Below are 70,707 nucleotides of genomic sequence, written 5' to 3' on the forward strand. Positions count from 1 at the left end.
TACTATGTGCAGAGCACTGTACTAAGTGCTTGGGAAGTACAAATTGGCAACATATAGAGGCAGTCCCTACCCAACAGTGGGCTCACAGTCTAAAAGGGGGAGACAGAGAACAAAACCAAACATACTAACAAAATAAAATAAATAGGATAGATATGTACAAGTAAAATAAATAAATAGAGTAATAAATCTGTACAAACATATATACATATATACAGGTGCTGTGGGGAAGGGAAGGAGGTAAGATGGGGGGGATGGAGAGGGGGATGAGGGGGAGAGGAAGGAAGGGGCTCAGTCTGGGAAGGCCTCCTGGAGGAGGTGAGCTCTCAGCAGGGCCTTGAAGGGAGGAAGAGAGCTAGCTTGGCGGAGGGGCAGAGGGAGGGCATTCCGGGCCCGGGGGATGACGTGGGCCGGGGGTCGATGGCGGGACAGGCGAGAGCGAGGTACGGTGAGGAGATTAGCGGCGGAGGAGCGGAGGGTGCGGGCTGGGCAGTAGAAGGAGAGAAGGGAGGTGAGGTAGGAGGGGGCGAGGGGATGGACAGCCTTGAAGCCCAGGGTGAGGAGTTTCTGCCTGATGCGCAGATTGATTGGTAGCCACTGGAGATTTTTGAGCTGGGATATGAACCCATGACCTCTGACTCCAAAGCCCGGGCTCTTTCCAGTGAGCCACGCTGCTTCATTAACAAATGCCATTGTTATTGTTGTTATTATTGCATGTTGTTGCCGTGCAGGGGAAGGGCAGTGCCTCCGATTTGCTGCCCGTTTCACATAAGTGAGGGCACCCCCTTGCCCAATCATTCATGCCCATATTGCCCGAATGAGAACTCTGGAGCTGTGCATGCAAAGCAAATATTGACTCGGGGAAGTCAGCGGGCAGACCCAGCTCCAGGATCCGTAGGAGGCGTCTGGCAGACGTGAAGGTAGTTGACGTAGAGACTGCCTTTGTCGCGTTGGTGGCAAGGCACTGTGGGGTGGCTTTGACCGGGCGTCATCCTAAACATTTCTAAGAGGAAATGAGAGCTGGGGAGAAACCAGATCCCGGACAAATAGTACTTGAGCAACGATTGACTAGCCGCTGGATGAATCCAGTGACCGATTCTACACAGAGTCTGAGGAAAGCAGGAAAGGAAGGCTTTACTAGTGTTTAACGATGGCTGGATTTTATTGATTTCAGCTGTCCGATTGATTGATGAGCTCGGGAGAGCCCAAGCCAGAGGACTTTTGACCTTTACTGAGTGCTAGGCAGTGACGTGCCCATCCACCTGTTATTAAGGGGTGAAGTTTCTCCTGATCCCTAAATCAATCAATCGTATTTATTGAGCGCTTACTGTGTGCAGGGCACTAAAGATGTTGAAGTGGCATCTTGGTCAGACCTGTGGTCCTGCCAACCTAGTCTCCTGCCTCCTGTGCCACTAAAAGCTTCCGGGAGGAACTGGGAAGATGAATCTTCTAACACCTCTGACTTCTCCCTCTGCTAACCCATCCAGAATCAAATATCCTTGAATCCGATCGGGGCATCCCTGGTGTTTCCTTTTAATGACCCATTATCGATAGCTCATCCATGAATTTACCCAAGCCCTTCTTGAACTATAGGTTCGTCTTTTAGTTAACCTTTTAATAAATGACATGACTGTTTTTGCCCTTGAAAGGGAAGTAAGTACATTCAGCAAATAGACAAAGGAGGAGAAAATCAATCAATTAATCAATCGTATTTATTGAGCGCTTACTGTGTGCAGAGCACTGTACTAAGCGCTTGGGAAGTCCAAGTTGGCAACATATAGAGACATAAAAGAATCATTGATCGCCAGTGGGCCTCTAAGCACTGTGCTTCAATGCAGGACTCCCTGAACCAGCCCAGGCAAATAGGAGTGATCATACTCTTTAAAAACTCCAGGAGATTAGATTCCTTTACTTCCTCATGTATCTCACAACCTTACACTGAGGAAGTTCTTTCTAGTATCTAACCTCAGTTTTTCCTGCTGCAGCTTAAGGTTGTTCCCTCTGGCCCTCTAGACTATAAGCTCGTTGTGGGGCAGGAAATGTGACTCCCAACTCTGTGCTCTCCCAAGTGCTTAGTCCAGAGCTGTGGCCACAGTAGGAGCTCAATAAATGCTATTGATTGATGGATTATTGATCCTGTGCCCTTAGGAAATAGAGAACAGCTGCCCCTCCCCGCCTCCCCACCACCACCGCCGGAGTCCCCAGGCAGAACTTGCTAGGAAGAAGCAGATTGACTGGGATTCCAGGCCTGTATCATTTCTTAAAAAAAGATAAAAACATGGTGTCTCATGTTGGGCTCCCTCTAAGCCTGGGTTACCTGGAAATACACATTGCAGACACTGGTATTAAACAAATGTAGACCTGGAGGCTGTCACTGTTTTCTTGGCACCAACCTAAAATCAGATAACTGTACCCTCTTCTGTGGTAGGGCTTGTTCCAAAAAGGGCTGCTCTTTTCTGGTCACCTTGTCTGGAGCTGGAAGGAGCAATTAGCATCTCTGTAGGTGTGGAGGCACTTTCTCTCTAAACTGCTTTCACCCTTTTGTAAACTGTTTCACTTAAATATAATCAGAATGGGAAGCTGCCATTTTGGCAAGCTAGTGTTAAGTGGACTCCTGGGATTCTAGTGTTTAGGAGTCTGAGAAAGCTGAGAGATCCCCACCCCTCTGTCCCCCTCCCTAACCCCTGATGAAAACCCTGTTTACATTGTTTTTTTAAAAAAATGGAAACCAAAAGACCTGTGCCCTGAAGCAGCCCAAGGTTCTTCTGCTGCTGAAGTGTCAAACCTTCCTGGGAGGCATTAGTAATGAGGCAGCTGTCCATGGGAAAGGAACCAGCTCTGTTCTCGGGAAAGGTCGGAGATTCTCATGATCTCCGACCTTTGCGTGATCTGGTCTCTCGACCTTTGCGTGATCTGGTCTCTGCATAGTTGGTATTCCATTTCCAGGTTTTGGAAACCGAGACTCAGACGGGATAAATGGGTTAAAACCCAGGGCGATTCAGCGCTGCGTAGTGGAACTGGAAATGGAAAACCCGGAAGGACGAATTAGCTTTTTAGCGGGACAGTCTGTCATCCTCTCCGAAATAGGGATTTGTTTAGAAATTCTGGACCAGTTCTGAAGAAGCTTTCATAACAAGAGAGAGATCAGACCTGAGGCTTCTGGTTCTTTACCCTGGAATTTTCCAATTAAAATCTTTTGGATTTATAAGCTTACTTGCTCCTCAGTCCAGGCTGCGGTTAGCCTCTGATTGTGTTCCTCAGAACCAGCTTCCTCACTCTCTCTTTTTTTTTTTTAATGGAATTTGTTAAGCACTTTACTGTGGGCCAGGCACTGTGCTAAGTGCTGGGGTAGGTACAGGCTAATCGGGTTGGACACAGTCCATGTACTACATGAGTCTCACAGTCTTAATCCCCATTTTCCACATGAGGTAAATGAGGCACAGATGAGGGAACTGAGGCACAGAGAAGTGAAGGGACTTGCCCGAGGTCATACAGCAGACAAGTGGCCTTCCCAGATTGAGCCCCCTCCTTCCTCTCCCCTTCCCCATCCCCCCCCGCCCTACCTCCTTCCCCTCCCCACGGCACCTGTATATATGTTTGAACAGATTTATTACTCTATTTTACTTGTACATATTTACTACTCTATTTTTTTTTATTTTGTTAATATATTTTGTTTTGTTGTCTGTCTCCCCACAGAAGTAAAATGACTTGCCTAAGGTCACACGGCAGACAAATGGCAGAGCCAGGATTAGAACCCAGGTCTTTCAAACTCCCAGGCCCTTGCTCTATCCACTAGACCATGCCCCTCTCTTCTGACCTGTTCTCCAGCTCCATCAACCCCCCCTAATCCCCTCTGTCCAGGGGCATAAATTCTGCTCCAGAGCCTCTGCTGCAGAGTGGTGGAGGAAGAAGGAGAGCTGTACCATTTTCACTCCCTCCCCTCCTGTGCTTTTTTTTATTTCCATCCGGGGCTGCTTAGTTGGGTAACTGCATGCTGGGCAGTAAAAGTAGGGGAGAGGGAGGGTGGTGAGAAGGGTGAGTCCAGCCCATTTTCCACTCTGCCTCAGGATCGATGCAGATTGAAAACCCAGACCCCTCCCTGCTTCCGTCTCCCCACCGAAAGCCCAAAGTTTCCTTGCCACTGGAAGGTGGTGAGTCAGGCAGTATTGATGGGTCCTGACTGGCACAGAGGGGGGCACTTGCCCGGGGCCTCATCAACACCTTTCCTTGGGCCCCTTTCTTTTGGCTACAGTGGGAAATGAACCTAAACACACACCCGCGTCTTCTAGCCACCTGCTTCTCAGATCTAAAGGTGAACTCATTCCTCCTGCTGTTTTGCCACTGCTCTGGCTCCCACCACTGTAAGCCCCTTTAGGATGGGACTATGCCTGGAACAGGCAAAGAAAGCTCATCATCCTCCATAGTTCTTGCCTTTCAGTGGCTAGGATGCTCTGGACTAGCTCCTGTGGGCTAGATCCCCAGGCCTGGAGCATTTCTTGAAACAGAGCACGGCCCCGGAAGAGGGCCTGAATAAAACCACTTCAGCTGAAGGCTAGAGAAGCAGCATGGCCTGGTGGATAAAACCAGGGGCCTGGGAATCAGATAACAACTCTGTCACTTGTCTGCTGTGTGGCCTTGGGCAAGTTACTTCACTCTGCCTCAGTTCGCTCAGCTGTAAAATGGGAATTAAGATTATGAGCCCCATATGGGACAGGGTCTGTGTCCAACCCAATTTGCTCGTAACCACTCCAGCACTTAGAACAGTGCCTGGCACACAGTAAGCACTTAACAAATGCCACAATTATTATTATTGTAATTATTAATATTAGAAACAGGAAACGGATAGAGTCCCTCCCTCTACCTTTCCCGGCAATCCGTAAATCGAGAGCAGCTGGTTCCAAGCAGGATTCGTCCTGTGTAGGGAGGTGGAACGGAAAATGAAGAGGTGGGGAAGTTCGGGGGAGAGGGCTTCCAATAAGGGGCAGTTGTCAGTCTTTGATGGAATTAATTTTCTGATTCCCTTGGAGCAGACCACTGAACCTGTCAGCTTTCCCAATCAATCAGTCAGTCATTCATATTTATTGAGCAGTCCCTCCACCCCCGAGGCTCTTATTTGCATGCTGCCCTCTCTCCACGTCCTCCTCCCACCAAATGGACAGCAGCAGCAGGGGCAGCGCTGGTGGCAACAATCTGTCTCTCTCCCAGACGGCTGCTTGCAGGAAGGTTTCCATAGCTACCAGAGGCAGGAAAAACCTGCCCGCCCAGTTCCGCAGTCATGCATCTGGCTCTCGTCTCGGGGCGTGGGGTGGGCAGGGGTGACCTGTGGAAGATCTGCAGAAAGCAGAAATCTGCCTCCAGCCCAACCATCCAGCCCATCTTTCACTCTGCCTGAGGATCGAGGCAGACTGAAAACCCAGGCCCCTTCGTGCTTCCTTGTAAACTGGTCTCCTCACCGAAACCCCAAAGTTTCCTTCCACTGGAAGGTGGTGTGTCGGGCAGTATTGATGGGTCCTGACTGGCACCGAGGAGGGCACTTGCCCGGGGCCTCTGAAAGAGCCTGGGTTCTCAAATGGGTGGCTTGAGGTCTGTCATAGCAGGGTAGCAAGGAATCCTACGGGTCAGGGTACCTGGGGATTAACTCACCCGTAACATGGCTTTCCCCTATTTTGCCTTTGAATTCAGAGAAAATGGCCTCCGATTGAAACCGGAGAGATTTTACACTGGGCATTAGGAAGCATTTCCTCATCACGGGGTGGTCTAGAATTTCCTCCTCTGGACATTTCCAGCAAGAGGGTGGGCAGCTATTTGTCTGAGGATGCTGGTGAAAAGACTTGCCTGGCAGATCGAGCAGGTGACCCCTTGAGAGCTCTTTGCTTTAAATAACGAAGCAGGCTAGGAGTTCGACCCTTCCTCCCCTGGGTTTTAGTTTCCTGGGCTGTCAAACGAAGCTGTGGGTGGCACCGCCTCCCTCACAGCTGTCCCCTGCTCATTGATAAGAGGAGGAGCGGCTGGAAACGGACCCATGGGCTCTCCCTCCTCTGTCAGCCCTCTGCCGGGAATTGCACCTCCTCCCAGGAGTGAACGGGGAGGCTGATCTCCCACAGGCATCAAGAAGCGGAATGACGGAGTGGGGACCGGGCCGCTGACGGGAAGGGAAGGGAGGTGTTCTCTGGAGTCAGAATGGGAACAGCAACCTGACTGGCTTTTCTTTTTGCGCTCCCGACAGGATCCAGGCTTCTGTGGCGAGGGGGCACCCTGGACCTGGGAGCACCTTGCCTCGCTTCCCAGTGAAATGTCAGGTAATAAATGGGGGAGAGAGGTGACCTCCCCCCACCGGGAACTGTGGGGCTGGGGGCCGGCAGAGGACAGCGGGAAGCCCTGTTTCTCCCACCAGATTGGCCCTTCGGACTGTTAGCTTTCCAGAGACTGCTGACGTGGAACAGATAAGGGAGTCTTAACTCAAGGACCAGCAAGGGCTGGCAGTCCCCGTATCCCTCCCCCATTGCCATTCCCATCTCCTGAGCAATAGATGGCCTAATCCCTCGCTTTTCCCCATTTTGCCTGCCAGCCCTGTAGCTTTCTCTCTCTTTCCAGTTGGGGTCAGGGGGAGGCGGGGAGAAAGAGACTGAAGCTTAATTTATGTTCTGCTTAAGACATCATCTGGGTTCATTCCTGACCTAGAAAAGCTGAAAAGTGGGCAGGAAATATGTCTGTTTATTGTTATATTGTACTCTCCCAAACAGCATGGTGTAGTGGATAGAACAAGGGCCTAAGGGTCAGAAGGTCATGGGTTCTAATCCCTGCTCCGCCACTTTCATTCATTCATTCAATTGTATTTATTGAGCACTTACTGTGTGCAGAGCACCGTACTAAGCGCTTGGGAAGTACAAGTTGGCAACGTATAGAGACAGTCCCTACCCAACAACGGGCTCACAGTCTAGAAGGGGGAGACAGACAACAAAACAAAATATATTAACAAAATAAAATAAATTGAATAGTAAATATGTACAAGTAAAATAGAGTAATAAATCTGTACAAACATATATACAGGTGCTGTGGGGAGGGGAAGGAGGTAGGGCGGGGGGGATAGGGGAAAGGAAGGAGGGGGCTCAGTCTGGGAAGGCCACTTGTCTGCTGTATGAGCTCGGGCAAGTCCCTTCACTTCTCTGTGCCTCAGTTCCCTCATCTGTAAAATGGGGATTAAGCCTGTGAGCCCCATGTGGGACAGGGATTGGGGCCAAGCGCTTAGTACAGTGCTCTGCACTGATTAAGTGCTTGATAAATACGATTGAATGAATGAATGAATGAATGAATGAAAAGGAGCCTATCTGTCCTGGATTTCCCCTCCCCTCCTCCCTCCATCCCTCTCCCCGTCTCAGGAGCATCTTTGATCCCGAATCTAGAGCCCGTCGGGAGGAAATACCACGTGCTCTGGGCAATGCCTCATGCTGTGCTCTTCTGTTTCTGCTTCTTCCTGGCCGTAGGAAGCCACACGCCTTCTGGTGGGGGCCCTTTCTCTGCCCTGACCCCAAGCATCTGGCCCCAAGAGATCCTGGCCAAGTACACTCAGGTAGAGTACCCAGCCCAGCCAGGCTACGGTTAGAGCTTTCTGAGGCCTCCACAGTTTAGAGTGAAGGGGACCGACGATGCCCGTTCGGTGGGACTCCTGCTTTAGGCCTTCACCCACTGGTGGCCCGCCTCTTCCTGAACCAGCCCTGGCATAGGCCTTCCCTGCATTAGAGGAATGAACAGAGTCAGTTGCCTTGACCAGCTCCAGCTGGGCCCGAGGATTTGATGCATTGCAATCTGGCATCCCGGATGGAGGCAGATACAGTGATACGGACCCACGCCGATCAATCAGTTGCATTTACTGAGCATTTACCACGTGCAGAGCACTCTTTTAAGTGTTTGGAAAAGCACCGTGCAACAGAGTTGGTAGATGTGAGCCGTGCCCACCAGAGGCTTACATTCTACTGCCTCAGTTACCTCATCTGTGAAATGGGGATTAAGACTGTGGGACAACCTGATCACCTGGTAACCGCCCCAGCGCTTACAAAAGTGCTTTGCACATAGTAAGTGCTTAATAAATGCCATTATTAATATTATTATTATTACTGGGGGGGGGGGGGATAGACATTAAAATAGATTAGGGATAAGGGAAATGTGGCAATATTAATGTAAGTACTGCAGGCCTGGGGTGAGAATCGAAGCGCTTAAGGGGTACACAGCCAAGTTCACAGTCGACAATGCAGCGGGGAGATAAAGGGCTTAGTCAGGGAAGGCCTCTGACGCATCAGCGTCCCGAGCTTTGCAAAGTGCCCCTTTTGACCTCTGCCACTACATATCAGACCCTCGTGAATCTATATGCCATCAAGTATGCCTCCTTGATGCCATCTGAGGGAGTGGATCGAGGGGTGAGTACCTGTTGGAGCCTGCCCCGCTCGACAGCCCGGCTGAAGCGGGAATGATTATTCTTTCTTTTACCCTTCCGCTCCCTAGAAAGAAGAATCAGTGGAGCAACCAGAGTTCCGTTACGATGAGTTTGGTTTCCGCGTGGACCAAGAAGGTGAGACCGGGTCCCTGGGCCTATGGGGAGATGTTCTTTCACCTGCTGAGGCCCAGCTTCTACCATCATCAAACATCAATCGTATTTATGGAGCGCTTACTGTGTGCAGAGCACTGCACTAAGCGCTTGGGAAGTACAAGTTGGTAACATATAGAGACAGTCCCTACCCAGCAGTGGGCTCACAGTCTAAAAGTGGGAGACAGAGAACAAAACCAAACATACTAACAAAATAAAATAAATAGAATAGATATGTACAAGTAAAATAAATAAGTAAATAGAGTAATAAATATGTACAAACATATATATAGGTGCTGTGGGGAAGGGAAGGAGGTAAGATGGGGGGGATGGAGGGGGGGCGAGGGGGAGAGGAAGGAAGGGGCTCAGTCTGGGAAGGCCTCCTGGAGGAGGTGAGCTCTCAGCAGGGCCTTGAAGGGAGGAAGAGAGCTAGCTTGGCGGATGGGCAGAGGGAGGGCATTCCGGGCCCGGGGGAGGACGTGGGCCGGGGGTCGATGGCGGAACAGGCGAGAACGAGGCCTAACGGGGAGGAGATTAGCGGTGGCAGAGGAGCAGAAGGTGCGGGCTGGGCTGGAGAAGGACAGAAGGGAGGTGAGGGAGGAGGGGGCGAGGGGATGGACAGCCTTGAAGCCCAGGGTGAGGAGTTTCTGCCTGATGCGCAGATTGATTGGTAGCCACTGCAGATTTTTGAGGAGGGGAGTAATATGCCCAGATACCACCTGGGAAGTGGGGATCCTGAGGGCTTGACCCCAGCCTAGCTAGGCTCACAGGGCAAGGAGGAAGGGGGTGGCTGATGAGACTCTACAGAGGATGATACAGGGACTCCTTGATGCTTGACCAATGTTTGATGCTTCAGAAGTTTATCCTGTTTTATCTTCTCTCTCCCCCTCCCTGGTCCTCCCCACTTCCCCCAATGCAGACGGTGCTGAGCCCAACTCCAACCGGCTGCTGGGCGTGCCCCTGACCGAGGACCCCCAGCAGCGACTGAGATGGCAGGCCCACCTGGAGTTCACCCACAACCACGATGTGGGCGACCTGACCTGGGATAAGATCGAGGTCTCCCTGCCGCGCTCCGACAAGCTGCGCTCCCTGGTGCTGGCGGGCATCCCGCACAGCATGAGGCCCCAGGTGAGAATGCTGCCCGCAGGGCCCCTTACCGGCGTACTGGCCTCTGAAGGAACTCATACCCTATCATCATCAATCATCAATCGTATTTATTGAGCGCTTACTGTGTGCAGAGCACTGTACTAAGCGCTTGGGAAGTACAAGTTGGCAACATATAGAGACAGTCCCTACCCAACAGTGGGCTCACAGTCTAAAAGGGGGAGACAGAGAACAAAACCAAACATACTAACAAAATAAAATAAATAGAATAGATATGTACAAGTAAAATAAATAAATAGAGTAATAAATATGTGCAAACGTATACATATATACAGGTGCTGTGGGGAAGGAAAGGAGGTAAGATGGGGGGGATGCAGAGGGGGACGAGGGGGAGAGGAAGGAAGGGGCTCAGTCTGGGAAGGCCTCCTGGAGGAGGTGAGCTCTCAGTAGGGCCTTGAAGGGAGGAAGAGAGCAAGCTTGGCGCATGGGCAGAGGGAGGGCATTCCAGGCCCGGGGGATGACGTGGGCCGGGGGTCGATGGTGGGACAGGCGAGAACGAGGCCTAACGGTGAGGAGATTAGCGGCAGAGGAGCGGAGGGTGCCGGGTGGGCTGGAGAAGGAGAGAAGGAAGGTGAGGGAGAAGGAGTGAAGGAAGGTGAGGGAGGAGGGGGCGAGGGGATGGACAGCCTTGAAGCCCAGGGTGAGGAGTTTCTGCCTGATGCGCAGATTGATTGGTAGCCACTGGAGATTTTTGAGGACCCTAATAACAATAATAATAATAATAATGGTATTTGGTAAGCGCTTCCTATGTGCCAGGCACTGGACTAAGCACTGGAGTACATATAAGCAAATTGGGTTGGACACAGTCCCTGTTGCATATAGGGCTAACAGTCTTAATCCCCATTCTAAAGATGAGGTAATTGAGGCGAAATGAAGTGACTTTCCCAGGGTCCCACAAGAGACAAGTGGCGGATTCGGGATTAGAGTCCAGATCCTTCTGACTCCCAGGGCCTGCGCTCTATCCACTAGGCCACACTACTTCCCTACACTGCTTACATTTCACGAAGGTAACACAGTTTCAGAAATAAAGACGTACAGAGTGAAGGAGAGAAAATGCCCAAAACAAATCTATTCGAGCACCGGATAATGATGATGGTATTTGTTAAGCGCTTACTATGTGCCAAGCACTGGGGGAGATACAAGGTAATCAGGTCCCACGTGGCGCTTACCCATTTTACAGATGAGGTAACTGAGGCACAGAGAAGTTAAGCGACTTGCCCAAAGTCACACAGCTGACAAGTGGTAGAGTCGGGAGTAGAACCCGTGACCTCTGACTCCCAAGCCCGGGCTCTTTCCACTAAGCCACGCTGCTTCCCGATATAATAATAAGATTATTATGGTACAGAGTGATTTCTGTGTGTCAAGCAGCATTCCAAGCCATGCAGTAGATACAAGTTAATCATGTCAGACACACAGGTGCTCACAATGTAAGCACTTCTTCCACAACATGGGTTGTCACTCTGTGTTTGGCGATAGAGAATCGGGGAATGTTCTTCCAACAACACGTTCGCTTATGCATAGATCGTGACGTGAATCAGTTAATTGAGAGTTTACTGCGTGCGGAGCACTGTACTAATCAATCAGTGGTATTTATTGATCACTTACTATGTGCAGAGCGCTGTTTTAAGCACTTGGAAGAGTACAATACAAGAGAAATTATTAGCAGACCTGTTCCCTGCCCGTGACACTTCCCTTTTCTGGCCCCTCGCGTTTAAGCGCCTGGGAGAGTACGGTACAACAAGATTAGCTGGCAGATGCCCTCCACATAACGAGAGTTCGGTCAAGAGGGGGAGTTGGAAGACCAATGCTTGTGCAGCTGTGCATAGCACCGGTCTCGGCGTCCTTATCGTAACATATTTATTTATTTATTTTACTTGTAAATATCTATTCTATTTCTTTTATTTTGTTAGTATGTTTGGTTTTGTTCTCTGTCTCCCCCTTTCAGACTGTGAGCCCACTGTTGGGTAGGGACTGTCTCTATATGTTGCCAATTTGTACTTCCCAAGCGCTTAGTCCAGTGCTCTGCACATAGTAAGCGCTCAATAAATACGATTGATGATGATGGTGATGTGGGAATCATCAAGGGCAGACTCTCTGCGTTCTAGTAGAACCGAGGGTACCTTTAGAACGTCATCAGCATTCATTCATTCATTCAATCCTATTGAGCGCTTACTGTGTGCACAGCACTGTACTAAGCGCTTGGGAAGTACTACTAGGCAACATATAGAGACGGTCCCTACCCAACAACGGGCTCACGGTCTAGAAGGGGGTGACAGATGACAAAACAAAACACGTGGACAGGCGTCATTCGTTCATTCATTCAATCGTATTTATTGAGCACTTACTGGGTGCACAGCACTGTACTAAGCGCTTGGGAAGTACAAATTGGCAACCTATAGAGACGATCCCTACCCGACAGCGGGCTAACGGTCTAGAAGGGGGAGACAGACGACAAAACAAAACATGTGGACAGGCGTCATTCGTTCATTCATTCAATCGTATTTATTGAGCACTTACTGCGTGCACAGCACTGTACCAAGCGCTTGGGAAGTACAAATTGGCAACCTATAGAGACGGTCCCTACCCGACGTGAGGTCTAGAAGGGGGAAACAGACAACAAAACAAAACATGTGGACAGGCGTCATTCGTTCATTCATTCAATCGTACTTATTGAGCACTTACTGCGTGCACAGCACTGTACCAAGCGCTTGGGAAGTACAAATAGGCAACGTATAGAGACGGTCCCTACCCAACAACGGCCTCACAGTCTAGAAGGGGGAGACGCACAACAAAACGAAACATGTGGACAGGTGTCAAGTCATCAGAACAAATAGAATTAAGGCTAAATGCACACGTTAAGCGCTTACTGTGTGCCAGGCACTATTCTTTAAGTGCTGGGGTAGAGACAAGCTAATTCAGTCGTATTTATTGAGCAGAAATGTGAACGTCCTGAACAGACGGCTACATCCCTCCATGGGAGTCAGAGGTCATGGGTTATAATCCCGGCTCTGCCACTTATCAGCTGTGTGACTTTGGGCAAGTCACTTCACTTCTCTGGGCCTCAGTTACCTCATCTGGAAAATGGGGATGAAGACTGTGAGCGTCATGTGGGACAACCTGATTACCTTGTATCTACCCCAGTGCTTAGAACAGTACCTGGCACATAGTAAGTGCTTAACAAATGCCAAAACTATTATTATTATTATTATCATCCCTAAGTGCGGGAGGTTACCGATGTGGCAGGGATCATGACAGAGGTCCTCACCCCGCTCCGCACCGGGGCTAACCGTGCCTGGCTCCTCACTGCCTGGTCTCTCCTGTGCCCCTCTTATCCCCTCCCCAGCTGTGGATGCGGTTGTCAGGAGCCCTGCAGAAGAAGAGGAATTCGGAGATGTCGTATAGAGACATTGTGAAGAACAGCTCCAACGACGAGACCATTGCTGCCAAACAGGTGAGCCAGAGCTGCGCCGTGCCTAATCCGGCCTGGGTCGAACGGGAGCTGGGGAGTGGGGGAGTGTCGGCCGGATCTCGGCCCAACCGCGCTCTCTTGGGGAGACGGAGCTGCAAGTGGGTGGTTCAGCTCCGCAGGCCGGGCTGTCTCTGGGGGCTGCTCGGAGTTAGGTCACCGTGCCAGGGAGGATTTCCCTGGTTTGGGTTCTGCCAGCCTTGGTTTACTGCCAGACCCCGCGTCCTCCATTCCCTTGGCTGACTGTAGCTCATGGAAATCCAGGTTCCAGGCTGACTTCTACCACTACAAATTCGCTTTGCCATGCTCTGTTTTCAGCCTGACAACTCTCCCCTTCCTCCCCTATTGACCACCCCTGATCTGACATTTCTACACCTTCAACTTCCACCCGAAGCCCCCAGGCCCACCCCTTCCCCCCACCTTCCCCTGTAACCCCTGGCAAACTCTCTGCCTACTTCAGACATGCATGACTGCCCCAAAGTTTCCCCACTGACTCCCTCCCCGCTGACTCCCTCAACATAAAATTGCTGCTTTCTGAGTTTTTGCTGGCTTCCCAGCCGTTACTTCAGAAGTGCACTGTTGGGAAGGGACCATCTCTATATGTTGCCAACTTGTGCTTCCCAAGCGGCAACAGTAAGTGCTCAATAAATGCGATTGAATGAACGAATGAAAAGTGGTCACCTACCTGCTTTTTAAATCCAGTCCCTCTACCTGCGCTACTGCCCTCATCGCCTCCTCTTTCATCTCCTAAAATCACTTCCTCTTAAGTTCCTTCCTTCCCTCGCTGCTATTTTCAACCTCTCATTCTCCAGCGGCTCCATCCCTTCCATCTTCAAACACACTCAAATTTCTCCCATTTTAAAAAAAGCCCGCTTTCAACCCCACAATTCACTCCAGGTGCCACCCTATCCAGCAGTAGTGTTATTTGAGGGTTTACTTTGTGAAAAGCACCGCACTAAGTGTTTGGAAAAGCAAAATACAGTAGGTGGATGTGATCCGTGCCCTCAAGAAGCTAGCAGTCTATGAGGGAGACGGACACTCAAATTACAGGGGAAAGCAATAGAGTATAAAGATATGTACATCTCTCTATAAAGATATAAATACATATCTTTACATATAAATATAATAATAATGGCATTTATTAAGCGCTTACTATGTGCAAAGCACTGTTCTAAGCGCTGGGGAGGTTACAAGGTGATCAGGTTGTCCCATGGGGGGCTCACAGTTTTAATCCCCATTTTACAGATGAGGTCACTGAGGCACAGAGAAGTTGTGACTTGCCCAAAGTCACACAGCTGACAACTGGCGGAGCCGGGATTTGAACCCATGACCTCTGACTCCAAAGCCCGCGCTCTTTCCACTGAGCCACGCTGCTTCTTCTCTATACATACATATAAAGATACACATATGCCTACAGATAAAGATACGTACATGCAACAGGGGTGGGGGAAGTGTTGAAATGGCAGGAGGGAAGGAAATAATCAGGGAAGACCTCCTGGAGGAGGTGTGCTATCAGAACTTTATTTGTCTTGATGTCTCTTCCCACCGCCCCCAAGACTGTAAACTCATTGTGGTCAGGGAATATCACTGTTTATTGTTGTATTGTACTTTCCCAAGCACTTAGTACAGTGCTCTGCACACAGTAAATGCTCAATAAATATGATTGAATGAATGAATGAAGAAGGACCCCGATCCCCCTGCTCCCATTCCTATCCATAGTCTCAGAATGGGTCGTAAACGATCAATCAATCGTATTTATTGAGCGCTTACTGTGTGCAGAGCACTGTACTAAGCACTTGGGAAGTACAAGTTGGCAACGTATAGAGACGGTCCCTACCCTACAGTGGGCTCACAGTCTAGAAGGGGGAGACAGACAACAAGACAAAGCATATTCACACACAAAAAAATAAAACACCCGCAGCTTTGTTTTCTCTCCAGCCCCTCTCTTCTCAAACCACTGCAGACCATCAGGCTTCCCACCCGGCCCCTCCACTGAGTTCACCGGCTCCTGGGGGGCCCGAGCCTTTCCTCCCTCCCCATCCGGAGAGGTTTGGGTCTGAGCTTCATTCCTCTTTGCGGCTTCCCCGGCTGCACCCTGATTGTCCCTGCTCCTTGCTGTCCTGCTGCTGCGTCCCGCGGGGATGGGGAAAGGGGTGGGGGCAGCCCCTCTCCGCGACTTTGCCTGAGGACTGTGTCCCCGGGGGCGGGTTGGCCGTGACAGATTGAGAAGGACCTGCTCCGCACCATGCCCAGCAACGCCTGCTTCTCCAACATGAACAGCATCGGGGTGCCCCGCCTGCGCCGGATCCTGCGCGGGCTCGCCTGGCTCTACCCTGACATCGGCTACTGCCAGGGCACCGGCATGGTGAGGGGGCCGGGGCAGGCCGAAGCTCCGGAGGGCTGGGAGCGCCGGGATGGGGGTATCTGAGAAGGCCAAGGGGGAAACCCACCAGCAATGGGTGGAATAAACCAAAGTGGTAGGAGGGCATCCCTCCATTTAGTATGATTTCGGTGCCCAGTGGGTCTGTGTAATAGTAATAACAATAATAATAATTATTATTAAATGCTTACTATGTGCAAAGCACTGTTCTAAGTGCTGGGGAGGTTACAAGGTGATCAGGTTGTCCCACAGAGGGCTCACTGTCTTAATCCCTATTTTCCAGATGAGGGAACTGAGGCCCAGAGAATAATAATAATAATAATGGTATTTGTTAAGCGTTTACTATGTGCAAAGCACTGTTCTAAGCGCTGGGGAGGTTACACGGTGATCAGGTTGTCCCACAGGGGGGTCACTGTCTTAATCCCTATTTTCCAGATGAGGGAACTGAGGCCCAGAGAATAATAATAATGATAATGGTATTTGTTAAGCGCTTACTATGTGCAAAGCACTGTTCTAAGCGCTGGGGAGGTTACAAGGTGATCAGGTTGTCCCACAGGGGGCTCACAGTTTTAATCCCCATTTTACAGATGAGGTAACTGAGGCACAGAGAATAATAATAATAATGATAATGGTATTTGTTAAGCGCTTACTATGTGCAAAGCACTGTTCTAAGCGCCGGGGAGGTTACAAGGTGATCAGGTTGTCCCACAGGGGGCTCACAGTTTTAATCCCCGTTTTACAGATGAGGTAACTGAGGCACAGAGAAGTTAAGTGACTTGCCCAAAATCACACAGCCGACAAGCGGCGCAGCCGGGATTTGAACCCATGACCTCTAACGCCAAAGCCCGGGCTCTTCCCACTGAGCCACGCCGCAATACTACAAAACCATCGAGCATATTCTTAATGTATTCATCCTAGCTCCTGGATAGAACCTCTTCCATCATCATCATCATCATCAATCGTATTTATTGAGCGCTTACTATGTGCAGAGCACTGTACTAAACGCTTGGGAAGTACAAATTGGCAACATATAGAGACGGTCCCTACCCAACAGTGGGCTCACAGTCTAAAAGGGGGAGACAGAGAACAAAACCAAACATACTAACAAAATAAAATAAATAGAATAGATATGTACAAGTAAAATAAATAAATAAATAGAGTAATAAATATGTACAAACATATATTCATATATACAGGTGTATATATGTATATTCCAGGATTTATCCCTTTGGGCCGCCACTCAATAATCCCTCTACTTTAACACTGGGGTGTTGATAAGGAGAAGTGAAGTGACTGGCCCAGAGTCACCCAGCCTGGAATGCCCTCCCTCTGCCCCTCCGCCAAGCTAGCTCTCTTCCTCCCTTCAAGGCCCTGCTGAGAGCTCACCTCCTCCAGGAGGCCTTCCCAGACTGAGCCCCTTCCTTCCTCTCCCCCTCGTCCCCCTCTCCATCCCCCCACCTTACCTCCTTCCCTTCCCCACAGCACCTGTATATATGTATATATGGTTGTACATATTTATTACTCTATTTATTTATTTATTTATTTTACTTGTACATTTCTATCCTATTTATTTTATTTTGTTGGTATGTTTGGTTCTGTTCTCTGTCTCCCCCTTTTAGACTGTGAGCCCACCGTTGGGTAGGGACTGTCTCTATGTGTTGCCAATTTGTACTTCCCAAGCGCTTAGTACAGTGCTCTGCACATAGTATGCGCTCAATAAATACGATTGATTGATTGATTGACAATTGGCGGAGCTGGGATTTGAACCCCTGACCTCTGACTCCAAAGCCCGGGCTCTTTCCACTGAGCCACGCTGCTCAGTGAGGGTGAGGGTCCCAGACCAGCCCCCAGCCGCCTGTCTCCCGGCCAGGTGGCGGCCTGCCTGCTGCTCTTCCTGGAGGAGGAGGATGCCTTCTGGATGATGTGCGCCATCATCGAGGACCTGGTGCCCGCCTCCTACTTCAGCACCACCCTGATGGGGGTTCAGACCGACCAGCGGGTCCTGCGCCACCTCATCGTGCAGTATTTGCCCCGCCTGGACAAGCTGCTCCAGGAGCACGACATCGGTGAGGGGGTCGGCGGGGCGGGCGCGCAGGCGAGAGGGAGGGAGGCGGGACGGTGCCCGGCCCCGTCTGGTCTACCCAACTTCGCCTCCTTGGGTAAAGTGCTGTCGGGTCCCTCCCCGGGCCGTACTGGTGGAGAAGCCTTGATCTCTTGACTCCCACGGGCTGTGGCAACCCCAGTCAGTGACATTTACTGAGCACTTACAGTGTTCAAAGCACTGCTCCTAGCACTTGGGAGAGTACAGGACAATCAATCAATCAATCATATTTATTGAGTGCTTACTGTGAGCACAGCACTGTACTAAACGCTTGGGAAGTACAAGTTGGCAACATATAGAGACAGTCCCTACCCAACAGTGGGCTCACAGTCTAAAAGAACAACATAAGGACAACAGAATCGGTAGTTGGGTTCCCTGCCCATAAGGAGACTAGAGTCTAGACGGGGAGATAGACAAAAAGAAAAATTACCGATGTAAAAATTAGTGCTGCGTGACTCAGGGTGGCGTGACTGTCGATTGTGGAAGGGTACGGATCCAAAGGCAGAGGTGACACACAAGGGAGAGGGAGTTGAGTCTGGTCCTCAGCCAGAGGGGCCTTGTCCTTGTCGCAACTTCAGCCTTGCGTCCTGACTGGTCCTACTGAAGCCCTACTGAGAGCTCATCTCCTCCAGGAGGCCTTCCCAGACTGAGCCCCCTCCTTCCTCTCCCCCTCCTCCCCCTCCCCACAGCACCTGTATATATGTATAAATGTTTGTTCGTATTTATTACTCTATTTTATTTGTACATATTGATTCTATTTATTTTATTTTGTTAATATGGTTTGTTTTGTCGTCTGTCTCCCCCTTCTAGACTGTGAGCCCACTGTTGGGTAGGGACCGGCTCTCTATGTTGCCAACTTGTACTTCCCAAGCGCTTGGTACAGTGCTCTGCCCACAGTAAGCGCTCAATAAATACGATTGAATGAATGAATGAATGAACTGGTTAAGCACTTGTTGTAGGACCTGATCTCCAGCCTGAAATTACTGGTGATGAGAGCTGAAGGCCTTAGAGAGAGAGAGAGAGTGTGTGTGTATGTGTGTGTGTCTCCCCATAGAGCTCTCTCAGGTCATTTTTAATTCTATATGACTGTATCTGTCCACGGAGCTCTCTCCCTCATCGTTTTGTGCTGGTTGTTCACATTTGTGCGTATGTGTGTGTGTGTCTCTCTCTCCCCATAGAGCTCTCTCAGTCATTTTTAATTCTATATGACTGTATCTGTCCACGGAGCTCTCTCCCTCATCGTTTTGTGCTGGTTGCTTACATTTGTGCGTATGTGTGACTTATGGGGCTTAAGTGACTTTTAGACTGTGAGCCCACTGTTGGGTAGGGACTGTCTCTATATGTTGCCAACTTGTACTTCCCAAGCGCTTAGTACAGTGCTCTGCACACAGTAAGCTCTCAGTAAACACAATTGATTGATTGATTGATATGTGTGTGCACGCGTGTGCACACCGAGCTCTCCCTGATTGCTGGTTCTTCACAGCCAAGTGTAGGTTGGGGTGTGTGTGTGTGTCCACAGAGTTCTCCATCATCTTAATCATCAATGGCATTTATGGAGCACTTAACGTTCATTCATTCATTCATTCAGTTGTATTTATTGAGCACTTACTGTATTTATTGAGCGCTTACTGTGTGCAGAGCACTGTACTAAGCGCTTGAGCACTGTACAAAGCGCTTGCTTAATGTGTGCAGATCACTGGATTAAGCACTTGGGAGAGCACACTACAACAGAGTAGGTAGTCACATTCTCTGCTCACAGTGAGTAGCTTTCTGATCAAGTTGTGTGAGTGTGTGTGTGTATGTGTTAATAGCCATATCCACAGAGCTCTCCCTGATTACTGTGCTGGTTTTTCACAATTAAGAGAGAGAGAGAGAGTGTGTGTGTGTGTGTGTACAGAGCTCTCTTCGATCACCCTGCACTGGTTTCTCACAACCGTGTGTGTTTGTGTGTCCGTCTGTCCATCCACAGAGCTGTCCCTCATCACCCTGCACTGGTTCCTCACGGCCTTCGCTAGCGTGGTGCATATCAAGCTGCTTCTGCGCATATGGGACCTCTTCTTCTACCAAGGCTCCCTGGTGCTGTTCCAGACCACGCTGGGGATGCTGCGGATGAAGGTGCCCGCTCCTCAGTCCCCGTGCCCCCTGACGCAATGCCGGGGGCAAAGCCACTGCGCCCTCCGGCAGGGGATAAGCCCAGGGACTCCCTAGGCCGTGGGTCACCGGCCTTGGGGGCTGGGAGGGCAGAGGAAGGGGAAGAGAACCTGCAAGGTGGTGCCATCCTTCCCTTCCTGATGCCCCCAGGTGACCCAGAAGTGAGGATTGTGAGATGATGAGCCGTTGGGGCCTCAGTGCCTTTCTGAACCCCGAGGCCTGGTCTCCTGGGGTGCCAGGCAGCCAAAGCTCCCACCGCTGGCCTGGCTGTGTGCCAGGGTGGGAGGCCCAACTGTGTGGGGAATGAGGGGGCTTTGGGTGAGGAAGGCACCGCGTGCTGACCCCATAAGAGTGGCTGAGGTGGCCTGGGCTCTGTCTGTAGAAGGAGGGCCCAGGCGGGAGTGGGCCCGTCTGGGCCGGCTACCTCCCGCCGGGCCTACAGGCCACCTGTCCTTGCCCCCGAGGGTAGGAAGAGGAGCTGATCCAGTCGGAGAACTCGGCGTCCATCTTTAACACCCTGTCGGACATCCCGTCCCAGATGGAGGACGCGGAGGCCCTGCTGGGGGAGGCCATGCGCCTGGCGGGCTCCCTCACCCAAGTGGCCGTGGAGACCCAGCGTCGCAAGCACCTGGCCTACCTTATCGCCGACCAGGGCCAACTGCTCAGCTCCAGCGCCGCCGTCAACAACCTCTCCAAGGTGGGATGCCGGGGTCCGGCCCCCAGCCAGCGAGGGGATGGGCGGTGGCCAGCGGTGGGGGCGGCGGTCCTGCCTTGGGCAGCAAATGGGATAGGCCCAATCTTAGGGCAGTGAAGGTAGCTTTCTCCTTCAGCCCGTGTAATACAGCTCTCTACAACCAGCTGTTGATCCTCACCGCCCCCACCTCCCGCCTCAGTCTACCCCGATCCCTGCCACCGCCTCCCCCTTCCCCCAACCCCACTCCCTGGGCTCAACCTAATTCCTTCGCCCATTGTCTCGGAACCGGCTCCCTCTTGCTCCCCGCTGACCTCCATCCTTTCCCCGCACCCCCACAGATTGTCCGGCGCAGGACCCAGCGCAGGAAATCGGGTATCACCTCCCTGCTGTTTGGTGAGAACACGGGGGGGGCTCGAGTGCAGAGCCGGGGGCCGGGGACCTGCCCGCCTCCTGAAAGGCCGGCCCTTTCTTCGGAGGTCCCGGGTGCATGGCGTTTCTCAAAGTGGGGTTTCCATTCTTCCCCGATCCCCTCCCTTTGTCCCCCAAAGTGGATCTGCCTGTCCCAGGACCCAGGGCTGGAGGGTTGGGGGGATCAGAGGGGAACCCCGGGAGCGAGAGCCAGCTGGGAGCCCCCTCATCCCCACTGCTTTCCAGGCGAGGACGACTTGGAGGTGCTGAAGGCGAAAAACATAAAGCAAACGGAGCTGGTGGCCGCCCTGCGCGAGGCCATCTTGCAGGTGGCCCGACACTTCCAGTGCGTGGACCCCAAACACTGCAACATTGTGAGTCAGGGCGGGGCCCGGGGCCTCAGTGGCTCCTGAGCCGGGGCACCGGGTGCAAAACTGCAGGCACGCGTCTGGTTCCCGTGGGGGGCCGCAGGCTGGGCGCAGCTTATGGCCCATAGCCCGGGGACCTTTGACTTCTGTTGGCCAGAGAGAAGGAAGGGGCAGACAGACTTCCTCAAGAGTCCCATCCCAATCTCTCTCACCCTCTCACTGCCCCCGTCTCTTTGCCTCTCTCCCCCTCTCTTTGTCTCTCTCCCCTTTGTGTCTCTCCTCGCTCTGTGTCTCTCTCCCCCTCGCTCTTCACATCTTCCCCTCACTCTTTCTGTGTCTCCTCCTCGCTGTGTGTCTCCCCCTCGCTCTTTGTTTCTCTCCCCTTCTTGTTCTGTGTCTCTCCCCCTCTTATTGTCTGTCCCCCGTACTCTCTGTCTCTCCCCTTCATTTTGTGTGTCTCCCCGCTCACTCTTTGTCTCTCTTCCCTCTTTCCCCTTTCTCCCCTTCTTTTTCCTTCTCCTCTTCTCTCCCTTCTCCGTCCGCTCCCTTCTCTCCCTCTCTCCCCCCAACCCCGTCTCTTTCTCTCTGTCCGTGTCTGCACGTCTGTCTCTCGCGTGGGTCATCAGGAGCTGACCCCGGACTACTCCATGGAGAGCCACCAGCAGGACCACGAGAAGTACGTGGCCTGTCTCCGCAGCCACCGGCGCCGCGCCAGGGCCCTGCTGGACTTCGAGCGCCATGATGACGACGAGCTGGGCTTCCGCAAGAACGACATCATCACGGTGCAGGGCTGGGGCGGGGAGGGGGCCTCCGGGAGAGGGCCAGGCAGACCTCCACCCACCCCCTGGGCCTGCAGATCGGGGGATGGAGGGTGCAAATTGGCCCCAAACCCACCAAAATTGGCCCCAAACCCACCCGTGCTGAGCTCCAGCTGCACCTGATATGGACCCTGCAAACGGCCTTTGGCTCTTTTGTCCAATCAGCCTCACTCACACAGAGAAGCAGCGTGGCTCAGTGGAAAGAGCCCGGGCTTGGGAGTCAGAGGTCGTGGGTTCTAATCCCGGCTCCGCCACTTATCAGCTGTGTGACTTTGAGCAAGTCACTTCACTTCTCTGGGCCTCAGTTCCCTCATCTGGAAAATGGGGATGAGGACTGTGAGCCTTATGTGGGACAACCTGATTACCTTGTATTGATTCATTCAGTCGTATTTATTGAGCGCTTACTGTGTGCAGAACACTGTAATAAGCGCTTGAGAAGTATCTATCTATCTTGTATCTACCCCAGCGCTTAGAACAGTGCTTGGCACAGAGTAAGCACTTAACAAATACCAAAATTATTATTATTACATGGCTGGAGGCCACTTCCCCTCCCCCTTCTCCCCCGCCCCCCGCAGAGAATCAATAGCCCTGTCCTCTGCCTCCTTCTTTAGATTGTATCCCAAAAGGATGAGCACTGTTGGGTGGGGGAGCTGAACGGCCTGAGAGGTGAGTACCAGCGAGGGCCGGCGGCTCATCCGGATCTTTCTCCCTCGGGCACATCTCGTGGGGGAGGTGGAGGCGGCCCCAGAATGTGGGGTGCCCAGTCTTGACAGAACCTGCCAGCCCGGGACCCTCACGCCTGGCGGGTCCTGAGTTTGGAAGGGAATAATCACAGTATCCCTCTGGGCTTCTGATTCTTCCCCTCTTTGAGGCAGGAAACATTGAATTGTCCCCCAGCCCCCCTCCCCTCTCTCCCCCCACCCCTGCTTCCCTTCTCAAGAGCTCATTTTGGGGCAGATTTAGAGGTTTCCTGAAAGATCAGGTCCTATACCAGAGACTTCCATCCTGTCCATCCTCTGTAGTTGTCCCAAGCCAATCAGTTGTGTTCTTCTTACTTTAACTCTGCATCTACCAACACGCCCCCACCCATCCTCCCTGAGCCCCCCACCGACTCTCCTGAGCCCTCTGGGGACCTCTTATCAGAAAGCCCAATTGACTCCTCAGCCCTGCTTGTGCTTCTGTAGGTTGGTTTCCTGCCAAGTTTGTGGAAGTCCTGGACGAAAGGAGCAAAGAGGTAAAACTTGAGGGGCAAGGGTGGTCTCCACAGCCCCTTGGGAGGGGAGCAGGGAGAATCTGGGGTCTCCTGGCTGCTTCCCCAACCTCTGGGTCTAGATTCCCCCCAACCCCCCTGACACACGCCCAGTGGGTAAATTGAGGCCGTGGCCAGAAGCGAGGCAGCTCGTGCACCCACTGTCTACGAGGTGCCTCCTTAAACAGGAAAGACCTCCTTTGAGACCCCTGGAGCTCTGAGGAGCCAAATTCTGACATGATTCCCATTCCCCCTCTGGGACAGTGGACTCCGGTCAGCCTCAGGGCTCTGGAAGAGGAAGCTTGGGGGAAATCCCCTGGTGCCCAGACATCATGACCCTTCTAGGTCGTCTCACCAGTTCCACCTGCCCTACCCTCCCTCCATGACCCAGCAGAGACTTTTCTCCTTCCAAGCCCAGTGGGGGTTGTCTCCCTTCCTCAGGGAGATGGCTGTCTCTGTGGGACTGGAGGGGGTGGGGGGGTGGGGGGCATGGCGTGGGCTGGGATCTTCAGCTGGCGCAGTTTCCAGGCCCAACCCTGACTTGCCCCTTCTCTCTCCCCCCTGCACCCCCGGGGCCTCAGTACTCCATCGCCGGAGACGACTCCGTGACAGAAGGGGTGACGGACCTGGTCCGCGGGAGCCTCTGCCCGGCCCTCAAGTCCATTTTCCAACACGGGCTGAAGAAGCCGTCGCTGCTCGGGGGCCCCTGCCACCCCTGGCTGTTCATCGAGGAGGTCGGTGCCCCCGACTCGCTGGCTCCCTGGCTTAGTGGCCCCAGGGGCCAGGACTGTCACCCTTGGGGTGCCAGGCAGGAGAAAGGAGGCAGATGGGCTGCGGCTACCTCTGGGTCTGGCTCCCCGCTCTCCTTCCCCCAGGCCTACAGCAGCGCTCGGGCCGTGGGGCTGGGGGTCTCCGATGAGGATTCCCCCCCTCCATCTCCCCTCCTTCCGCCCCCGCCCTTTGCTGTCTCCTGCAGGCCGCAGGCCGGGAAGTGGAAAGAGACTTTGATTCCGTTTACTCCCGCCTAGTGCTCTGCAAGACGTACAGGTGACATCATTGCTGCTATTGCCGCTGCCAAAGCCTCCCCCTACCCCCTTCCTGCTCCTCTCTCTCTAGCCTCTCGACCCTCCCCTGGTGAGGGGGCTTCCGTACCCTGCTCGTCGGTTTCCCTCCGCATCGTCCCCTCACTGTCCCTGTCGCTGCTCCTCTCCCCAGCTCCGACCAGCAGAATTCCCCGCCACTGGGTTCAGTTTGTGTTTGCATTCCTGCCCTCTGGACATCTCCAGAGGGGTCCGGGAGCGCAGACAGCCCCTGGCCCCCGCTGTTGGGTAGGGACCGTCTCTAGATGTTGCCAACTTGGACTTCCCAAGCGCTTAGTCCAGTGCTCTGCACACAGTAAGCGCTCAGTAAATACGATTGAATGAATGAATGAATGGCCCTCCCAATGGCTCTGGGGGGCTGCCCCCCTCGGGGCCAAGCGTCAGAGCTGGTGCCAGAAGTGGCGCCTTGAAACTGAAACTCGGCTTTGGGCCTTTTTAGGTTGGATGAAGATGGTAAAGTCCTGACTCCCGAGGAGCTGCTCTATCGAGTGAGTTCCCCAGGACCAGCCCAGGTTGTGGGGTATATGTGTGTTGTTGGGGGGGGGGGGGGGGGGGGGCTGTTTGTGAGACGGAGGAAAGGGGGATCCTGCCGTTCATCCATTTTCAGCTGGCCTAATAATAATAATGATGGCATTTATTCAGTCAGTTCAATCAATTCGTATTTACTCAATAAATACGATTGAATGAATTTATTAAGCGCTTACTGTGTGCAGAGCACTGTTCTAAGCGCTGGGGAGGTTACACGGTGATCAGGGTGTCCCACAGGGGGGCTCACACTCTTGTGGGACATGGACTGTGTCCAACCTGATTAGTTTGTATCTACCCCAGTGCTTAGTTACAGTGTCTGGCATATAGAAGCAGCGTGGCTCAGTGGAAAGAGCCCGGGCTTTGGAGTCTGAGGTCATGGGTTCAAATCCCAGCTCTGCCAATTGTCAGCTGTGTGACTTTGGGCAAGTCACTTCACTTCTCTGGGCCTCAGCTCCCTCATCTGTAAAATGGGGTTGAAGACTGTGAGCCCCCCGTGGGGCAACCTGATCACCATGTAACCTCCCCAGCGCTTAGAACAGTGCTTTGCACATAGTAAGCGCTTAATAAATGCCATTGTTATTATTATTATTTTATTAATCCCCATTTTCCAGATGAGGTAACTGAGGCCCAGAGAAGTGAAGTGACTTGCCCAAAGTCACATAGCTGACAATTGGCAGAGCAGGGATTTGAACCCATGACCTCTGACTCCAAAGCCCGGGCTCTTTCCACTGAGCCACGCTGCTTCTCTGGTCCGCCACCTGCCCAGAACAGCTACGGGACCTGACACCTTTACATCCGTTGTTTTTTTTTAAATGATATTTGTTGAGCGCTTACCACGTGCCAGGCATTGTACTAAGCACTGGGGTTGATACAAGCTAGTGAGGTTGGACCCTAGTCCCTCTTTCACGTGGGGCTGACCGTCTTAATCCCCGTTTTACAGATGAGGTAATTGAGGCCCAGTGAAGTGAAGCGACTCGCTCAGGGTCACACAGCAGACAACTGGCAGAGCTGGGATCCGAATCCAGGTCCTTCAGACTCCCGGACCTGATTCTATCCATTAGGCCACGCTGCTTCTATTATTTTCCAGCAGCCGGCCTCCTGCCATCAAGTTCTGTGTTCCCGGGGCCTTGGGGCGGGAGCGTACTAGCTCTGGAGCCAGGAGGGAATGGAGGGGAGGTAGAGGGAAAGCAGACAGGGTGGGGTCTCTGCGGAGACACACTCCAAGTTGTGTGGATTTCTGCCAAGGCCGCATACAATGGCGTTACCCGATGTTGCACTTGACACACGCAACGCGTACCGTCGGGTTGGCCCGTTTGCTTCCGGGCCGGCAGAGGGTCGGTCGGTAGATCCGAGGGCCGACAAGGGCTAGGGCCGCCCAACTAACTACCCTCGCCACCCTCCTCCGGCCTGGCAGGCGGTGCAGTCGGTGAACATGACACACGACTCCGCTCACGCTCAGATGGACGTGAAGCTGCGCTCGCTCATCTGCGTTGGGCTCAAGTGAGTGTCCCCCCCGCACCCCCAGCGCTGCCGCCCGGCCGCCTCCGAGGGCCGCGCGAGGTTTCCCGCGGACGGCAGGACTGGAGCGCAAGTGGCGGGAGCTCTTAGCACTGCCGCTTCCCCTGTCCCCAGTGAGCAGGTCCTGCACCTGTGGCTGGAAGTGCTGTGTTCGAGCCTGCAGACCGTGGAGAAGTGGTTCCACCCGTGGTCCTTCCTGCGCAGCCCCGGCTGGGTCCAGATCAAGTGCGAGTTGCGGTGAGCTCCGCTGCGTTCTGGACAGTTTGGGGGGTAGGGGTGAGCAGGGCCAGAGGGGGCAATGGCTCAGTGGGAAGAGCCCGGGCTTTGGTGTCAGAGGTCATGGGTTCAAATCCCGTCTCCGCCAACTGCCAGCTGTGTGACTTTGGGCAAGTCAGTTCACTTCCTTGGGCCTTAGTAACCTCATCTGGAAAATGGGGATTAAAACTGATGCCCCCTCTGGGACAACCTGATCACCTTGTAATCTCCCCAGTGCTTAGAATAGTGCTTTGCACATAGCGCTTAACAAATACCATTAAAAAAAAAGTGGAATAAGGGGAACGGATACCCTCGGTGAGGACAACTCGCGAGGTCCCTGAGTCCTGCAGATCTCTGTCCCACTCTTCTCCCGCCATTGCCCCTGGGTCAGGGAAGGGGAAGGTGGATATTGGTGATGGGAGGGCTTAAGGAACCCTCTCGCTGGGCTCCTTCCTTCCCAATTCCCAGCTACCCGGAGACTGAGGGGACTCGGGACAGGGGCAGACCCAGGCAGGGAGGGAGGCCTGGCACTCCAGAACCGTCTAGGCCTCCAGGTGCAGGCGGAAGAAGAAGCTGAAGGAACCTCTTTGCCTTCCTCCTTTCCAGAGTCCTCTGCCATTTCGCATTCAGCCTCTCCCAGGATTGGGAACTTCCCTTGAAGAGAGAGGTGAGCCATGGGGAGCCGGAGGGGCCGGCGCAGTCTCCCTAGCTAGGTCCTTGACTCTCTCCCTCAGTCCTCGCTTCTGCTGTGCCCTGCCGGATTGGATTTTGGCATTCCAACTGCGGGCCCTCAATTCCCCTAGGTCAGTGCCCAGGCAGCAGCCAGCGGAGCAGGAAGGGAACCGTTCCCTCAGCCGGCCGCTACTCCGGGTCTCTGCTGGGCGGGGGGCGGGGTAGAAGATGTAGCCGGGCGACCGCACCCACCATCATCATCAATCGTATTTATTGAGCGCTTACTATGTGCAGAGCACCCACCACCTACCTAGTCCCCCATCCCGCTCTCCCAAAAGGAGGAGGAGGAGGAGAAATTCCTGGGCCTCATCCCTTCGGTGCCTCTGGGGCTTCTACAGGCCCACCTCTAACAAGGGTTCTGTTGGTACAGGAGAAAGAGAAGAAACCTTTGAAGGAAGGGGTGCAGGACATGCTGGTGAAACACCACCTCTTCAGCTGGGATATAGATGGCTGATCTCCCCTCCCGTCTTCCCGAGTTCTGTGCTCCCCTCCCCGCCCCCTCCCCTACGGTTCACCCCCAGTAGACTTGCCAGCTCCATCAATCCACCGGTCACCAAAGCAGCCTCCTCAGCTCTGGGCTTTTGGCCCGTCCAGGCTGAGGCCCTCTGCTTTGGGGCCGGGGCCCCGAGAGGGTGGATGGGGGCCACTGCTGGCTACTTGTCTACTTCCCCTACCCTCGACACCCAGCAGCGGGCACAGTTTTGTTCTCCGTCACCGCCGGGCCCTCCGCCCCCTTTCCTCCGCACCTGCCACTGTGAGGTGGAGAGAGCAGGCAGGCTTACCCCTGGGTTCTCCGGATCCAGGGAGCAGCTTAGCTCCTGCCGGTCTCCCGCTGCCCGTTCCCAGCACCCCCGGGGCGCGGGCTGTCCCTGGGGCCAACAGTGAGAAAGCAAGGAGCCAGCCAGGGATGCCCTCCTCCCGCGGGGCAGAAAGCAGTGCTTGGAACGAGGTATGTGACCCCCCTCCCCTCCCCTTGGTTGGCTGTCTCTTGCATTTCATTTGGTGGCAGGGGCCGCCGAGGGGGCCCCCCAGCCCGTTCGCCGCCTGCCCCTGAGCTCTGGCTGGTTGGGGGGCATCAGCTGCTACCCCAGAGGGCAGCCAACTTGGCACCTGACCCTGCCAGGAAGGGGCACGGAGACCCAGATCCCAGTCCCTGAGCCAGATCAGAGGGAGAGGGGGGGCCCAGTTGCCTCCACCTAACCTTTTTTATGAACCAAAATCTAATTGTAAAATAGCTAGAGGTCTTTATGTCTATTTTGTCAGTCTTTGCTCAGGAAAAGGGGTTGAGGGCAGAGCTGGTGGGCCTGCCCTGTGCCTACTCAGGATAGGGTGGACAGGAGGGGATTGGGCAGGACCCCGTCAGTCAGGGTCTGGGACCAACAGTGGACGCCCGTGCTGTCTTGTGCGCACTAGGCCAGTGCTGTACAGTATGTTTCTTTTGTTTGTAAATAAACTGCATCCTGTGAAAGCAGCTCCCTTTCTCTGCCGTCCCTGCTTCCACGCATCCTGGTCCGGCCAGCTGCAGAAGCGCGGGCTACCAAGCAGCAGCCTTCAAAGGGTTGCGGGGGAAGGGGGCTGACCTAGTTTTCCTCAGCCCCTCTTCCCACCCGCTCCACCCATCCAGGCCAGGACAATCCCGGAAAGCTCATCTGCTGAGCCCTTCCCGCCCCGCAGGAGGACAGAGGCCATCCCTGAAGCCAGAAGGTTGGTTTTTGGGATTTTTATTTATAAAAAGGTTCACACAGCTTCTCCACCTCGGTCCCGGCATTGGTTTTGGTAAATTCACTCCCCCGCTCCTCCCCGCTTTTACCGCGATTCAGGTTCAGTTGAGATAGAGGTGGTGGCTGCCACGGGCCCGGCTATGGAGGCTGGCCCTCGGCCCGCGGCGAGGAGGGAGGTGTGGGCACCCGGGGGCCCAGAGCTCTGGGAGCTGCTGGGCCACGAACCTCCCGGGGCGGGACACGAGGTCCTGGGCTTTTGGCTGTAACAGGGAGGTAGGGGACCACTCGGTGTCTCTCCAGCGGAGCCAGGTGCACTGGGGGTAACAACGCTTGGCTCCGCACCCCTGGGAAGGGGCCTGGCCCTGACCTCCAAGGGGTCGCTGCAGTGAAGCGACTGCAGAATAAGTGGCACGGGATGGAAAGCTGGTGGCAGGAACAGGCACCAGTAAAGCACCTCTGCCCTCGTGGCACTGATTAGCAACCAGAGATGCAGCACTGAGGGGGTGGCTGGCTGTGTCTAGGGAGTAGGAGGAAAAAAAAAAGAAAACCACAAGTGACTGGGGTGGCTTGGTACTGCAGGGACCCCGGGGCGGCTGGGCCGATGGAGGCCCAACCTGGCGCTGGCTTGACCGGGCCGTGCCCCTGTGCCCGCTTGGCAGGGAGAGTTTGCCAGTAACCTCGGAGTGGAGGGACGCGGGAAACGGGCACACGCCAGTCCCCTCACCTGGGTGCAACCCGAGGCCCGGCCCTGGAGTTAGGTCCGGGCAGGGGGGAGGAGTGGGGAAAATGGCACCTCAAACCCCTCCCCTAAAAATATCTATATGTGTATATATATAATATATATAATATAGAGATATATACACCTGTACAGAGCGCAACCACTAGCAGACACGCTAAACCAAGACAACACAGCAGGGCCCAGCCCCCATTCCTCCCCGTGCCAGCCCCAGCTTGGCAAGGCTCTCAGTCCCGACGAGGGGACGTGAGAACGCAAACGTGACGGAGGGGAAGCGGTTGGGTTTGAGGACCCTGCCCCGCTCCCATAAATCTCCTTTCAGGGGCTGCGGGGAACAGATGGGTAAGTCATGGAAAGGCTTCCTCCCCCACCCCAGGGCACCCCCAGGTTTGGCCGCCTCAGCTGGGGCTCAGGCCCAGGCCACTGGGGGTGGGCGTGGGGTGCCACCCTCCCCCCACCCCCAGGATACAATCATGGCACCTGAGACCTCAAAAATGGAGGTCAAATAGAATCTCCCAGCCCAGCCCCACCCAAGGCCCCAGCAAGGAAACCTCTTCTGAGGCAGCAGCGGCGTGGAGCTCGTAGTCCCCGCCACCCCACGCCCATGCACCTAGTCCCTAGCCGCCCAGGGGCCCCCCCCAGGGCTCTCCGCACTGAAGTGATGAGGCCTAAGAGCTCCGGTGCTAGCCCGCTCCCTCGTTAGGCAGAAAGGGCTCCCCTTCTCTGGGACAGGGCTTCTGCTGCCCCCCGCTCTGGTCCCAGGCTGCCCCGGCCCCCAGCTCCCACTAGGCCCCGGCCCCTCAGCTTGGAGCAGAGACAACGTGGGCGAACGAGGCAGAACCCCGGCTGACCTCTGGAGCCAGAGCCAGAGCGGGGCCCCGTTCCTTGAAGGCCACTTGGATGTCCCTCTAGCCGGGGCCAGCAGTGCCAGCTTCCGCCCTCCTCACCTGGCAGCCCTGAGGGGCGCGGGACGGGGAGAGGGAGCCCAGGCCTGAGGGTTTGGTCAGCCGAGACTCCCGGGTCCCCATGTCTGCAAGGGAGAGCGGACTGTGGTTCTCGGGGCAGCGGGGAAGGGCAGAGGCCTCCCCCCTGCCCCGGCCAACTCGGAACAACTTTTCCCCTTCCCCCGCATCCCATCCTCTTCCCTCAGCAGCCAGCAGTCCCAAGCTAGGGGCTAGGGCACTGCCAGGAGAGGAGAGAAGAGAGGATGGAGGGGGCGGGGGCGGGGGGGGGAGGAGGGGGTGGCCAAGGAAGGGTGTGGAGGAGCGAGCCTGTTGGTTGTGTACCGCCCTGCCTGCCCCCCGGCCCCTCCGTCTCGGGAGGAAGGGAGGGAGGCAGGCGGCTATAAGCAGGAGTCCCAGTGCAGCTGTAAGTCGTGGCCGTCCAGGAAGTCCGTGGAGAAGAGGCTGGGGGCCGTGGTGCTGAGAGGCACCAGGCTCAGGGCCGGCCCCCCGGACAGCTCCAGCCAGTCCATGCTGTCCAGGTGGGACTCGGCCAGGTCCAGGCCGAGGCCGGCGCCGGGCTCGGGGGCAAAGTGCAATTCCGACGTGTCCATCGGGGAGGGCGGGTGGTCCAGGATGGCGGAGCTGCTCAGCATCTGGCTGTGCAGGTCGTCGATGAGGGACAGGGGCTCGGGGCCGTCGTGCCCCGCCGGCAGCAGGGGCAGCCCGGTGCTGCTCTCCAGGAAGTCCTCCAGCCGGCCGGGGGCCGACACGGCCAGGGGCAGCTCTGGGGAATGGGGCGGGGGCGGGGGGGATGGGCAGGCCGGGGACAGCGGGGACTCCTTCCCCGGTGGGGGCGAAGGCTCCTTGAAGTCGGCCGAGATTTCTGCCAAGGAGAGAGGGCCGGTCAGGGGGCGGCTCGGCCCGTCGGGCGCGCCAGTTAGGGGAGGCTGCCGGGGCTGGGGAAGGCCCCCCGGTCCGGGCCCCGGGAGGGAGCGGGTTGTCTCGCCCACCCACACGGCCCCAGGACACGCCAGGGGTTGGAACTTGGCTGCCGGCGTGGCCCACTTGCCCCCGGTCCCCAAGCCCCGGGCCACCCCTCCTCCTGCCGCTCAGCTCGGCTCCCGCCGAGACCCCGAGCTGAGCCACGGCAGCCAACCGAGGGTCCGCCTGGGCGGGGAGGGTCACGGTGGAGGCAGGCCGGGCAGTAGCCCTGGGGTCTGAGTTCGGGGGCTCAGGGCAGGCAGCAGGGTTGGAGGGGTCCCTTTCCTCACCTCCACTCTGGATGAGGATGTCAAAGAGATCGTCCATCTGCTGGATGGAGGAGCTGTTCTGTAGGGGAAACAGGCGGCACGGGTCAACCCTCCGACCGAAGCCCGGAGAATCTCTTCCTCCTCGGGAGCAAACCCTCGGACCTCATTTCTGCCCCTTTCTCCCTTCCTAGCCTCCCTCCCTGGAAGCGGCTGCCCCTTTCGGGGAGGGGACCCCCCGTCTTGGTCACCTCCTGAGGTTTCGGTTGTTGCTTCGTGGCCTCGTCGTAGGCCGGTGGCTCCTTCTTCGGGCCGGAGGGCACGGAGGCCCTGAATAGCGCCTGGCCCAGCGGAGCCTGCTGGTCGAGGGCCATCTGGGTCGGGGGGAGGGCTGCGGGAGAGCTCGGCTGCGTCGGAAGCTGGACGGAGAGGGGACGGTAGGGGGGAAGAAGAGGGTGAGCTCCCTCCCCATCCGCCGGTCCTCAGGCCGAACCCCGCCCGCCCCCTCGCCCAGCCCTTCCCCACCGAGGCGCCAGCGCTCTCACCTTGGCGGGCAGCCCGGGCTGGGCGGGGGCTTTGACGGAAGGTCCGGCTTTCAGGGCGCCCTTGTGGAAACCGTTGGGGAAGAAGGGCTGGGGGCCGGGGGAGGCGGAGAAGGAGAGCAGCGGGGGAGGCCCGGCCGTGCCCTGCGGTCCCGGCTTCTGACCCTACGGGAATTCGGGGCGGTGGGGGGGAAGTGGCGTCAGCCGGCTCGGGGCTGGAGGAGTCGCTCAGCTCCGGGCCCCGGGGTGGAGTGGAGCGGTGCCAGCGGCCGCCGAGAGAACGGCCCCTCTCCCGGAAGCCCGCTCCAGGGCGCCCAGCTGCACTGATCCTCCCCTGGCCCAAGGGTGGGGTGTGGGGGGTTCTAGGAGGGACCCACCCTACCTACCTCAGGGAGCCCGGAATCCCTCCAGCCTCTGGGGTCTCCCGCCCAGCTGCTTGGCTCATCCCGGTGTGGGGAGAAGAACCGGGGGCCAAGTGGGTCTATCATCTTGGTTGGGGGCTTGGGCAGAAGTGGAGGAAGGAGGGCACCATCATCAATCATATTTATTGAGCGCTTACTATGTGCAGAGCACTGTACTAAGCGCTTGGGAAATACAAATTGGCAACATATAGAGACAGTCCCTACCCAACAGTGGGCTCGGGTCGGCCCCTGCCTGCAGGAAATACTGGGCATCGTGGGGGCCGAGCCGACTGCCTTGGGGGACAGGAGTGGGGGCACCCCCCCCCGGCCCCGTCTCACTGAACCAGGGGTGGGGAGGATAGAGAGGGGGGGATGAGCAGGGCAGCCCCCTCGGCCCCACCCAGTTACCAGGCGGCAAGGAGGCCGGGCGCCCGTTACCTTTCGGAGGGGCTGGTTAAGGAGTCCCGGGGCAGGCGGCGGTGGTGGTGGAGGCGGTGGCCCCGAGGAGGCTGGAGGGGGCTGGCTGGCAACTTCAGGGGGTGACAGGGGTCCTCTCTGAGAAGGCCAAGAGGGAAGGGCGGATGGTACCGGGCAGCCCGGGCTTCTGCCTTCGAGCGGGGGCCCGGACGGGGCTCGGAGGAACCCGGCAGCAGCGGCTGCCCGCCCTCCCCGGCGACGCCTCCCTCTCCGAGGAATGGACCGTGGGCTCCATCCCGGCCCTCTGAGGACCCTCCGATCTCCCCGAGGGCCGCCACGGAGGCCGGACTGCCCCGGGAGGCGACTGGCCGCGGCGGCCTTCCCGCCCCGGGGGCCCCGGACGGACGGGCCGGCGCTACCTTCCGCCCCCCGAGCTCGGGCTCTCTCACCTGCAGAGGGGACCGGTTGCTTCCCGCCTTCCCCGGGGGCGAGGGGCCCGGCCGCTCCGCGCTCTGATCGGTCACCGTGAGGACGATGTGCGCCCCAGCAGGGTCGGTGATGAGGCCGGGCGGGGCGGGTCCCTGGAGAAGGCCGCCCCGGCCGCCGGCGCTCCCCTGCGGGTCGAGGAAGAGGGGCCGGAGGGGCGGCTCGGCCTCGGCCGCCCACGGCGCCTCCTGCTTCACCGCCACCACGGCCTCCGGCGCCGAGCCGGGCTCGTGGGCCTCCCCGAGGCCGAAGCGGTCGGGCGGGCCGCCGGGCCGCCGGGTCAGCTGGCAGCTGGAGAAGCCATCCTCCTGCTTGACCCGGGGGCCGGGCGCCGCCACCGCGTCGGGGGGCGGGCCGGGGTGGGGGCCCGGGGCGGGCGGCTGCTGGGCCCGCTTCTCCTGCTCCAGCTGCAGCCGGAGCAGCTCCACCAGCTGCTGCTTCTGCCGCAGCATCCGGGTCAGCTCCTCGATCTGCTTGTCCTTCTCCTGCAGCATCTGGTCCTTGTCCCGGCCCTCGGGGTCCTGGCCGCAGCCGCCGGCGGCCCGCTCCGGCCGGGCGGGGGCCGGGCTCCGGCTGGGGGGCCCGACGGCGGCTCGGGGCCCCTCCTCCTTCACCAGGAGCTGCAGGGGCGACGTCTGCAGGGTCAGCTGGGTCAGGGGCGACGTCACCATCTCGCCGAAGGCGTCGCCGGCCGCCGAGTTCTCGTCCCCGGTGCTGAGCAGGGAGCGCTCCGAGGGGGTGGGGGACACGGGAGGCGTCGAGCTGGTGCTGCCGAACTTGACCACCCCGTTGCCGCTCACCGTGGCCACCACCACCTCGGCCGGCGAGATGCCGGCCGCCATCAGGGCCAGCCCGGCGCCCCCGAGTCGGGCCGCGGGGAAGGCCACCACCACCTCGCCGGCCTTGGGGAGCAGGGCCGCGGGGGGCCCGGGCGCGGGGGGCCCGGCCTTCGGGGGCCCGCCCGTGGGGCCGTTCTGCTCCTGGTAAGCCCGCAGCCGCTCGATCAGGTCCGTCTTTGTGCCCGAGATGGGCAGGCCCCGCAGCTTCAACTCTTGCTTCAGCTCCGCCACCTGCGCGGAGGACAGCCAGGGCGGGATCGGCCCTAAGACCCCGGGCCGGCCACTGACCCTGGAGGGGCGGGGCGGGACACGGCCGCTGAGCCCGGGGCACGGGGCGGGGGGACCGCCTTAGGGGACGCTCACCTTCAGGTCATCCAGGTTGGAGGGGAGGGGTCCCGGCTTGCCCCCCGCCATGCTGCCGTTCTGGCGCAGCGGCCCCCCGGCTCCGGGGGAGATGGAGGCCGAGCCTCCCAGGGCGGCAGAGAGGCCACGCACGGGAGGGGCCCCGCCGCCGCCCGGCTGGTCCCCGGCCGGCCTGACGGAAACAGACGGGGCCGGAGATCAGGCCGTCGGGTCCGTCCCACCGCCCCGCTCCTTCCTGCTGCGGCCGGGGTGGCTCAAGCCGGGTGGCGAGCCGGCCGCCGGACGGACTCTGGACAACCGCGGCTCCCGGGCCTAGCCCCTTGGGGGTCCCTGTTCCCCGCCCCCAGGCCTCTGCCAACCACAGCCCTGCTCCCTGTCTCTCCCCAACTTTACGGATGGCACAAGAGGCCTCTCCTAAGCCCTCCTTTCCTCTTCAAATTGGGGCGTTGGGGGTACGCGGGGGCAGTGAGGAGCCAAGCATCAGCACCGCAGCAGGTTCGGTCAGCCAGCCCAGTTGGCTCGCTTGACGGCGAATGCCAGGGTGGAGGGAGCGGGGGCGGGGAATGGGGCAACCGGGCGGGAATGGGGGGGGACGGGTCGTACTTGGGTGGAGCTGGCAGGATGGTCTGGTAGTTGTAATTCTGCTGCTGCTGCTGGTTCAGAATCTGGAGCTGCAGGAAGAGCTGCTGCTGCTGCAGGATTTTGGCGTAGGAGGAGTCCATGGGGGGCGCCCCCTTGTCTTGCTTTTGGTCCGGGGGGATGTACTGATGGTACTTCAGCTTCTTCACCTTTGGCTTCAGCTCCTTGGCTTTCTTACTGCGCTGGGACTTCTCCCCGGCAGACTTGGGCTGGCTTTGCTGGGAGGAGAGCGGGCCCCGGACAGGAGACGGGACTTTGGAAGGCGAAGCGGCCCGCGGGGAAACTTCATCCGCCCTCCCCCCGACTACTTAGAGAAGCAGCGTGGCTCAGTGGAAAGAGCCCGGGCTCGGGAGTCAGAGGACGTGGGTTCTAATCCCGGCTCCGCCACTTGTCCGCTGGGTGACCTTGGGTGAGCCATTTAACTTCTCTGTGCCTCAGTTACCTCCTTTGTAAAATGGGGATTGAGACTGGGAAGGTGACCTTTTATCTTCAACGGTGCTCGGCACATAGTATGCACTTAACAAAGGCCATTATTATTATTACTGTTATTATTACTTCTGCCTTTGTCAGCCCAGGCCTCGCTGGTGGGGAAGCGCCTCTTTCTGGGCTTCCCAGTTTCCACAAGGCGGCCACTTGCTCACCACCTCATCCCTCCATGATCCATCCTTCTGTCGGCTATTCCGAGCGGGAACGAGGTGACTGTCCCCCCCACAGGTCATCATCATCATCATCATCAATCGTTTTTATTGAGCACTTACTGTGTGCAGAGCACTGTACTAAGCGCTTGGGAAGTACAAGTTGGCAACATATAGAGACAGTCCCTACCCAACAGTGGGCTCACAGCCTAAAAGGGGGAGACAGAGAACAAAACCAAACATACTAACAAAATAAAATAAATATATAAATATTTATATATTTGGGGGTGTCGGTCCCGATGCCCCCATCCGCCGGGGACAGGAACACCCAGGGCGAGGCAGGACCTGCCTCTCAGGACCTACTTGCAACGTCTCAATCAATCGCATTTATTGAGCGCTTACTGTGTGCAGAGCACTGTACGAAGAGCTTAGTAGTATCGCAGGCAGGCTTTGGGGGGCATAAGTTGGGCCATGGCCACAGCCGCCGCCTCCTCCTCCTCCTCCTCCTCCTCATTTCGGGACTCCTGAGTCTTTTAGACTGTGAGCTCACTGTTGGGTAGGGACTGTCTCTGTATGTTGCCAATTTGTACTTCCCAAGTGCTTAGTACAGTGCTCTGCACTTAGTAAGCACTCAATAAATACGATTGATGATGACCCCGCTCGTGTCCAGGCAGCGGACGATACCTTAATGAGTGTGGGCAGGGCCTTGGCAGCAGCAGCAGCAGCAGGAGGAGGAAGGGTGGCTCCGTTGGTGAGGTTAGGAGACAGGAGAGGGGGTGGAGGCAGAGGGGGAGGTGGCTGCTCAACCAGGAAAGGTGTTTCTCCGGAATCTGGGCCTATCTGGAGCTGGGACACAACCTGGTAGGGGAGGAGAGAGGCAGACACAGACAGATCGGGGGGCGGGAAGAGGGAGAGAGAAACAGAGAGAGAGAGAGAGAGAGAAAGCACATACAAACATGAGTAGGCGCACCCGGGATTTGGAAGTTTTGCCCCGTTTCTGATCATCCCTAGACTGAAGCCTCCGCTTCATTCATTCAATCGTATTTATTGAGCGCTTACTGTGTGCAGAGCACTATACTAAGCACTTGGGAAGTATAAGTTGACAACATATAGAGACGGTCCCTATCCAACAGCGGGCTCACAGTCTAGAAGGGGGAGACAGACAACAAAACAAAACATATTAACAAAATAAAATAAACCGCCCGCTTCTCGGACGGCCACTTGGCTTTCTTATCCCAGCCAAGCAGAGGGGCCTCCATAGACGACTATAACCTCTGGGCAGAGTGTGTTTTGGAAGGAACGCCTTCAAGGAATTGGGGAACGTTCATCTGGTAACGTGCATCTGCCCAAGCGGACCACCTTGTGATGCTGGAGGGAACGGTCACGGGTATCGGGCGCCGGGCAGTGTAGACAGCGCTATTCATCATCAATCGTATTTATTGAGCGCTTACTGTGTGCAGAGCACTGTACTAAGCGCTTGGGAAGCATTGATCCCGAAGGCGGGATTCTGCCGCAGCGTAATGGCAATGGAGGTGAACCGGCTGCTCCCAGCTCAGCCTACTCCTCAAGACTCCTTTCCCCACATGAGCTAGCGGAGGGTGTCCAGTAACTGGGTCCAGGCCGCCTGCCCTGAAAGCCGAGGCCAACGCGACTCTCCCGTCTTACTTCTCCCCGCTGGTGCAAAAAGGCCAGGCAGACAGCACTGCGGGTGGGAATCCGGAGGCCAGTGAGGTCCCTTTGGTTTCCACACCGCCGCCTCCCCAAGAGGAATAACCAACCACGGTTCTCCTCCAGCCACCCCTCGGGCACCCGAGCCCCCCTCACCGGCCGGACCCGGAGGCCGAGGGGACCGGCCGCGGCCGCCCTGCAGTCTCACCTGAGCGGGCGACAGCGAGGAGGAGCTGGGCAGCGGCTCGCCGATCCGGGCCTCCAGCGGCGATGGCACCGACCCCTGGGACTCGTGGCTGCCGGGCTGCTCGGGAGACAGCGCGTCACTGCTGTCCTCGTCAAAGGAGGAGTTGTCGGCCACCTTGGGATAGTTCACCTGCCCCACTGCGAACGGAAGGTCACGTCAAGCTCTTAAGAGGCCAGTGGGAGATGGGGGAAGAGGACGGGGGCCGGGAGGAGCCACATCCTTGCCTCCCCTCCCCGGGACCTATCTGGAGGGAGACGCCACACCCCTGCTCCTTGCCCACAACGGGGATCTGTTGGGAGGGAGACGGGTCAATCGGAGAAGCGGCAGCTCACTCCCTACAACCCAGGGGGAGTCTTGGAAAGCTCCTTGGAGCACACGGGGAAGAGAGCCGAGCTGGGGAAGCCCCGGATGCCCCTAGCCAATCCCCCGTAGAGTCAAGCGGCTTCCAGCCCCTTCACCGTCAGCCCGTGCCGAGCCCAAGCCGTCTGCCCCCCGGCCGTCCGGGTACGCTGCCGGCAGCTCGCCGGGGGAGCGGTGCCCGGCCTCTGGGGCACCTCCTTCCCCCCATTTCTGTTCCTAGCGGCTCATTTGGGTGGCACCCTCCCGGACAGAGGCTTGGAAACGGGCCTGGCCCCGGCCAGACGTTCCCCAGTTGGATGAGCACATCTGCTCCCTCCAAGGGGTGGCTGGCATTTGGCCTTCATACCCCTGAGGAGCGTGGCTCCGTCTGGCTGCTTCATCATCAATCGTATTTACTGAGCGCTTACTGTGTGCAGAGCACTGTACTAAGCGCTTGGGAAGTACAAATTGGCAACATATAGAGACAGTCCCTACCCAACAGTGGGCTCACCGCCTAAAAGGGGAAGACAAAACCAAACATCCTAACAAAATAAAATAAATAGAATAGATATGTACAAGCAAAATAAATAAATAAATAAATAGAGTAATAAATATGTACAAACATATATACAGCACGTTCGGGGGTCTGGAGGGGAGGAGGGGGTGGGAGAGAGAAAGCGGGGCAACAGTGACCCGATTCCAAACCACCTCCCGAAACTGCTGGGCAGGGGGCTGCGCGGAAGGAACCAAAGGCTCCCACACACTTTCACCCCCAGCCTCCTGCAGCCGGAGTGCCGTCCACACAGACCTAACACAAGAGAAACAGCATGGCCTAGTGGAAAGAGTCCGGAGCCTGGGAGTCGGAAGATCTAGGTTCTAATCCAGCCTCTGCCAATTGCTTGCTGTGTGACCTCGTGCAAGTGAGTTCGCTTCTCTGTGCCTCAGTTCTCCTGTTCTCCCTCCTTCTTAGACTGACTGTATCCCCTCCTTCTTAGACTGTCAGCCCCAGGTGGGACAGGGACTGTATCCAACCTAATTAACTTGTATCTACCCCAGCTCTTAGAGAGGTGCTTGACACATAAGTGCTCAAGTGCTCAAGTGCTCTGTAATCCCTCTCTCTGATCATAATCTTCTCACCTGCCTCCTCACTCACACTCCTTTCCCCTGTAAATCCGTATTACTCCCTCACAGAGATCTCCGCTCTCTGGACCCCACTCATCTTTCGGAGCGCCTCACACCCCACCTCGCCGCCCTCTCCTCTCTACCCAGTCTTGATGATCAGATTACTGCTCTCAACTCTACCCTTTCCACTCAGCTAGACTCGCTCGCTCCCCTTTCCCTTCGCCGCTCTCGCACCACTAACCCACAGCCCTGGATCACTGCCACTGTCCGCCTCCTTCGCTCTTATGCTCGAGCTGCCGAACGCTGCTGGCGAAAGTCTAAACACCGTGCCAATCTCGTTCACTTCAAGTTTATCCTTTCCTGCCTTAACTCAGCCCTCTCTTCTGCCAGACAAAACTATTTCTCCTCCCTTATTGACACCCATGCCCATCACCCCCGCCAGCTCTTCCGTACATTCAACTCCCTTCTCAGGCCCCCGGTTCCTCCCCCTCCTCCTTCCCTCACCCCCAACGATCTGGCCTCCTACTTCATTAACAAAATTAAATCCATCAGGTCCGACCTCCCCAAAGTCTCTTCCCCCCTTTCTCCAACCCCCCGGCTCTCAACACTCTCTGCTACTCTCCCATCCTTCCCAGCGGTATCCTCAGAGGAACTCTCCTCCCTCCTCTCAAATGCTACTCCGGCCACCTGTGCCTCTGACCCCATTCCCTCTCATCTTATGAAATCTCTCGCTCCATCCCTTCTCCCCTCCTTAACTTCCATCTTCAACCGCTCACTCTCCACTGGTTCCTTCCCCTCTGCCTTCAAACATGCCCATGTCTCTCCCATCCTAAAAAAACCCTCTCTTGACCCCACCTCACCTTCTAGTTATCGCCCCATCTCCCTCCTACCATTCCTTTCCACACTCCTTGAACGAGTTGTCTACACGCGCTGCCTAGAATTCCTCAACAACAACTCTCTCCTCGACCCCCTCCAGTCTGGCTTCCGTCCCCTTCATTCCACGGAAACTGCGCTCTCAAAGGTCACCAATGACCTCCTGCTTGCCAAATCCAACGGCTCCTACTCTGTCCTAATCCTCCTCGACCTCTCAGCTGCCTTTGACACTGTGGACCACCCCCTTCTCCTCAACACGTTATCTGACCTTGGCTTCACAGACTCCGTCCTCTCCTGGTTCTCCTCTTATCTCTCCGGTCGTTCTTTCTCAGTCTCTTTTGCAGGCTCCTCCTCCCCCTCCCATCCTCTTACTGTGGGGGTTCCCCAAGGTTCAGTGCTTGGTCCCCTTCTGTTCTCAATCTACACTCACTCCCTTGGTGACCTCATTCGCTCCCATGGCTTCAACTATCATCTGTACGCTGATGACACCCAGATCTCCATCTCTGCCCCTGCTCTCTCCCCCTCCCTCCAGGCTCGCATCTCCTCCTGCCTTCAGGACATCTCCATCTGGATGTCTGCCCGCCACCTAAAGCTCAACATGTCGAAGACTGAGCTCCTTGTCTTCCCTCCCAAACCTTGTCCTCTCCCTGACTTTCCCATCTCTGTTGACGGCACTATCATCCTTCCCGTCTCACAAGCCCGCAACCTTGGTGTCATCCTCGACTCCGCTCTCTCATTCACCCCTCACATCCAAGCCGTCACCAAAACCTGCCGGTCTCAGCTCCGCAACATTGCCAAGATCCGCCCTTTCCTCTCCATCCAAACCGCTACCCTGCTCATTCAAGCTCTCATCCTATCCCGTCTGGACTACTGCACCAGCCTTCTCTCTGATCTCCCATCCTCGTGTGTCTCTCCACTTCAATCCATGCTTCATGCTGCTGCCCGGATTATCTTTGTCCAGAAACGCTCTGGACATATTACTCCCCTCCTCAAAAACCTCCAATGGCTACCGATCAATCTGCGCATCAGGCAGAAACTCCTCACCCTGGGCTTCAAGGCTGTCCATCACCTCGCCCCCTCCTACCTCACCTCCCTTCTCTCCTTCTCCAGCCCAGCCCGCACCCTCCGCTCCTCCACCACTAATCTCCTCACTGTACCTCGCTCTCGCCTGTCCCGCCATCGACCCCCGGCCCACGTCATCCCCCGGGCCTGGAATGCCCTCCCTCTGCCCATCCGCCAAGCTAGCTCTCTTCCTCCCTTCAAGGCCCTGCTGAGAGCTCACCTCCTCCAGGAGGCCTTCCCAGACTGAGCCCCTTCTTTCCCCTCCCCCTCGTCCCCCTCTCCATCCCCCCGTCTTACCTCCTTCCCTTCCCCACAGCACCTGTATATATGTATATATGGTTGTACATATTTATTACTCTATTTATTTATTTATTTTACTTGTACATTTCTATCCTACTTATTTTATTTTGTTGGTATGTTTGGTTCTGTTCTCTGTCTCCCCCTTTTAGACTGTGAGCCCACTATTGGGTAGGGCCTGTCTCTATGTGATGCCAATTTGTACTTCCCAAGCGCTTAGTACAGTGCTCTGCACATAGTAAGCGCTCAATAAATACGATTGATTGATTGATTGATTGATTGCTCAAGAAGTATCATTTAAAAAAAAAACCAATAGTGAGCCCCCGCAGTCGGTCCTGTTTCCCTGCCTGTGTGTCCCTCCCCATTCCAGGCACGAGGTGGGACATCTCCCTTCCCTTTTCAGAGTCAGCGGTGGGGGCGGTCCGAGGGATGGACTTCTTGACCGGGCCCCCATCCCCTCTTGGACCTGTGGTGTCCCGCCACCGCAAAATACAGGCCCATCACTCCTTGCTTGGGGCTGGGGGCTCCCAGGGGTCAGTGACGAAGACAGGCTTGATGGGAGAGGCCCCCATCCGACCTCGTGCCCCCCACCATCCCTCCTCCGCCTCTCCCAGCGCCCAGGCCCACGCCCTGCCCGGAGAGTTCCCCCGCCGGCCGCCTTACCGATGATGGCCTCCTTCAGGCTGGACTCCACTGGCAGGATGTTCTTCTCCACGAGCTCCATGGGACCCGGCCTCTGGGCTATCTTCTCGTTGAGGTCATCGGCAAGCCTCGCTCTCTTCAGCTTCAGCTGCTTGGCCTGGAGGGAAGGTTCAGCCGAGGTCTCTGCTCATGGGAAACGGCGGGAGAGGAGAACGGCGTCAGGTCACCCGAGCGGTTCGCCTTGGCGGCGGGTCGGGGGGATCAGAGTTCTGCGGGGAAGGGGGCCAGCTGCTGATGACCCTCGTGTCCTTGAGGACCCCAAACAAGTGGAAGGAAAAATGTTTTCCTGCAGCGGGGTGTTGGTAAGCACATGGAATCTGGTACCCTAAAAAGCTGTGCAGGCAGAAGATCATCAATGGTATTTAACGACTGCCTACTGTGTGCAGAGCACTGTACTAAACACTTGGAAGAGGACAGTACAACAGAGTCGGTAGACCTGGTTCCCTATCCACAAGGAGTTTAGAGTCTAATCGGTGAGACAGACAGACGTTAATATAAAGGAATCGCAGTTCTGGACATAAGTGTTTGGGGGGCCGAGGGGCGGCTGAATAAAGGGTGCCAATCCAAGTACAGCGGCGACGCAGAAGGGAGTGGGAGAAGACGAAATGAGGGCTTAATCGGGGAAGGCCTCTCGGAGGAGATGCGCTTCTAACACGACTTTGAAGGTGGGGAGAGGGATTGTCGGTCGGAGATGAAGGGGGAGGGAGTTCCAGGTCAGAGGCAGGACGTGGGCGAGGGATCGGCGGCGAGATAGACAAGATCGTGGTACAGTGAGTAGTTTGGCATTAGAGGAACAAACTGTGTGGGCTGGACTGTGGTATGAAATCAGAGAGCTGAGGTAGGAGGGGGCAAAGGTGATGGGAGTGCTTTCAAGCCAATGGTAAGGAGTTTCTGTCTGATGCGCAGCTGGCTCGGCAGCCACCAGAGGTTCTTGTACAGTAGGGAAACGCGGACTGAATGGGTCTGTAGAAGATGATGTGGTGAGAGGTCTGGGAAGGGTGTGAAGAGACCATTGGATGGGAGGTCCGTAACCAGGACGGTAAAGTTAAGAGCGTTAGAGGACTCCTACAGAGACAGACAGACCGATGGAAGTTCCGTTCCCGATAGGTTATTAGAGGGAAAAAGTTGGGAGTATCAGGTGGGATATCCCTAACCACTGGGCTGGTAGGACCACTGCCGGTTGGCACTCTGTCATCCCTTTTGACCCAGGGCCTTGGGCTTTGGGGCCAACAGCCCTGGGATAAAGGGATGGGGGCGGTGAGTCGGGTGGGTTCCTGGTCTCGCAGCCACTTTACCTGGAAATATGTCCACCCGTGTCCCCCCACCTGAACCCCCATCACCAAACAAGCACACTGAAGCCGCAGGTGGGAGAGGGACCGTGTCTGACCTGATTAGCTTGATATCTACTCAATTGCTTGGTACAGTGCTTGGTCCAGAGTGAGAGCTTAATGAACGCCGCCCCCCCGTCGCCCTTATTCATTCTTATTAAGAAGGGTCTGGGAGGGAAATGGAACTGGAGGAACTGAAGAGATAGGAGGGGGAGAGGCCGGACTCCTCTGTAAAACGCACCTTCCAGAATGTGCATCCTGACCAGCTCCGATCTCTCTGGCCGGGAACGGATCTTCCGCTTCAGGTAGTCCTCCGTCTACAAGAAAACCACCCCAACCCCCATTGGTAGTTAGGGTGCGGCCCGCAAGGTGTGGACCCGGGCGGGAGGGATGCCCAGAGAAGCCAGGGCGGCCGCTTGGCTTTCCACGGGTCCCTCCGTCCCTCTGGTGACGCCGTCGAATGGGGCTCCCACCATCGCCGCCGTTTTGGGACTCGGAGACGCTGGGGAAGAAGTGCCGGGGGGCGGCTCCGACTGCACCCCCACCCAAGAGGACCCCAACTGGGCTCTGTTTTCACAGTCCAACGGGCTGTCTGGCATGCTGGGATTTTAACACCGGACTAAGCCCATCCCAGCTCCGGTGAAATCCCACCGCGGGGCCCCACACTCAAGGGGCTTGGAGTTGGCCGGCTGCAGGGGAAGTCCTATCCCACCCTGGAAGGTAGGCAGAGAGGCAGCAGGAAAGGCCCACGCTCCGGTCCCCGGCCGCCCCGCTTCCAACGAGCCGGCGATGCCAGCGGAGGCTGCAGGCAGCCAGGCACTTGCATAGTTATTTCCTATCGTCCAGAGACACGGGACCTGCCGTGTGTGGGCAAGGCCTGCAGCCCGGGTGGGAGGAGTCAAAAGGGTGCTGGGTCCCGCGGCCCCAGCTGGGCCACAGAGAAGCCGGGCGGCCACAACAGGCCCATCATTCCTGCTCGGCAAGTCCCCGCACATCCCCGCACATCCCGGAGGCCCACTTCCCCATGCTTCCCCGAGCGCCCCCGGGGCTGGGGACCGGGATTCCGCAGCACTAGAGAGAAAGGCCCCGGGGGTCTCCCAACACTCATTCCCCACAGGAAAGGAAGACAGGGAGCTTGGCGTCGGACGCACCACTCTCCATCTACTCCTTGCTCCTCTCCGGCCCGGCCCAGCTTCCTCCCTTGCCCTCCTCTGCTCAATGTGGAGGTTCTGGCCAGTGGGGCGCCTCCCCTCCCTCCCTGCCCAAGCCAAGCGAGGAATTCACCCAGTTTCAGAATGAGCTTTCAAAGGAAGAGGAAGCGGGGAAAGCACTGGAAATATTTGGGGGCCTCCAGAGGACCAGTGGGTGGGTCCCTTGGGGAATGGGGCCGGGGCCCACAGCATCTCACTAGGCTGGGCCTTCTTGCCTCAGGGCTTCTTAAAAGTGAAAGCCAACAGGCTGGAGGCTCGTCTGGTGATTTTCCCCTTTCTGGTTCTCTCCCAGCACGGTGACCCAGGGCCTCCCCAGGGGCCCTTGGGGGAACCGAAATTAACAAAAAAAAGGCAACCGCAGGGGAGGCTGAGCAGGAAACGGGCTCCCGGCTCCACGTTCTGCTCCGGCTTCCAGAGGCCCCTGCTCTGCTCGGACCAAGGCAATCACCCCCGATTCCGGGCCCGCCGGGATTCCCTTCCTGACTCCTCGGACCGTCATGGCCGTGGGGGGGCCGCTGCGGGAAGTGGGGGGCCTGCTGGAGTCCGCTCGACTTTATAGGGTCCCCGGGCTGTCTGTCAGATGTTCCGCACCCCACAGCAGACGGGGACTACGGGCCTGACCCATGGAGAGAGCAGGGAGCCTCTAAGCTCGTGGAAGCTAGGGAAGAGGACCCAAGTAGGACCCGATTGCATCATGGCACTTCTAAGGAGAAACTGAGTCCCCCAAAAGGGAACTGCCTTGAGGGGAAGGGGGCATGGAGACAGGGCAATCCGAGAGCAGAGTGGCGACAACTAGGGCAGGGGTGAGGGGGCCCGCCCATCGGGAAGCCCGTAGGAGAGAGGGAAAGATCGCTTACCCGGGCCCGTTCCAGGCTCCTTCTTTGCTCGTGATAGGCAGCTGGACTTTTCAGAGCTGTTGGGAGGAAAAAGAGGAAAAGGGTGAATTCAGAGTGAATGCGACAATCAGGTTAAATGGGGGGCGAGACCCCTGTCAATATTTATCCTCTATTTGCCCCACCGCTACCAGAGTGCTCCTTGGTACCTGGTGAAAGGGTCATAAACTCCATCAATCGATCTCGGCCCACTGATTTCAAGTTCCTTACCCCCTCCTTCCTGGTCTCCCCAGCGCTTAGTGTATCTATTTGGTGCAGGGCTCTGTGGTAGATGCTGAAACCTAACCCATGCATGACCGAGGTCTTTCACAGCCGCCTGACTCCCCGGGGGGCTGAAAAACGTATATCCCGGACTATAAAAAGTTACAGGGAGTCGCTGCCAGACAGTGCCCGTCACCCATGGGGAAGGGCTCCCCCATTCCGGGAAGCTCTGAGCCCTTCAGAGCTGATGTCCGAGTGGCTGGCAGCCCGAGATCCCCCGTGCGGCACGGGATCGGGAAGGGATTGGGGGAGGCCGCCCCGACTGAGAGGAGGTGCCACTGAATATCCGGAAACCTTCTTCCCTTGCTCCCCACTGAAGTGGATCCTCACTTCAGACAGCAAACTGCAGGCACAAAATCCCTGATTCCCAACAAATGAGAAATGCCGTGACGGGAGGGAAGATTGGCCCCAGTGTGGTCAGTTTCACTTCTGCCGCCCAAGGCTTTCAGAGCAGCGGCAACAGCAAACTCTGAGGGCTCCAGGCTCCGCTTTGTAGCTATCAGTCTGCACTGTTACAAAATCCCAGCTGCAAATCCAGGCTGGGGGCCGGGGGGCTTCCTCTCTCCTGCACATCCAGGGACGCCGGGAGAAACTTGCAGGCATCGCTCTCCGTGGGGACTTACTAAACCCCTCCAATGGGAGGGAGGGCAAGTGGGATGCGTGCGTACTACATCGGGCAAATGTACTACACGTTTCTGTGCACACATGCAGTGAATTTGGCTTTTACTGCTGCTCACCAGGAGACATAAGAGACAGATGCTGACCTTCCTGCATCGGCTCTTCTCTAGTTTTAAGACAACAGAGCCAAGAAAGGTGGGAGGAAGCCAGGTCTGAAGGCCCTGGGTTCTAATCCCGGCTCCATCCCTTGTCTGCTGTGTGACCTCGGACAAGCCACGTTGCTTCTCGGGGACTCAGTTCCCTCATCTGTAAAATGGGGATTAAGACTATGGGCCCCCTGTGGGACACGGACTGAGTCCCACTTTTTTTTTTTTAATAATGACATTTATTAAGCTCTTACTATGTGCAAAGCACTGTTCTAAGCGCTGGGCACTGTTCTACCTGGTAAGCCGCTTACTATGTGCTAGGCACTGTACTGAGCGCTGGGGCAGATATAAAATTAAACACATTATCCCACACGGGGCTCACAATCTTAGCCCCCATTTTACAGATAAGGTAACTAGGCAACAGTGACGGAGCTGGGATGTGCATGTAGCTATAATTCTATTTATTCTATTTTGACACCTGTCTACATGTTTTGTTTTGTTGTCTGTCTCCCCCTTCTATAATAATAATGGCATTTATTAAGCGCTTACTGTGTGCAAAGCACCGTTCTAAGCGCTGGGGAGGTTACAAGGTGATCAGGTTGTCCCACAGTGGGCTCACAGTCTTAATCCCCATTTTACAGATGAGGGAACTGAGGCCCAGAGAAGTGAAGTGACTGGCCCAAAGTTACACAGCTAACTGGCAGAGCTGGGATTTGAACGCATGACCTCTGACTTCTAGACTGTGAGCCCGTTGATGGGTTGGGACCATCTCTGTTGCTGACTTGTACTTCCCAAGCGCTTAGTACAGTGCTGTGCACACGGTAAGCGCTCCATAAATACAACTGAATGAACGAACCCAGGTCCTTCTGGCTCCAGGCCTGTGCCCTAATCATTAGGCAACACTGCTTCTCAACTTGCCTGGCCTGTATCTAGTCTAGCACTTAGTACAGTGGTCCGGCACATAGTGTCTGCAGCTACCCTAGCGCTTAGTACAGTACGCTCACTCAGTCGTATTTATTGAGCGCTTACTGTGTGCAGGGCACTGTACTAAGCGCTTGGGAAGTACCCGGCACATAGTAAGCACTTAACAAATTCCATTAAAAAAAAAAAAAGCGCCCATCAAAGTGTCCTTGCTCCCAGGCTTTTCCTGTCATCTGGAAGGGGAGTTTTTGACCCATCGTGCAACGGCAGAGGGAGCTGTGCATTTATCCATCAATCCCAGAAGATGATCCCGACGGCCTCCTCCCTCCCACTGGGAAATCTACCGACTCCTTCCAAAATCTGGTAAAGACACCGGGCATCCACCCCGGCACAACGTAAGGCGCCGGGACCCCACGGCCTACGGCTTCGGTGGGCCTCATTCCGAATCAATCCGAGGCTGAATCCTAGGAAGGGGACGGAGGGAGGGGAGGAGAAGAGAGGAGAGAGAAGACACGGTCCCCGCTCTCGGGGATTAGTTTAGGCAAGCCGACGACAGCCCGGGAATACATCATCATGTTCCACAACCAAAGAACACACTCGTTCCGGAGTCTGGCACCCGAGAGGGCTCGCCAGGTGGTGGGACACCTTCTGTCTAGCTGGCGAGAGCCACGGGTGGCAGGGGGGGCTTCTAGCCGGGCCTCGAAAGAGCCGGGGGAAGGACGTGGCCGTTTGAGAGTTGGGGAAGAGTCTGTGAGAGGATCTGGACGTAAGGGAGGAGTCCACGCAGGGAGGGGATGGCCGAGGTCCAGGCTGCCCGGGGTCGAGGGAGCGGATGAGGGAGGCGAGGGAGGAAGGAGCCGGCCCAGCCAGCCACTGACACCGGATGTGGACGGAGACGGGGCTGAAGGGATGCGGTCGCAGCGATGAGAGGGAAAGATCACTTCGGAGGCAGGATTTTGGAGTCGGAGGGAGAGGGGTCACCGCTGTCCCAAGAATGAAGAAACCCTCGGGCCTGGATGACTCGAACGGCCCCTCCGGGCGGGCCTCCCTGGGCTCCTGTCACTGGCCACTCTCTCCTCCACCAGGCCCTCCTCAGCCTCACGGACCCAGCCCTGCTCCACCTCAAAAGTTGGCACAATACAAAGCTCCACAACAGACCTCAAACACTCACTCACACTCTCTCTTTTCCCCGGCCCCGCCCGACTGCCCTCTTCAGCTCCACTCAAGCCAACCTCTCCCACCGCCGAGCCATCACTCCCCCTTTCCCGGCCTCACCAAACTTCGATCCTCTCTGGCTTCAAAGCCTTCTTAAAAACCTACTCTCTACCCACAGCCTTCCCCGAATCGTCAAGCCAAGCCGACCACCCCTGCACATCTCTGCAAATTTGTCCTCATAAAGCTTCCGCTCCGGCACTCGCTTTTTTCCAACTAATCGGACGTTCGGAGTCTTGCGTCTGACCGCCTGGCCCGTGGACGGTAAACTGCTCAGGAACTGGCACCTCCACACAGAGTTTAGAACGGGTCTCCACGCTGAACAGCAGTTTGGCTATAATCGTAATTGTGTTTTCGGTTAAGTGGTTACTATGCCCAAAACACTGTACTAAGCACTGGGGTAGAGACAATAGAAGTAGATCAGATGCAGTCCCTGTCCCACAGGGGCCTCGCCGGCTGAGAGGGAGGGAGAACAGATATTTTATATCACCATTTCACAGATGAGGTAATAGAGGCCCAGAGCAAAATAATAATAACAATAATAATAATTATGGTAATTGTTATGCACTTACTATGTGCCGAGCACTTCTAAGCGCTGGGGTAGATACAAGGTAATCAGGTTGTTCCACACAGGGCTCACAGTCTTAATCCCCATTTTCCAGATGAGGTAACTGAGGCACAGAGAAGTGAAGCAGCCTGCCCAAGGTCACACAGCGACAAGTGGTGGAGCTGGGACTAGAACCCACATCCTCTGTCTCCCAAGCCCATGCTCTTTTCACTAAGCCACACTGCTTCTCTAAGTGATGTGACTTGTTCAGCAGGCAATTGATGGAGCCAGGATTAGAATCCAGGCCCTCTGACTCCCAGACTGAGCCCCCTCCTTCCCCATCCCCCCTGCCTTACCTCCTTCCCCTCCCCACAGCACCTGTATATATGTATGTACATATTCATTACTCTATTTAATTTGTACATATTTATTCTATTTATTTTATTTTGTTAATAGGTTTTGTTTTGTTCTCCGTCTCCCCCTTCTAGGGTGTGAGCCCACTGCTGGGTAGGGACCGTCTCTCTATGTTGCCAACTTGTACTTCCCAGGCGCTTAGTCCAGTGCTCTGCACACAGTAAGCGCTCAATAAATACGATTGAATGAATGAATGAATGCAGTCACAACTTTTCAATGCCTCAGTTACACCATCTGTAAAATGGGAATTACGACTAAGAGCCCTATGTGGGACAGGGACTGTGTCCAACCCGACTTACTAGTATCCAATCCAGGGCCTGGAACACCATAAATGCTTAAAAAATGCATTTCCCAATCACTCCCTCATCTTCCCAGGCGTGCCACCCCCTTGGCCACCTCAGCACTGTGTTTCTCTGAGGATTTGTTGTTTTCTTACTTGACCCTTCTGTCTAGTTCATCTATTCCCTTACTGTAGAGAGGGGTGTCTAGAGTCCCCTATTAGATTATACCCCCCTTTCCACGGGAAGTTACTGCTCTTGAATACTCCCAAGTGCCACAATCAGCACCCTGCAAGACAGCAGGTGGTCAGGACCCGGCCCGGCCCTCGGTGAATACCGGTGACCCTGAAGCTGAGAGATTTCAGGAGTGGCATCAATCTTTGTTTGGCTCACACACCTGCCGGGGGCCGGGGGGTGGGCCCGGCAAGGGTTATACTCCACAGCTGCCGACTGGCCTTGGTGGCATTCCTCAGGCTGGGAGCGAGAGGGAGAGGAGGAGGGGAAGAAGGGAGGGAAGGAGGGCCCCATTAGCCGCGGCCGGAGAGAGAGCCCGTCTGAATGGGCTGGTGTGTGCCACCCTCCGGGGCTCTTGAGGTCAGGCGCCGGTGGCCATTCTGGTGCCAGGGGGGTGGGGCGGGGGAAGTCGTGGTCTCCCTGGGGGCCCGGGCAGGTTGTGATCTGGAGGGATAAAAATGGTCTCCACCTCGGGGCCGTGGGAGGGAGCAGGGGTGGAAAAGGTTGTGAAGAATCAGTGGCGACAGCAGCAATCTGATCTCCACCGCATGCCTGCTTTCATTCCATCGGGAGCAGAGCCCTGATGGGCGCTAGCTGAGAATGTCCTTCCCTCAGTGTCCTACCCACCTGTTTGCCCCACCCCCACGTCCCCAACCTCAGCCTCCGACCTGCTCCCAGATCCTCACTGGGGAAACTGCAGCAATAGCAAGAATAGACTAAAAACGGGAACCACCTTTTCTCTCTCTCTCCTTAAAAAAATCATCATCATCAATCGTATTTATTGAGCGCTTACTGTGTGCAGAGCACTGTGCTAAGCGCTTGGGAAGTACAAACTGGCAACATATAGAGACAGTCCCTACCCAACAGTGGGCTCACAGTCTAAAAGGGGGAGACAGAGAACAAAACCAAATGCTCTGTGTTATGAGGCTGAAGGGGAAAAAAAAAATCCTGGGCCAAGCTCGCTTCATCATCATCATCATCATCATCAGCAGCATCAATCGTATTTGTTGAGCGCTTACTGTGTGCAGAGCACTGTGCTAAGCGCTTGGGAAGTACAAACTGGCAACATATAGAGACAGTCCCTACCCAACAGTGGGCTCACAGTCTAAAAGGGGGAGACAGAGAACAAAACCAAACATACTAACAAAGTAAAATAAATAGAATAGATATGTACAAGTAAAATAAATAAATAGAGTAATATTATTAATAATTAGAGTAATATTAGTAGTAATAGTAGTAGTAATTAGTAGTAGTAGTAATGAGAGTAATATTAGAGTAAGTTAAGGGAGCTTCAACTCCCTTAACATAACAGCAGGGTGAGGCTTCGGTGCAAAGGGGACTTAAGACGATCCATCCACCCTCGGGAGACTTGATTTTGGAGGGCCCACGGTGCCAGCGACCAGCAGGCCGGACTGGGCCCGCCCGGCGATTGCTTTTCTGGGAGGGGGACTGCCCCATCAGAGACATGGCGTAAGCGGCGGCTCCGGGAGCTCACGTCACCCGTTAGGGTTCCCCGAGGAAAAGAGCCGCCCTGGGCCAACTGCATTCCGACCCCGACATCTGCAAGAGGCCGGGCGGGAAGGGCAGGGGGGATGCCAGATTTCAGGCAGCTCTGGCCGGAGCAGAAAGCCCGGACGTCGCCGGCCAGAAGAGGGTTGGGCTGCTGGCATCGGACTGGAAGTGGGCCACGAGCGCGGGGACCGCTCCCTCATCCCAATGCCGACCACTAGGAAAGGGTGAAGAAAGCGGCGGCAGGGTCCTCCTCTCGGTGGCTGCCCCAGCGGCTTGGGAATTCATTCAATCATATTTATTGAGCACTTACTGTGTGCAGAGCACTGTAATAAGCGCTTGGGAAGTACAAGTTGGCAACATATAGAGACGGTCCCTACCCAACAGTGGGCTCACAGTCTAGAAGGATGAGGGAATGTGGTCCACGTCCCCATCCACTCTGCCCGGGCAAAGCTTACTGGCCTGCCCCAAAATCACCAAAGGGAACAGACACTTCCCTTGCCGAGTACGCATTTCAAAAAAAAAAAAGTTTTAACGATTACGAGGAATGCGAACCACAGTTATTTTCATCCCATCTTTCCCATTCCGACTCCCTCTCCTGGCCATTCCTTTGGAAAACCAATCCTGGCCTGTCGTCCTCCCTGGGGACACAATGAAGAGCTTCCCATCTGACCTCTGAAAATGTCAAGGGGGCACCCAACAACCCATTCCCTTCCCCTCCGGCACCTAGCTGGTCAGGCCTAGAGAGCAGAAAATCAATCAATCAATCAATCAATCAATCGTATTTATTGAGCGCTTACTGTGTGCAGAGCACTGTACTAAGTGCTTGGGAAGTACAAGTTGGCAACATATAGAGACAGTCCCTACCCAACAGTGGGTTCACAGTCTAAAAGAAAAGGGAATGGCCGGATCCTCTAAGCTCATTATGGGCAGGGACCGTGTCTGCTAGTTCTGTTCTAGTGTACTCTCTCAAGCATAGTACATTCATTCATTCATTCAATTCATTCAATCGTATTTATTGAGCGCTTACTGTGTGCAGAGCACTGTACTAAGCGCTTGGGAAGTACAAGTTGGCAACATATAGAGACGGTCCCTACCCAATAGTGGGCTCACAGTCTAGAAGGGGGAGACGGAGAACAAAACAAAACATATTAACAGAATAAAATAAATAGAATAAATATGTACAAGTAAAATAAATAGAGTAATAAATACGTACAAACATATATACAGGTGCTGTGGGGAAGGGAAGGAGGTAAGGCAGGAGGATGGAGAGGGGGAGAGGAAGGAGGGGGCTCAGTGTGGGAAGGCCTCCTGGAGGAGGTGAGCTCTCAGTAGGGCCTCGAAGGAAGGAAGAGAGCTAGCTTGGAGAGAGCTAGTACAGTTCTCTGCACATAGGAAGTGCTCAATCAATCAATCAATCAATCAATTGTATTTATTGAGCGCTTACTGTGTGCAGAGCACTGTACTAAGCGCTTGGGAAGTACAATAGATACCATTGATTGATTACCGGATCGCATCCAAAGTTAATCGAGCCCCCTGTGTCTCCCTTGGTCGCAGCACGAATGCGCGGCCCCCTGCCAGCTTCTGGCCACGGAGCCGACAATCGACAGCTTAGAAGACCAGGAGGGTGCAGGAAAGGGAGACAGTCGACAGTGGCTGGTTAGAGGTAACAGGGACCATCCTACCTCACCTCCCTTCTCTCCTTCTCCAGCCCAGCCTGCACCCTCCGCTCCTCCGCCGCCACTAATCTCCTCACCGTTAGGCCTCGCTCTCACCTGTCCCACCATCGACCCCCGGCCCACGTCATCCCCCGGGCCTGGAATGCCCTGCTCCCTCTGCCCATCCGCCAAGCTAGCTCTCTTCCTCCCTTCAAGGCCCTGCTGAGAGCTCACCTCCTCCAGGAGGCCTTCCCAGACTGAGCCCCTTCCTTCCTCTCCCCCTCGTCCCCCTCTCCATCCCCCCATCTTACCTCCTTCCCTTCCCCACAGCACCTGTATATATGTATATATATATATATATTTATTACTCTATTTATTTATTTTACTTGCACATATCTATCCTATTTATTTTATTTTGTTAGTATGTTTGGTTTTGTTCTCTGTCTCCCCCTTTTAGACTGGGAGCCCACTGTTGGGTAGGGACTGTCTCTAGATGTTGCCAGTTTGTACTTCCCAAGCGCTTAGTACAGTGCTCTGCACACAGTAAGTGCTCAATAAATACGACTGATGATGATGATCCCGTTGAAGCTGAAGATGAGGATGGGATCATCCCTCGCCCACTCTCTGGCCTCTCTTCCGAGACCCCCCCGTCTCGCCTGTCCATCGGGCTCCCCCGTGCCCCATTCCGTGTCCAACGGCCTCACTCCCTGGGGTCTTCGGCAAATGGTGTTTAAGGGCCAGCGCCCGGTCCTACTGTTCATTGGGGCAGGAGATCCCCACTGAGGGCAGGGTGAGGCGGGGGGGGGAAGTCTCCAGAAGGTAAGGATAGGGCTTTACCTCTACAACTCCCTGTATATATGTATATATGTTTGTACATATTTATTACTCTATTTATTTATTTATTTATTTTATTTGTGCATATCTATTCTATTTATTTTATTTTGTTAGTATGTTTGGTCTTGTTCTCTGTCTCCCCCTTTTAGACTGTGAGCCCACTGTTGGGTAGGGACTGTCTCTGTATGTTGCCAATTTGTACTTCCCAAGCGCTTAGTACAGTGCTCTGCACATAGTAAGCGCTCAATAAATACGATTGATGATGATGATGACGACTCCCGAAACACCAGTCCCCACTGCCACTTGCCGGAAGCCCGACCGTAAAAGAGAGCCACCGGCGGGGGAAAGGTCTGAATCACTTAATAATAATGGCATTTATTAAGTGCTTACTATGTGCAGAGCACTGTTCTAAGCACTGGGGAGGTTACAAGGTGATCAGGTTGTCCCACGGGGGGCTCACAGTCTTAATCCCCATTTTTACAGATGAGGTAACGGAGACTCGGAGAAGTGAAGTGACTTGCCCAAAGTCACACAGCTGACAAGCGTCAGCTTCAGGTCACACCCTGACAATCGATCGATCGATTGCTGTATTTATCGAGCCCTTACTGTGTGCAGAGCACTGGACTCGGCGCTGGGAGAGTACAGCAAGAGTTATCTGGCTTTACCCCGCTTAGTACAGTGCTCTGCACACAGTAAGCGCTCAATAAGTATGATTGAATGAGTGAACAGAACCACACGGAACATCAGGATGGGTCACGGGCTCTCGTCAGCCAGCGAGCCTCTTGCTAAATCCCTTTGGGGCTTCTGTGGTTCCGAGTGGAACACCAGTTCCTGATATTTTGGGATCCAGGGCTCTGCTCCGGCTCCCTGTTCCAGTCTGAGAATTCGTTCCCCCTCTGACAAGTCACTCCCCCATTCTGACCACCCCTGGAAGAGGAGCAGAGGGGAGGCGGAAAGAGCCCGGGCTTTGGACTCGGAGGTCATGGGTTCGAATCGTGGCTCCGCCACATGTCTGCTGTGTGACCCTGGGCACGTCAACTTCTCTGAGCCTCAGTTCCCTCATCTGTAAAATGGGGATTAAGACTGTGAGCCCCACGTGGGGCAACCTGCTCACCTTGTACCCTCCCCGGCGCTTAATAAGCGCTTAGTAAGCGCTTAACAAATGCCATTATTATTTATTTTATTTATTTAGGTGCAATTGTCAGGGAGGGAGGGAGCCAGAGGCTCACTCGCACGCCAAGGGGAAGCAGAAGTCTGGGTTTTGGAAAGTGTGCAGCAAAGACCTGTAGACCGACAGGTTATTCAGGGTCGCCTCTGAACACCTAGGAGGGGGAGATCCTGAAAGGAAACGGTAACAACTTCCCCGTCCTTCACTCCAGACAGCCAGCAGGCCTCAACATATGCAATTTGGTGGCAGCTTCACTCCGCAGCTGGAAAAAACTTCCCAGGAATCCCCCGCCACCGAATCCCACCCAGTCTCCTCCGGCTCAGGTCCCTCTCCTCTCTCCGAAAAGGGCTCTAATCACGGGCCCAGTTCTGATACTCTTTCAAGGAAATTTCAAGGGTTTCCAAGGTGGAAATTTTGTTGAAAGCCCCTCCTCCCCAGCCCAGAAACTCCCACTGGAAATCCCCCTTGGAAAATAAGGGAATCACTCTCCCTGCCCCGGATGGCCATCACCGTTAAAGTCCCCAGTTGACCTCCCCATTCCACTGCCCCGAGACGGAGGCCATCAAATATAGATCATTACTCGGGTCCCCAGAATGATGATAATAATAATACTTGTTAATAATAATAATAATAATGGCATTTATTAAGCGCTTACTATGTGCAAAGCACTGTTCTAAGCGCTGGGGAGGTTACAAGGTGATCAGGTTGTCCCATGGGGGGCTCACAGTCTTCAACCCCATTTTACAGATAAGGGAACCGAGGCACAGAGAAGTTAAGTGACTTGCCCGAAGTCACACATCTGACAACTGGTGGAGCTGGGATTTGAACCCATGACCTCAAACTCCAAAGCCCGGGCTCTTTCCACTGAGCCACTCGGCTTCTATATGCCAGACACTGTACTAAGCACTGGAGTAATAATAATAATAATAATAATAATAATAATAATAATAATAATAATAATAGTATTTGTTAAGCGCTTACTATGTGCAAAGCACTGTTCTAAGTGCTGGGAAGGTTACAAGGTGATCAGGTTGTCCCACGGGGGGCTCACAGTCTTAATCCCCATTTTACAGATGAGGGAACTGAGGCATAGAGAAGTGAAGTGACTTGCCCAAAGTCACACAGCTGACAATTGGCGGAGCCGGAATTTGAACCCATGACCTCTGACTCCAAAGCCCGGGCTCTTTCCACTGAGCCACACTGCTTCTCTACCGGCATACACTAGACAAGGCCTCTCCTAGGGTGGGGTTCAGGGAAAGAAAGCAGGACCCAGGTGCCTTGTAGGAAAGCCTGGAGCCCCTCAGGCCTGGCAAGAGGACAACACGATAATACACAACACAATAATAACAGATACAAGCTAATCAGGTTGGACAGAGTCCATGTCCCACATGGAGCTCACAGCTTCAATCCCCATTTTTACAAATGAGGGAACTGAGGCACGAAGAAGTGAAGTGACTTGCCCAAGTCCTTCTGACGCTCAGGCCTGGGTTCCTTCCACTAGACCACGCTGCTTCTCATGAATTCTTACCCTAGGGAGGGGACAGGACAGAGGCTGGCGTCGAGGAGAATGGGCAGAGCAGAACTGAGCCCATCTCCCCAAACTTGGGGGTGGAGGGGAAGGGAGGTTGTTGCAAGTCGCAGAAGGACAAATGTGTAATACACATTAGCCCCTTCCTTCCTCTCCCCCTCGTCCCCCTCTCCATCCCCCCCATCTTACCTCCTTCCCTTCCCCACAGCACCTGTATATATGTATAGATGTTTGTACATATTTATTACTCTATTTATTTATTTATTTATTTTACTTGTACATATCTATTCTATTTATTTTATTTTGTTAGTATGTTTGGTTTTGTTCTCCGTCTCCCCCTTTTAGACTGTGAACCCACTGTTGGGTAGGGACTGTCTCTATATGTTGCCAATTTGTACTTCCCAAGCACTTAGTACAGTGCTCTGCACATAGTAAGCACTCAATAAATATGATTGATGATGATGATGATAATAATACACAAGGCCCCTCCCGACATGCCCACCAACCTAAGTATGGTCTGGGGGACACTTGTATAGCGTGTTCCCAGGAATACACAGTGTAATAATAAGGATGATAATAATACCAATAACAATAATAACAGAGTCCCCTTTCGGGGTGGGGGGATCCCCATCTTACCTCCTTCCCTTCCCCACTGCACCTGTATATATGTATATATGTCTGTACATATTTATTCCTCTATTTACTTATTTATTTATCTAACTTGTACATATCTATTCAATTTATTTTATTTTGTTAGTATGTTTGGTTTTGTTCCCTGTCTCCCCCTTCTAGACTGTGAGCCCGCTGTTGGGTAGGGACTGTCTCTATGTGTTGCCGACTTGTACTTCCCAAAGCGCTTAGTACAGTGCTCTGCACACAGTAAGCGCTCAATCAATACGATTGATTGATTGATTGACGGTGTTGTGGTTGTGCTATGGCTGTGTGGCTCTGCTCCCTTAAGTGACTCCCCTAATGAAGCGTAAGAGCTGCCCCGGGAGGCGGTGGAGCGGGTTGGCGGGGTAGATGAGCCAGAGATCCTTCCCTCAGAACAGGCGTTCACCCGGGTCAAGCCGAGGCAAGCGGGAGGGGTGAGAGGAAGCTACCTTTCTCGTCCTCTCAATCTCCTCGGGGGAAGAGTCAGGGGCAAACGGTTTCAACCCCTCTTTAACCCCGAGGAAACGAGTCCCGAAGTGAAGATGTTTGGTTAAGAGCGCGCAGCAGGTCGGGCACAGAGTCAGGGCTGGGGCTCGGCCCTGGGGGCTCTTTCCAGAGATGAGGCCAACGACCCACCGCCTCCCCTGCCTGACTGCCCGATAACAGCCTCGCCGGGTCCCGCTGCCTCCGGCTCAGAGCTCGGCACCAAAATCCGGCTATGCAGACAAACCCAGCGTTCACGACCAGTAACCGAACTGATGTGGCAACACTATCGAGTTCCGGTTACAGATCATGACAAAAAGCTCAAACCCAAAAACTGAGCGTGGGGAGGGAGACTGGGCGTGGGGGACGAGACCTCAGCCATCTGCGTGATCCAAAATAACGATTTTGGAACACTTTTGGCACATATCCTGCTTTGCCACGGGGCGCTAAGATTCACTTTTTCACATACACAGTCTCGCACTTGTCATTTTGGTCCTCGAACGGTCTAACTCTGGAGACGAGAACAATTCAGACCAACCCCTCAAACGAAAAGGGTCCGCAGGGTCTCTCTCACGTACTCAATCAATCAATCAATCGTATTTATTGAGCGCTTACTGTGTGCAGAGCACTAGTTAGGCGACCCTCTCAACCTCGACAGCCTCTCCACAAGTCCTGGGTGCAGGGCATTCTCCTAGGCCTTTGGAAGATGTACAGAAATCTAAGACAAGGTCTTCGCTCTTGGGGTGTTTACCGTCTATGGGGGAAGCCAAGTAGACTTAAAAGGAGGAGTACCCCGGCCATTATAAAGTGTGGGAGATCAGCTCCTCTAAACAAGCCACGGGAGAGGACATGGATATAAAACAAAGAAGTCCAAATGTGTGCGGAGTTGGCAGAGGAGATGGAGTTTGGCGGGGGCAGGAGCTCAGAGGTGCCTCTACAACAACAGTCCTTTGAAGGCGGCAGCGGGGAGCAACAGGATTCCCCACTGGAAGAGAAGACAGGAGCAACGGGCCAGTGGTAACAGGTTCATTCTTTCATCCAATCGCATTTATTGAGCGCTTACTGTGTACTGTGTTCTATTTATTTTATTTTGTTAGTACGTCTGGTTTTGTTCTCTGTCTCCCCCTTTTCAACTGTGAGCCCACTGTTGGGTAGGGACTGTCTCTATATGTTGCCAATTTGTACTTCCCAAGCACTCAGTACAGTGCTCTGCACACAGTAAGCGCTCAATAAATACGATTGATGATGATGACGATACTTAGCGCTTGGGAAGTACAAGTTGGCAACATATAGAGACGGTCCCTACCCAACAGCGGGCTCACCGTCTAGTAGGGCTCACATAGGTGGCAGCTGAAAGTTTGCCAAGGATGATACGGAGGGTAGTCAATGGTTCAGAGTAGTTCCTTGTGGGCAGGGAACATACTGGACACTCTCAACAGCTTATTCCTTGGCGAAATGCTCATTCACTGGTTACTCTCCCGTGGGAATGAGACTAATGGATGAAGAGAGCGTCCACGCTGGTTTCCTGGAAAGAAGAGAGGGTCTGCCCCTAAAGAAGCCCAGAGCACCAAAGAGAGGTGTGAGGTGTGAGCAAGGGCGATGTCGGGAATTAAGGGGGACAGCCTGGCAGGCTCGGCCCGGAGGGCTGACCATCCATGGAATCTCTTGGATCTGAAATTCATTCATTCATTCATTCAATCGTATTTATCAAGCGCTTGCTGTGTGCAGAGCACTGGACTAAGCGCTTGGGAAGTACAAGTTGGCAACATCTAGAGGCGGTCCCTACCCAACAGCGGGCTCACAGTCTAGAAGGGGGAGACAGACAACAAAACAAAACAGATTAACAAAATAAAATAGAATAAGTATGTACAAGTAAAATAAATACAGTAATAAATCTGTACAAACATATACATATATACAGGTGCTGTGGGGAGGGGAAGGAGGTACGGTGGGGGGATGGGGAGGGGAAGGAGGGGGAGAGGAAGGAGGGGGCTCAGTCTGGGAAGGCCTATAATGGTATTTGTTAAGCGCTTACTATGTGCAAAGCACTGTTCTAAGCACTGGGGAGGTTACAAGGTGATCAGGTTCTCCCAACTTCTGTTTTCATATCTTAACAGACTGTAAGCTCGTCGTGGGCAGGGAATGTCTCTGTGCAGTGTAGAAGCAGCATGGTGTAGTGGATAGCACGTGGGCCTGGGGGTCGAAGGGTCATGGGCTCTAATCCTGCCTCCGCCACTTGTGTGCTGTGTGACCTTTTGGCAAGTCACTTCACTTCTCTGGGCCTCAGTTTCCTCGTCTGTAAAGTGAGGACTGAGACTGTGAGCCTCAAGTGGGACGGGGACTGGGTCCAACCCGTGTTGCTTGTAACCCCCCCAGGGCTTAGTACAGTGCCTGGCACATGTAAGCGCTTAACAAATACAATGGTTATTATTACTGTTGTTATTACTGTTATATCATACTCTTCTAAGCGGTCAGTACAGTGCTCTTCACATAATTGGTGCTCAATAAATATGATTGATTCAGCTCCCAGTCCAGTCAAAAGCACAGGCTCTTTTCATTATTTGCGTTGGGTTTATTCAATCGTATTTATGGAGCACTTCCTGTGTGCAGAGAACTGTACTAGGCGCTTGGGAAGTGCAAGTTGGCAACATACAGAGACGGTCCCTACCCAACAATGGGCTCACTGTCTAGAAGGGGGAGACAGACAACGAAACAAGACATGTAGACAGGTGTCAAAATCATCAGAACAAATAGAATTAAAGCTATGTGCACATCATTATGGGTAGGGACTGTCTCTATATGTTGCCAACTTGTACTTCCCAAGCGCTTAGTACAGTGCTCTGCACAAAGTAAGCGCTCAATAAATACGATTGATTGATTAAGAGAAGCAGCATGGCTCAGTGGAAAGAGCACGGACTTTGGAGCCAGACGTCATGGGTTCGAATACTGGCATTTATTAAGCGCTTACTACGTGCAAAGCACTGTTCTAAGCGCTGGAGAGGTTACAAGATGATCAGGTTGTCCCACGGGGGGCTCAAAGTCTTCATCCCCATTTTACAGATGAGGTAACTGAGGCCCAGAGAAGTTAAGTGACTTGCCCAAAGTCACACAGCTAATTGGCAGAGCCAGGATTTGAACCCATGACCTCTGACTCCAAAGCCCGTGCTCTTTCCCACTGAGCCACGCTGCTTCATGATGCCACCCTGATGGACAGGGACGGGGGGCTATGCAGGTCACTCCTCTTCCTCGGGAAAAAAGGAAAGATCTCTAACGAAACGGTCCCGGCCACCATCTGGAGCTGCGTTTAATTCTGGTCAGAGGATCAGCATGGCTCAGTGCAAAGAGCCCGGGCTTTGGAGTCGGAGGTCATGGGTTCAAATCCCGGCTCCACCACCTGTCAGCTGGGTGACTTTGGGCAAGTCACTTCACTTCTCTGGGCCTCAGTTACCTCGTCTGTAAAATGGGGATTAACACTGTGAGCTCCACGGGGGACAACCTGATCACCTTGTAAATTCCCCAGCACTTAGAACAGTGCTCTGCACATAGTAAGCACTTAATAAATGCCATTATTATTATTATTATTATTATTATTATTATCGAATGTTTTATTGGAGAAATGCCACCTGAAGCCCGGGATTCAGCGACAGTTAATAGCCGCTGTTTCCTTGGATTCAGAGAAGTCGGTTCAAAGCAAGGTCCGGCGTTCTCTAAACCCAAGGCTCTCCAAACAGTGGGCTAACCCAAATAGCACATTTCAGGGTCAGCTCCGCGGCCCACCGTCCATCCACTTGCCCATGGGGCAGTCAGCCGCCAGTTCTCCGCTCAGGAGTTCCCCTATGAATCAATCAATCGATCAATCATATTTATTGAGCACTTACTATGTGCAGAGCACTGTACGAAGCGCTTGGGAAGTACAAATTGGCAACGTATAGAGACAGTCCCTACCCAACAGTGGGCTCACAGTCTAAAAGGGGGAGACGGAGAACAAAACCAAACCTACTAACAAAATAAAATAAATAGAATAGATATGTACAAGTAAAATAAATAAATAGAGTAATAAATATATACAAACATATATACATATATACAGGTGCTGTGGGGAAGGGAAGGAGGTAAGATGGGGGGATGGAGAGGGGGACGAGGGGGAGAGGAATCAATCAATCAATCAATCAATCGTATTTATTGAGCGCTTACTATGTGCAGAGCACTGTACTAAGCGCTTGGGAAGTACAAATTGGCAACACATAGAGACAGTCCCTACCCAACAGTGGGCTCACAGTCTAAAAGGGGGAGACAGAGAACAGAACCAAACATACCAACAAAATAAAATAAATAGGATAGAAATGTACAAGTAAAATAAATAAATAAATAAATAAATAGAGTAATAAATATGTATGGAAGGAAGGAAGGGGCTCAGTTTGGGAAGGCCTCCTGGAGGAGGTGTGAGCACAGATTGTGAGCACCCTATTGCTTTCTGGACCTCCAGATGTCCCCAGCTTCAGGGTCCAGCGGTCTGGCATCGGGCCGGGCCGGTGGGCGCCGGCACCCTGGGAGAGACGCTTGAGCCGACTGGGAGAACACGCCCTTTACTTGCTGCTCACTAATAACAACAATAATAATAATAATGATGGCATTTATTAAGCGCTTACTATGTACAAAGCACCGTTCTAAGCGCTGGGGAGGTTACAAGGCGATCGGGTTGTCCCACTGGGGGCTCACAGTCTTCATCCCCATTTTACAGATGAGTGAACTGAGGCCCAGAGAAGTGAAGTGACTTGCCCAAAATCACACAGTTGGCAATAGGCAGAGCCGGGATTTGAACCCATGACCTCTGACTCCAAAGCCCGGGCTCTTTCCACTGAGCCACGCTGCTTCACTGCATCCATGGCTTTCAGGGGACACCGGCCTTGCTGGTTTGGGAAGTTCTAGTTGAGAGTGAGAAGCCATGTGGCCTAGTGAAGAGAGCAGGGGTCTGGGTTCTAATTCCACCTCTGCCTATGTTTTTTAATGGTCTTTCTTAAGTGTCCTACACGGGGCTCACGGTCTTAATCCCCATTTTACAGATGAGGGAATTGAGACACAGAGAAATCAAGTGAATCATACAAGGTTTTACAGCAGGCAAGTGGCGAAGCCAGGAACAGAACACAGGTCCTCTGGCTCTCAGGTTTTATGCTCTTTCCACTAGGCCACTGCTGGGAAAGTCACTTACCTTCTCTGGGCCTCAGTTACCTCATCTGTAAAATGGGGATTAAGACTAAGAGCCCCAAGTGGGCCAACCTGATCACCTTGTATCCCCCCAGCGCTTAGAACAGTGCTTTGCACATAGTAAGCGCTTAACAAATGCCATCATTATTATTATTATTATTATTATTATTACTTCAATTGCCAGCTGCTTGCTGTGTGACCTTGGGCAAGTCACGTAACTTCTCTTTGCCTCATTTACCTCAACTGTAAAATGGGGATTAAATCTTCCTTTCTCCAATTTAGACTGTGAGCACCATGTGGGACAGGGACTGTGTCCGACCTGATAAAATAAATCTACCCCAGCCCTTAGGACACTGCATAACACAGAGGAAACGCTTAATAAATGCCATCTGATCTCGTTGTGGGCAGGGAACGTGCCTACTAATTCTGTTGTACTGTACTCTCCCATGCTCTTTGAACAGGAAGCGTTCAAAAATACCATTGATGGATTTAAAAAAAGACAGAGAGAGAGAGAGAGGGAGAGAGAGAGGGATTTACTGTCTGGGAGTTAAGAAAGGCTGAGGATCCTCCACTACATCATGCGGCCTCTAATTCCGTTCCTTCAATAGCCACCGCTCCACCTTCAATGTTGCAACCCCATTGGCTGGAAGCGAGGGGAATGGGCAAAGGAGGGAGGAATCAATCAATCAATCAATCATATTGATTGAGCACTTACTGTGCGCAGAACACTGTACTAAGCGCTTGGGAAGTCCAAGTTGGCAATATACAGAGACGGTCCCTACCCAACAGTGGGCTCACAGTCTAGAAGGGGGAGACAGAGAACAAAACCAAACGAATTAACAAAATAAAATAAATAGAATAGATATTCATTCAATCATATTTCATTCAATCGTATTTATTGAGCACTTACTGTGTGCAGAGCACTGCACTAAGCGCTTGGGAAGTCCAAGTTGGCAACATCTAGAGACAGTCCCTACCCAACAGTGGGCTCACAGTCTAAAAGGGGGAGACAGAGAACAAAACCAAACATACTAACAAAATAAAATAAATAGAATAGATATGTAAAGTCAAAAGGACTTGGGTTCTAATTCATTCATTCATTCAATCGTATTTCTTGAGCGCTTACTGTGTGCAGAGCACTGTACTAAGCGCTTGCTAATCCCAACTGAATAAGCACGGTGACCATTTGGTTGGAGAGGAAAGGGTGGAGTTTGGAAGTTAAACTGACAGTATTTGGCAACAGAGTGAAATTGACTTCTGTCTGACCTTGGCAAATCACTTCACTTCTCTGTGCCTCAGTCACCTCATCTGTAAAATGGGGATTAAGACTGTGTCCAACTTGATTTGCTTGCATAATAAAAGTGATGATATTCGTCAAGCGCTTACTATGTGCCAGACATCGTACTAAGCACTGGGGTGGATACAAGCCAATTGGGTTGGTCCCATGTGGGGTTCACAGTCTCAATCCCCACTTTACAGATGAGGTAACTGAGGCCCAGAGAAGTGAAGTGACTTGCCCAAGGTCTCCTGGCTGACAAGTGGCAGAGCCATGACCTTCTGACTCCTGAGCTCTATCCGTTACACCATGCTGCTCTTCTATCTAGCCCAGCGCTTAATACAGTGCCTGGCACATAGTAAGCACTTTATAAATACCATTAAAAAAATCAATTTCTCCATCTGGCACCTGGAGAGATTATTTACCTCTTCATCCACTAGGAATCCATACTGAATTCCCTGAACATCGTTAAGTCTTCTCCTGCTCCTCCCTCTAGATTGTAAAATCCTCGCCGGTAGGGTAGATGTCTACTGACTCTCTTGGACTGTACTCGCCCAAGCACTTAGTACAGTGCTCTACACATAGTAAGCACTCAATAAATACCATTGATTGATTCCGTAGGGAGTTTTTAAGATCCTCAAAGCAAGATGTTACGGTAATAGATTTTAGTAAATAAATCAGTAAACACCCTGGAGGGTGGGTAGTACCCAATAAGTGCTCATTAAATACTATTGTTTGAATCGACAGAACACGGTGCATGCCCAAGTACCCAAAGACACGATGATTGGCTGGTGATGATAGAACCGTACCGGCTTCTCTGCCTTCAGAAACACCAAAGTTTCTAAAAATCTGTCTAGTTGCCAGCTGTGTGACCTTGGGGCAAGTCACTTAACTTCTCTGTGCCTCAGTGACCTCATCTGTAAAATGGGGATTGACTGTGAGCCCCCCGTGGGGCAACCTGATCACCTTGTATCTCTCCAGTGCTTAGAACAGTGCTTTGCACATAGTAAGCGCTTAATAAATGCAATTATTATTACTATTATTATTATAGGAGATAAGTGGAAATCACTTTAAAAAGAGAACATAATAATAATAATAATAATAATAATGGCATTTGTTAAGCGCTTACTATGTGCAAAGCACTGTTCTAAGCGCTGGGGTAGATATAAGGTAATCAGGATGTGCCACTTAGGGCTCTCAGACTTCATCCCCACTTTACAGATGAGGGAACTGAGGCCCAGAGAAGTTAAGTGACTTGCCCAAAGTCTCACTGCTGACAAGTTCATTCATTCATTCATTCAATCGTATTTATTGAGCGCTTACTATGTGCAGAGCACTGTACTAAGCGCTTGGGAAGTACAAGATGGCAACATCTAGAGACGGTCCCTACCCAACAACGGGCTCACAGTCTAGAAAGGGGAGACGGACAACAAAACAAAACAGGTGGACAGGTGTCAAGTCAACAGAACAAATAGAATTAAAGCTAGATGCACATCATTCACAAAATAAATAGAATACTGAATATGTACAAGTAAAATAAATAGAGTAATCTGTACAAACTCATTGAGCGCTTACTGTATGCAGAGCACTGTACTAAGCGCTTGGGAAGTCCAAGTTGGGCAGAAGGGGGATTAGAACTCGCGACCTCTGACTCCCAAGCCCAGGCTCTTTCCACTAAGCCACGCTGCTTCTCATAACGTCACTGAATCCGGTTTGGAGCGCAAAATCCAGAGGTCGGGAGGGAGAGCCGGACATCCACAGGCAGGGGATTTGGGTGAGAATTCCGGCAGGTCCAGCCTCCTGTGGAATTTTCCACACGGGGAGAGGAGGAAATGATTTACAAGAAGAACCCAGCCGCTTCTCCTTGGCTCTAAGGAGCCGGCCCATAAGCTCCGGGGCACGAGATCGTCCCCAGGCAGTGTCGGAAAGAAGCCCCCCTCTAGCCCCCGGCAGTGAGGCCGGACAATGCAATGTCCACAAGAAGATCCCAGCTCCTCCACTAGTCAGCTGTGTGACTTTGGGCAAGTCACTTCACTTCTCCATGCCTCAGTTCCCTCATCTGTAAAATGGGGGTTACGACTGTGAGCCCCCCTTGGGACAACCTGATCACTTTGTAACCTTCCCAGCGCTTAGAACAGTGCTTTGCACATAGTAAGCGCTTAATAAATGCCATTATTATTATTATTATTATTATCACAGCCTGACTCCGGAGCTTCTTTCAGGTCCCCAACCGCCTCAGGTGGGACTGGGAGGAACGAGAGACGGCGTTTCTCGGGAAAGACTGGTGGGCGAGCTTTCCTACGATTCATTCATTCAATTGTATTTATTGAGCGCTTACTGTGTGCAGAGCACTGTACTAAGCACTTGGGAAGTACAAGTCGGCAACATATAGAGACGGTCCCCACCCAACAACGGGCTTACAGTCTAGAAGGGGGAGACAGACAACGGACAAAAGTCGTTTATCCACGACGCTCCCACAAGTCATTCAATGACACTGACTGGGTGCCCGCTGTGTGCAAAGCACTGCACTAGGCGCTTGGGAGAATACCATATAACCAAGTTGGCAGCTATGTTCCCCACCCATGATGAGCTTACAGTCATCATCATCATCAATCGTATTTATTGAGCGCTTACTATGTGCAGAGCACTGTACTAAGCGCTTGGGAAGTACAAATTGGCAACATATAGAGACAGTCGAGAGTTATGCTCCCGGGACAACTGTTCTTTGCCAAGCACGCCTGAGTCCACTGTTGGGTAGGGACTGTCTCTGTATGTTGCCAACTTGTACTTCCCAAGCGCTTCGTACAGTGCTCTGCACCCAGTAAGCACTCAATAAATACGACTGATGATGATGATGAACCCACGCTCGAACCTATTTAGAATATGTCCGTCTCCACCTCTGGCCCGGTGGGTTCCTTGTGGGCAGGCATCGTCTACACCTCACCGTCCCTCGTTCTCCTCAGCGTACCTCGTTCTCGCCTGTCCCGCCATCGACCCCCGGCCCACGTCCTCCCCCCGGGCCGGGAATGCCCTCCCTCTGCCCACCCGCCAAGCTAGCTCTCTTCCTCCCTTCAAGGCCCTACTGAGAGCTCACCTCCTCCAGGAGGCCTTCCCAGACTGAGCCCTTTCCTTCCTCTCCCCCTCGTCCCCCTCTCCATCCCCCCATCCTACCTCCTTCCCTTCCCCACAGCACCTGTATATATGTATATATGTTTGTACATATTTATTACTCTATTTATTTTACTTGTAGATATCTATTCTATTTATTTTATTTTGTTAGTATGTTTGGTTTTGTTCTCTGTCTCCCCCTTTTTAGACTGTGAGCCCACTGTTGGGTAGGGACTGTCTCTATATGTTGCCAATTTGTACTCCCAAGCGCTTAGTACAGTGCTCTGCACATAGTAAGCGCTCAATAAAAACGATTGATGATGAGGATGATGATACACCTACTCCTTTCTATTGTACTCTCCCCCAAGGGGCTCAGTCCAGTGCTCTGCACAACGTAAGGGCTCAGTAAATACCAACTGGTAGGTTAGAACTGGGTGGGACCAGTTTCACCCAGCCCCTGGAATACCCTGGGTGCTTGCAGGTACAAAATCTGCGATTTACCTATTGGAAAATAATCCAGTAATGATACTAATTTATGCACTTGCTCTGTGCCACAGCACCATGCTAAGCTCTGGGGTGGCTTCAGATCATCATCATCATCATCATCAATCGTATTTATTGAGCGCTTACTGTGTGCAGAGCACTGTACTAAGCGCTTGGGAAGTACAAATTGGCAACATATAGAGACAGTCCCTACCCAACAGTGGGCTCACAGTCTAAAAGGGGGAGACAGAGAACAAAACCAAACATACTAACAAAATAAAATAAATAGAATAGATATGTACAAGTAAAATAAATAGAGTAATAAATACGTACAAACATATATAAATATATAGAGGTCAGCGGGTCAGGCTCAGTGCCCGTTCCCCCTCCAGCTCCAGCTCCTCCAAGAGATCTTTCCCAACCAAATCCTCATTTCCTCTTCTCCCACTCCCTTCTGCCTCACCCTGGCACTTGGATTTGCACCTTTTATTCACCCCTCCCCAGCTTAGACCCACGGCACTTCTGTACATATCTGTAATTTTTTATTTATATTAATGGAGAAGCAGCGCGGCTCAGTGGAAAGAGCCCGGGCTTTGGAGTCAGAGGTCACGGGTTCAAATCCCGGCTCCGCCAATTGTCAGCTGTGTGACTTTGGGCAAGTCACTTCACTTCTCTGGGCCTCAGTTCCCTCATCTGTAAAATGGGGATTAAGACTGTGAGCCCCACATGGGACAACCTGATTACCTTGTAACCTCCCCAGCGCTTAGAACAGGGCTTTGCACACAGTAAGCACTTAATAAATGCCATTATTATTATTATTAATGTCCGTCTCCCCCTCTAGACTTAAAGCTCCTGTTGGGCAGGTAATGTATCTACCAAGAACATTCATTCATTCATTCATTCATTCAATCATATTTATTGAGTGCTTACTGTGTGCAGAGCACTGTACTAAGCGCTTGGGAAGTACGAGTTGGAAAAACTGTCCCTACCCAGAACATGTCTACTAACTCTTTATATCGTACTCTCCCAAATGGTTACTACAGTGCTCTGCAAACAGTAAGTGCTTAATAAATATGATTGATTTTTTTAATGGCATTAAGTGCTTAGTACACGTCAGACACTGGATTAATCGCTGGGGTAGCTACGAGCTAATTAGGTTGGACACAGTCCATGTTCCACATGGGGTTCACACAGTCTTAATCCCCATGCCCAGAAGCAGCATGCCCTAGTAGGTTACAGCAAGGTGCCTGGGAGTTGGAGGATCTGGGTTTTAATCCACCACTTCATTCATTCAATCGTATTTATTGAGCAATTACTGTGGGCAGAGCACTGTACTAAGCGCTTGGGAAGTCCAAGTTGGCAACATATAGAGACGGTTCCCTACCCAACAGCGGGCTCCCAGTCTAGAAGGGGGGAGACAGACGACAAAACAAAACATATTAACAAAATAAAATAAATAGAATAAATATGTACAAGTAAAATAAATAGAGTAATAAATATGTACAAACATATATGCAGCGTGGCTCAGTGGAAAGAGCCCGGGCTTTGGAGTCAGAGGTCATGGGTTTGAATCCCGGCTCCACTGTCAGCTATGTGACTTTGGGCAAGTCACTTCACTTCTCTGTGCCTCAGTTACCTCATCTGTAAAATGGGGATTAAGACTGTGAGCCCCACGTGGGACAACCTGATCACCTTGTAACCTCCCCAGCGCTTAGAACAGTGCTTTGCACATAGTAAGCACTTAATAAATGCCATTATTATTATTATATATACATACATATGTCTGCTGTGTGACCTGGGGCAAGTCACTTTACTTGTCTGGGCTTCAATTACGTCATCTGTAAAACGGGGATGAAGACTGCGTGCCCCAAGGGGGACAAGGACTGTGTCGAACCTGACTAGTTTGTACCTACCCCAGTACTTAGTACAGTGGCTGGCACTCAGTAAG

At 53.9% G+C, this 70,707-nt stretch overlaps 1 protein-coding gene across 1 annotated transcript; it reads left to right on the top strand.

Annotated features, from left to right (window-relative positions):
• The first annotated feature begins 6,224 nt into the window (after window positions 1–6,224).
• Window positions 6,225–28,983, top strand: SGSM3 (small G protein signaling modulator 3). Its single transcript, XM_038756563.1, has 21 exons — window positions 6,225–6,296; window positions 7,482–7,567; window positions 8,497–8,563; window positions 9,498–9,706; window positions 13,086–13,193; window positions 15,430–15,573; window positions 17,459–17,654; window positions 19,659–19,804; window positions 20,310–20,537; window positions 20,873–20,906; window positions 21,189–21,316; window positions 21,937–22,092; window positions 22,740–22,794; window positions 23,313–23,362; window positions 23,959–24,111; window positions 24,354–24,424; window positions 24,917–24,965; window positions 26,420–26,505; window positions 26,638–26,760; window positions 27,385–27,445; window positions 27,881–28,983. The coding sequence occupies exons 1-21, from the start codon at window positions 6,290–6,292 to the stop codon at window positions 27,962–27,964; spliced, it is 2,241 nt and encodes a 746-aa protein (XP_038612491.1). The 5' UTR covers window positions 6,225–6,289; the 3' UTR covers window positions 27,965–28,983.
• The last annotated feature ends 41,724 nt before the right edge of the window (window positions 28,984–70,707 follow it).

Source organism: Tachyglossus aculeatus, chromosome 14, assembly GCF_015852505.1.
Source record: "Tachyglossus aculeatus isolate mTacAcu1 chromosome 14, mTacAcu1.pri, whole genome shotgun sequence".
NCBI lineage: Eukaryota > Metazoa > Chordata > Mammalia > Monotremata > Tachyglossidae > Tachyglossus > Tachyglossus aculeatus.

Bases quoted from the DNA above. Each gene is read 5' to 3' on its own strand.
- SGSM3 (XM_038756563.1), top strand. The intron at 7,568-8,496 runs GTAGAGTACCCA...TCCGCTCCCTAG, and splicing joins TCCTGGCCAAGTACACTCAG to AAAGAAGAATCAGTGGAGCA. The intron at 19,805-20,309 runs GTGCCCGCTCCT...CCCCGAGGGTAG, and splicing joins TGGGGATGCTGCGGATGAAG to GAAGAGGAGCTGATCCAGTC.